Source organism: Triticum aestivum, chromosome 6A (genome assembly GCF_018294505.1).
Source record: "Triticum aestivum cultivar Chinese Spring chromosome 6A, IWGSC CS RefSeq v2.1, whole genome shotgun sequence".
Taxonomy (NCBI): domain Eukaryota; kingdom Viridiplantae; phylum Streptophyta; class Magnoliopsida; order Poales; family Poaceae; genus Triticum; species Triticum aestivum.
The window spans coordinates 318,405,042-318,477,130 of record NC_057809.1 but is presented as its reverse complement, the minus strand read 5'-3'; positions in this window follow the sequence as shown (position 1 = coordinate 318,477,130).

The window sequence follows — 72,089 nt, the reverse complement described above, 5'->3', positions numbered from 1 at the left end:
CACTCGCAACCTCCTTCCGGCTGTGGGTGACCTCCGCCGCGTCAAGCAACAACCAAGAGAGACCCTCCAGAAGTACATCCAGCGCTTCAACAACGTTTGTCCCAAGATCCCCAAGGTCACAGACGAGGCCATCATCTCCGTGTTCTCTGATGGCGTCCGCGACGACAAGATGAAGGAGGAGCTCACCATCCACGAGGAGTTGTGCACGTCCCTGGAGTTGTTCAACCTGGCGACCAAGTGCGCAAGAGCTTAGGAGGGGTGCCTCTCCCTCCTCGAGCTCCCAGCTGTGGACCTGGAGGAGAAGAAAGCCAAGGCCAAAGACGTGAAGCGCAAGGGACCAGCCGTGCTTGCGGCGGAGCCAGACACCAAGCGCGGCATGGACCATCCCGAGTCATCCAAGGGCAGCCGACCGTTCTACGCCTTCCATAACCTGCATAGCCACAACACCACCGATTGTCAAAAGCTCAGAGCCATTCGAGAAGGACGCCTCGGTCGACACCCCGAGCGCAACGACCGGGGCTACGGCCGAGGAGGAGGACATGGTGGCGGACGCTGGGATGACCGTGGCCCGTGTCAGGAGTGGCGCGACCGGCCTCGTGAGGACCGCTAGCAGGACCAGCCTCGCGAAGGTGCCTGGAGGGATCAGCCTCGCGAGGACCGTCCTTAGGGCAATGCTGGGCTTCCTCCACTACGACCACCAAGAAGGAACGACGAACACCACCAAGACGAGGGGGCTGGGGGCTTCCAGGAGCCGCGTGCTATCGCCTGCATCTTGGGCGGAGCTCAAGCCCCAGCCTCACAGCGTATCTTCAAGCAGTTTGCTCGCGAGGTGAACGCGGTCCTCCCCAAGCTCGAGGACACGCGCCCGCTCAGGTGGTCCAAGTGCGCCATTACCTTCAGCTCAGTAGATCAGGTCAAGTGCGCGACCACCGTCGGCGTCCTCCCGATGCTTTGTTCACCCGTCATCAACAACGTGCATGTCACCAAGACCCTCATCGATGGCGGCGCAGGGCTCAACGTCCTGTCCGTCGAGACGTTCGACAACCTCCAAGTGTCGTATGATCAGCTTCAGCCCACCAAGCCTTTCTCAGGAGTGACTGATGGCTCTACCATGCTGATCGGTCAAGTTTGCCTCCCAGTCACCTTCGGAGAATGCAACAACTACCGCACCGAGCTCATCAACTTCGACGTCTCGCACATTTGTCTGCCGTATAATGCTATCCTCGGGTATCCGGCCCTGGCCAAGTTCATGGCCATAACGCACCACGGCTACAACATCCTTAAGATGCCAGAAAGTGGCGGGATCATCACCTTCCCCTGTGAAGAAAGAGATGCGGTGTGCTCCCTCGAGCGCACCTTCCAAGCAGCGTCAATCAAAGACCCCGGAAACAATGCAGCTCGGTACCCTCCTGAGGTCGTCCCTAAGAAGAAGAAGCAACAACTCCTGACGGACCTCTGGAGGGCAGCACCGCAAGTGGCACCTCGTCAGGATCAGAGCCTGCACCTGGAGCGTCTCCCTCTGTCGCATAGGAAGGCTCGCCCAGCGCCCTCCTCGGGCAGGGCTTGGGGGCTCTCTTCTGAAGGGACTCATACCTCGCCAACATCACGAGGGAGGCGCTCGGGGACCACTTGGAGGCATGTTTCACGGCACGTCTCCCTCAGGAGGACACCAGGCAAGGAGCGCCCGGTGCTCAGGAGTTCATCACCAATGTATCTCAGGAGCTTCAGGAAGCAAGAGCAATACGCGGCGATCTCCGCCCACCTGGCGTTGCTCCCCACTCGGGCGAGGGTGGTGAGCTGCACGTCTGCATCGACATCCCAGGGCTCAACCAAGCCGCATCTCAGGAGCACTTCTGGCCTTCGCGTGTTGGGCGCTACAAAGGACCACCTCATAGCTACGTTCGTATGCCGCTCGGCCTACCGAGCGTGGTTGCTGCCTTCCAGCGCAAGCTGCAGAGCATCATTGCGGGTCAGGAGGCCAGGCACCACGCAGTCCTGGCGGATATGGAGACGGTCCTCAAGGAACTACCTGGACCCCCAGAGCCTCCCGAGGCTTAGGGCCTCGGTGGATCATGAGGGGCAACCCCTTCACCGCGTACCTTCAGCTGCCTCAACACCCCTTCATCAACGGAACCAGGTGACGTTTTCCAAGTTCATTTAGCTGGGAGCGCCCTCACGGCTGCATTATTCCCAGGCCGCGTGGGTCCGTCCTTGTGGCATGTATCCCATCTTTTTTATGTCTTTAGGTTACCTTGCTGGGGGCGCCCCTTGGGTTGCATCATCCCCAAGCCACTCGGGCTTGACCCAGTGGCACGTATCGTTCATGCATTTACCTAAGCTAGGTTGCCTTTCATGCTTAATCTATCTATGAATATCACCTGCTTGATTGTCGCCCATCGCGGGAGCCGAGCACCGGTCGTCTTTCTTCAGGACCCTTCGCGTGAGAGGGTTAGGTACGGCGTCTGTGCTCGGGCCCGTCCCTACAGCGTCGATAAATCCAACGGCCGAGCTCTATCTGGAGGGCCGGCCCCGTTCACGTCACCTCCTGGGGCCGTTGGTGCTTGGCTTTCTCACACGAGAACCTCAGGAGATTCATTCGGCGCAGATTGTCTAACCACCTCGCAGGACCAACAAAGCGAACAAGAATCAAAACCAGGCGCAACCCACCTTGAGGTAGGGCCTCGTGAGTCCCGCGCTGGCTCACAAGTGCCTAGACACACCTCGTCTAGCCCTGTCGTGCAAGCCACGTGTCAGGGTGGGGCTATACACGCCCCAGGGGCTCTTCGCAGTAGGGAGTCCCCTCCCACGTACTAGAGGTGGATCGGCAATCACCACAGAGATTGGTGCCCTTCCTCGCGGTAACTTGCAGGAACTTCCTGAAGGCTACAGCGAGCAGTACCGCAGACTCTCCCTCTTTTCTCATGCGATTCGCTTGCGCGTTAAAAGGGGCGCTCCTGAGCATCGCGACTCAGGAGCTCTTACTGGCTCTCCAGCCCTATCCCCTTGGGCTTGACCATGGCATGCCACCTGGCATACCATCTTGAGGACGTAGAGCACCAGGAAGAACATGGAGAGGAGGGGGATGACCGCACGGGCCTGACCTAGCTACTCGGCAGCGGCCGACGCCCAAGCCTGGCGTCTCGTGAGGGACAAACCCCGGATTGCCAAGATAAGTTTCATACTCAATCAACCGCTACAGCGTAAAGTTCTCATTTGTGTAGCTCCGCTGCGGTGACATAGTTTCCCTCTCCTACCTCTCGGTGGTCGCTCGCACGCCAAAGGGGGCCTCCTGAGCATCGCGTCTCAGGGGCTCTTACTGGACCTCGGTCCGCTCAGCTCCTGGCCTTGACCACAGCACGTGACCTGGCATACCAGCGATGGCTGAAGCCTGCCTGGGGACTGGGACCTCTCGGCGTAGGGCACCATGCCGTCGCGAGGTTCGGAAGAAGAAACCGAGCCAGAACGGAGCATGCACACGCACAACTTCATAATAAGGATAATGTCAACAAAGGATACTACAGACGTCTTACACGCCCTAGCGGGGTCCATTTCTTGATTCCTCGCAGGGAACAAAAGGCAGGAACTTAGGGAATCCTAACTACGCGTGCCCCTGAGGATGACGCCATCATCAACAGTGGGCCACCAGTGGCCGCCGCCAACCTCATCCAGATCAGCAGCGACGGCGGCCTGACGCTGCAGCCCTGCTCCAGGCTCGGCGGGAGCTTGGGGGCACGTATCTGTCGCCGCTCGTCTTCAGAGTCTCGTAAAGCTCGGGAGAGTCACTGGACCACCAGGAGTCGCCGCTGTCGCCGGAGGAGCTGCAGGCGATGCCTGCGGCAGACCCAGCGCCCGCCGCTACGCCGACCTGGTGACCTCCTTCAGGGCAGCACTCCAGGCGGCGGCCTTCCTCGTCGAAGATCTTGAAGAACAGCATGGAGGCGCTGTCGTACTCGAAGTGGATCGTGAGGGCGCCCTCCGCGCGGCAGACTCGGGCGATCTCGCCCCAGCCTCAGGTCATGAAGATCCTCCCGGAGGCGACGTCTTCAATTTCTGCTCAATCGTCAGGGTGTCGCAGTCGGCGTGCTGCAGCCAGAGCACGAGAGGTCCCCTTGGAGGCATCTCTTCGGAGAAGAAGGAAGGGAGGTGAATGTAACAGCCCCAAAATTGGGTTATCAATTTTTGTGCTGTTATTCTCTCATGGCACTCATTTTCAAAAATTTCTCCTGAGTTTGCTGGATGACTCTGAGAAATTTTGTCATTTTCAACCTTTCAAAATCTTGCTCATGTCTTTTTTAGTGGGCAAGACCTCATTTGCATCAGCTCAAATCCTTTCAGACCATAATTCCAATTTTTTAGAATTTGGATAGGTCATTTGTGCTAACAAGGGAGCCATCATTTTCCTTGCTCTGTTGATCCTCCCAAATGTTCCCAAAGAACATCCTATCATTCTGAACCTTGGATATGCAAAATTATTGCTAAGTCCAATGCAATATTTTTGAATTATGATTTATTCCTTTTCTTGCCTTTCCGAGGAATAAAATACAAAGGCATAGCTAGCCATCTCCTAAATTCATGAGAATTGGTGGAGTTGATACTTATGCCTAATCCAAGCTCTGGCAAGTATATTGGCCATAATTAAATAAGGGAAATTTTCCTTTTCCTATTTAATGCCAATATTGCATTTCTGCCATTTTCCAAAGGAACTACTATTTTTATAGTAGAGAAAATTCCCACATAAATTGTGGAGCTTGTCCTTGCTATATAATCACTAGTTCCATCCTAATCTCATGTTCCTCAGTTCAAAAATTGGGCAAATTATCCAATGCAAGTTTCTGCCTTCTCTGAAATTTTGCAAAGGAAGTGCTTTATTCCTAATTCCAATGGAGCTGTAATTTGGCAGGGTGTTTAACCTTGATAAATAACCCATGTATGCCAAATATGAGCTCAATCCAATCATCCTAGCTCCCTGTGCTATTTTTCAAAGTTTCTGACCAGAATACAAATTTGTGAAGGAAGTACCTTCATAGGGCTTACAAATGGGATGAAACTTTTCCATCCTCTCAAGTATCTCAAATCATTGGCCTCCACCCAAATTCAGTTCATTTCATTGAATTATGTGAGCACAGGAGCAAATCTTGGTTTCTGTCCAATTTTTAGTTGGTGAAGCAAGTGTATTTTATCTTGCTCCATTATGGCTGAAAATATTCCCAGGTCTTCTCATATCCTCATAGCCTATCTCCACAAGATTTGGGCTCATTTCATCTAGCCAATTGCCCTGAGAATTTTTCTGAAGTTTTTGGACAGAAATGATAGCTGTGAAGGAAGTACCATTTTGGTGAGTCCATTTGGTATGAACTTTTTACAGCATCATTGTATGTCCAAATCATCAAGCTTTGCCCAGTTTTAGCTCAATCCATCACTCCTAGTGAGTGCTTCTTCCTCATTCAGTTTCTGGGTCAGATTTGATAGTTGTATAGCAACTATGGTAAATAGTTGTCCATTTTACCTCAAAACTCCCAGGACCGTAGTCCTTTCTACCCTAAGCCTCCCAGACAACCTCTTTACCTTTTACCCTCTCTGGTTTAACCTCTGGTGTCTGGCCAAGTTTGCAACAGCAAACTTGTGGAGCTCGGTTTACTCAGCTCAGTTTGTCTCTACCCGTTTCCTTACCATGGTAATACTCCACACTGGAAGGACTACGCGGTAGACATGAACTTACCTCAATAAAAAACCCAGAGCACGCCATGCCAGTGGTGACTACGAGGGCAGCCAGCCAAAACGGTGGTCTAGCCACTGTTCTCGTCGGCAGCGCTGCTCCGACCGTCTTTGGTCTCGCCATTAATGTGCAATAGTTCCCCCTCGCCGTCCTCTTCCCTCTGGACCTCTGGCCCCCTTCATTTTCTTCTCCGGCGAGCCGTGACAACAATCGGAATAGTGTGCTCCTATGCATCGTCGCTTTCCTCCCTGGTGTCCTCTGCGGCTTCCCCGACCCCTTCCACTCCTCCCCTCGACACCCGTAGCTCTCCCCCTCGCCTTGGAGCCCCCTGTCCGCTCCATGGCCGAAGCATCGCCGCCGACCCCCCTCCGCCATTCCTGCCCGTGGCCTTCCCACCCGCACCCCGTTTGCATCCTGGATGGATGTGACACACTCCGGCGATCCTCCCTAGCTCGCCGCACCTCCGTTTCCCCCACCAGAACCCCATGTCCACTAGTGGCCGGAGCTCCTCTCTGCTGCGAGCTCAACCGCGGCTAGTCCAGCGCCCCTCGGCGGCAGAGCTCACCGCCATCCGATGCACCTCCGTCCCCTGAGAAGATCAATGCGTTGTGCGCCTTCTGCCATGGCCGGACGCGCCAGCGAGCTCCGTCGGGGCAGGCGTCTCCCTTGGCCAGTTGCGCCCCGAGCGGGAGGAAGAAGAAGGCCAGGCGGGCCCTGCCCAGCGTTGACCCTGCCTCTGGGCCCCGCCTGTCGGCCTCTGCATGCTGACCGGGCCGGCTCACTGAGCTGGCGTAAGTGGAGACGCCCCGCGCGAATGCGCTTTTGTTTCTCGAAAGCGTACTTCATCGCGGCTTCAGAGAGAAATGCGTTTTCGTTTTCTGAAAATGTATTTTCTGTCGCCTGCGCTTTCCTTTAGCCGAAAGCGTATTCCTCCTCTTCTTCGGGCCAGAATGTGCTTTCCTCTCTGGAAACTGAGAAAGACGCGATATGTTTCTCTGTCAGGGGCCAGTTTGTAATGATTTTCTTTACATATAGGTCCCTAGTAGTTAAACAATCATATCTTTTTACCCGTAGCTCCAAATCAGGTGATTCCAAAGCCCACGTCTTCGTTTCGCCGCACCCATTCTGTTGGTTTCATTTTCACTATGATTTGACACTATGAAAATGACCATTTTGCCCTTGACCGTAACAGCCACCTCCGAGAGAGAACTATTTCCGGCAAATCTTTCCGTGATTGTTTCCCACTTCTTCCCGGAGAATTCCTTGACTCCCAGGCAAGCCAACCTCTTATCATGAGCCCCGAACTTGCATGTTGACATTGCTTGCACTTTGTGTGTGTAGTTGCAGTTGTTTCATATCGTTTTCATCTGCAGTTATTCCTTTGTGCCTGTCATGCATGCTTGCGGTTTCATGATATCTTTTGCCATGCTAATTAAAATGTTGTGATTGATAATGCTATGTCACTACTCTACTTTATGTGCATGTCATCGTTATAAAATGTTATGAGGATTGTAATGCACCGTTGATATGCTATTACTTGGTATTGTCATGTTCTTTATGCTATAGTTGTGCACTTGAGAAGTTCGATATTTTGCCATGCATTTGTATGTTGCATGCTCATTGTTGCATTCGTGTTAAATATGCTCATGATGATGGAGAAGTTATTAAAATGACTTAATAATAACAAACCTCCTCCGTCATCGATGGGATCAAGGCATACTGCCGCCAAATCAAACTTTTTCAGTGCAGCCACATTTGCGAGCTAGTGTCGTGACTCTCGCCGGTGCCTCCCACTAGGGAAGGTTATGGGCATGCTTACCCTGATCAGGTAGGCAGACATAACCTTGTGTGCCCGTTGTTAAATTTTTGGTACCGGTCCCCGTGAGGGACGTTTTGGCCACGACGGTGGTCGGTGTGTCTTTGGTAGGCACGGGGCCACCCAGGACTAGCCCAATTGGGAGTGGGTCGGAGTGGCTGGGAGAGTGTCATGGCAGTAGGTCGGTTTCGTCAGAATGTCGTTGGTCCACCCGAATGGGAGTGCGAGGCCATGGGTTCCGTGGTGTAGGTACAGTGTGCTACCTTTGCAGAGTGTATATTAAGTCTATCGATAGCAACAGTTCATAATAGGTCCCACTATCAGGTCTTGGTCGAAATGGAGGATAAACCTGAAATAATTAAGTTGGTAAATAAATATGTTATAATGATAATATGGTGACTTGGATTATGAGATAGTCGTGAGAAGTCACGACGATGTTTTGATATGATCACGAGACGAGGTCTCGATAAGTGTTGGAGACCAAGTGTTGGTCATGGTTGTGATCGCCGGAAAGATCACCGTTCGGTTCCGAGGCACCCCGTTGGTAAGAGAGTCTGAGGGACTCGGTGCACAAGTTTGGTTGCATTGCATGAGTAATATATCATTATTTGCATTTAAAGAACCATGATAGAACAGAAGATGGTTGCACACAGTTAACATGTTATGTTTGAATTGGCTATTATTGGTAGTTTATTTTCATCCTAGTTTCATGATGCCATGCCATGCGTTGATTTGTATGTTAAATTATGCCATGATTGGAATGATATTTTATTACCATGTTAGAAGCATGTTTTTATATGCCATGTTATGGCCATCTTATAAGATGCTATGATGTGTTCATGCTTAGTTGATCTTTATCATGCCATGTTTAGTAACTGATATGAGATAGGATGTTGCATGCGCTCGGTTCTTGCTTTTTCTTCTGCTTGTTTGGATGCTATGTATTTGGTTGTCTTGCAAGTGCATTCAATGTACTGACCTGGAGTGTCATGCCAGTTTTATAAGTCGTACATGTATTGTTCGCTTGATCCATCATGCTAGGCCCTAACCTTGCCAGTCCTGTGAGATGCGAAGCCCAGCCAGAGTTGTTATGCTGCCAAATCAAGACTTCTGCTGCCATTTATCGTAGGGCTACGCCAGATGACTGTATTAATCAATGATGTAAGCTTATGCACATGTATTTGAATAATATTATTGTACCTGGAATGCTGTATTATGGACCTGTCGTGCGTCAGGTGTTATCCTGGGCTGACGTACGAAGGCCCCCTGCTCCATGCGGATTGGGGTGCCACAGTGAATCCAAGTGCGGGGGGCATCGCCGCCCACAACATGAACTCGCGCATGGAGTCCACACCGTGGACCCCTGGGGCGACGGTGTGCGCCTCCGCAGCGTGGCGGCCACGGCCCTGGTGCGGGCGGCAGTGTTCATTTCTCCTCCCTCGAGAACCGTCGGCATGATCATACAAGGGCAACGGGTACCCAGGACGCGGCCTTTTGTACCTAGGCCGCGATACCATCGGCCTCATGACCATCTCGCGGAGATGGGACCTCCTCTTCTTCGGCGGGAGCAGCTCAGGCTTGGTGAGGGGAGCCTTGCCCTTCTTTGCGGCCGAGAACCTTCGAATCGGTGCCATGACTGCACCAGCAAGGAGTGGAGCGAGGAAGGAGAAGAAGTGGGACACGCAAAGAAGAGACAGTGATGGGACTCCGCCCCCACCTCCCATTTATAGCCAAGGGGAGGCCAATCGCTGGCCTCCATGATCTAAGGTAATAATGATGGATTTTCCTTGCATGCAGCAGGGACTTGTCAAGTCGTGTAGTTGCCGAGGCTGCTTGGGGAAGCGAGGACGCCCACGTCCAATCAACCGCCACGCGTCGACCAAGGCCGCAGGCTATTGGGGCCCGTGGCTCTCTGCACTTACCCCTTGGCTCCGCCTCGAAGTCAAACCCTAGTGCGCCTTGCGCCCGGGGGCTACTGTCGGCGTTCTGGGAATGGGGGTCCCCAGACATGCCTGCCTGCGGCCCATGGCGTGGCTCTACAAGCGGGCCCGTATGGACCATCTTCACCAACAAGAACTCAAGACCCTCGCAAGGGGCCAAGCCTCGCGAGGCGGACGACACAAGACCTCCTCAGGGGCGGCCTCACCAGGCCGGCTCGCGAGGGATGGAGAGTTCAAGGCAAGGTAAACCTCGAGAGGTTCTAGTGATGTGAGCCATGACACCCAAGGCCAGGCGGGCGCTAGGCGGGCGCCAGCGTGCACAGTGTCCTTGTTTCCTCTTTGGTGCTAAGGAGGCAAGCGGAGACGTAGAATACCAAGGCGTCAAGCAAAGGTTTCCATATCGGTGCAACGAGACCAAGACCAGAAGGACGGCAAGATGGAGGTCACCGTGGAGCCCAAGACGGCATCACCACCAGAGCCTTTGGCAGGCAAAGACCACTTTTGTCAAGATAAGCTGTACTAGTTGTCCCCTTTCAAATTGGTCGTTGTTGGCTCCCTTCCTGCTCAATATTTGGGGAGAGGACCAGGGCCTCTATAAATAGGACTAGCCACCACCATAGCTAGAAAAACGGGTCTAAAAGGGGATCCAGCGGATCGAGAGAGACCAGAACAACCACAAGTTCACCGAGCACAAGAACACCTCTCCTCAGGAGGCTGTTCTTCCCCTTGCACTGTTCATCCTCAGCCCAAGAAGCAATCCACCGCACCACACTAGGGTAGGGTATTACACCACAACGGTGTCCCGAACCAGTATAAATCTTGTGTCCTTTGTGTTGCGAGTTCATCGAGTTAGTCCCTAAGATCTTAGCAAAGCTAGGACATGGATCGGTAGGGGGAGATCTTTGCACGCACCCCAGTGTTCGAACCTTAAGGTTTTTGCCGGAACCCGTGTTCCGACAAGTTCCTAAGTAGGCATGAAGATTGAAAGCAGTTAAGGTCTGAAAAAAGAGTATGTCGAAAGAGCGACAGCTGAACGGTTAATTCTAGTACAATATATACGGTCTTTCAATGTGCATGAAATCATCACCTTTATATATAAATTTTCCGGAAACCGAAAGCATCGCAGCAAGCCAATAATTATGTTCAGATGAAAACTAAACATTCTGATATATAAGATCTTGATAGAATCTAGCAGCATTGATAGGCTATCCATGGATGAACTCTTCATTGAGCATATAACATAATATTATTACCAAAAGTGTACTCCAAGATGATATAAAACTTATGCGCACAAATGAAAAATGCAGATTATGATTACAAATGTGTAGATGATAATATATGGTACCTGAAAAAGTGAGGAGCCAAACACCAACTTCCTATTATCATTAAACGGATCACGAATTACACCCAAGGTCTCCAGTTTGGGTGCAGAGACGATAGTTATTTGTGAAGGTTTATAACAATCATCAAGGAGCAACCTTTGAAGTGAAGGGGCATCTTCGATGATGAGCTAATGTCCTTCAAAACAAATTCCAATGCTTTCAAGGTGAGGCGACTTTATATAGAGACAACTGATAGGGATTTCTATTCCCAAGAAAATCAACAAGCGATCCAAGGCAGAGCAACTGGAGTGGACGATGCTATGCAGTGAGGCCTCCGACAGATAAACCACCAGAAGCGAAAGTTTTTTTAGCAGTGGGAGTCGAAGCATTTGTACCAGATCGTCCGGTAGATGGCACCGGGTGAAGCTGGCAGTGCGGAGAGAGGAGGAAAACCGCGAGATGAACAACGGTGGTGTGGGCACGAATTCTTGGTGTGTTCGTGGTATGAAACTTTCTTGGTAATGGTAGAACTCAAATTGCTGGAGTTTTCCGAATTCAGGGGATGTCAGCCAAGCGTCCACCGTGCCGGGTATGGACAGCAGGTAGCATGTCGGGATGCAGAGGCGTTGAATGGGGCCCTGCTGGTGAGAGGAGACGATGGCTCTGAGGAGATTAAATTCAGGAAGGACAGATATCTGACGACAGTCGAGATTGAGGGGTGCGGTGCGCCATAGAGGGCGCCACCGAGTTGAGAGGACTTGCGTGCGGCACCAATCCTTTGTGGGGAGAACCGAAATGATCTCCTCAAGGATGACATCTGGGAGGTCGCTGATACGGTCCACCAGAGATTCTATCGGTTCCACAGATCCGGGTGGGGGGATCGCCGCTTCTCCCCGCGCTACCAGGTGCGAGATCTACAACCGGCGTCGCCGCTGGCGAGAGCCTCATCTTCTTGGCACTAGGGCCAGCCGACTCCATTTTCCTTGTGGGTGTCGCGCCGAGCTCACAGGTTTGAGCATAGTAGCCATAGACGAGCCTAGTGGTAGTGCGCGTGGGGAAGAAGGAGGGCTGGGATTTTCTGTAGGAGTGGAAGAAGAGGAGCAGGCGTTTTCTATATGAGTGAGGAAGAAGGTGAGCAGGGGGGATTGGGGGCGACGGAAGCGGGAGAGTCTAGCGACCTGAAGTATAAGTGGAAGCAAGGAGGAAGGAGGGTTTTTCTGGGATCGCCCTCTCTTCAAGAAATATATGGGCTTCTCCTTGCAAAACACAAAAACAAATGGGCTTTAAGATCGATAGGCTTTTGTATCGGCCCAATCGGCTGCCTGTGTTTCATAATGGAGGGCCTTAACACTAGAGGCAGCCCATTGGAGACACTCTCCAGCTTATTGCCCATTCGAAAGAAAATAAGAGACGCCTCCGGCTTAATTAATGTTCCTCATCGGTAACATTTTTCAACTTGGAATCCACCAAATTAGAGGATGCGGTATTGGGATGCAGACACTCACACTGGTTGCGTAGCGCGGCAAAGTGAGGTGTCAAATAACAGGCCTACAATATACTTACTAGATTGTGAAGGTTCACAGGCTAGTCAACATTCACATTAAACTAAGCTTCAGAAGACACGATATGCATACTAACATTCAGAAGAACAAAAGTTCAGCATGTTTATGCATCTCAATGATTCACCATACTATAACCAATACAAAGATGTGAGAAGGTGTGGAAATAAAGAAAATCGGTCGCTGCTTCTTTGAGCAAAGGGCCTCCCTACGCACGCATTAATTTCCTGGGCATGCTTGTTTCTTCTCAATGTTGTGAGCACTTTGAGCATGTTGGCAACTCCACATCTGTCGGAGTAATGGGCCACGGGTAGGCCAACCCAGGCCCAGAACCTTTCAAGACATCGGGGCAGGCTGCACCACTCAAGACCTCAGGACGAAGAGCCGCCTTCTGAGAGTCGGCTGCGAGGCAGCCGACTGCCCACTCGCAGCCGAGTCCCGAGGACGACTTCAGGATGAGCCGACTCCTGACTGGCGACTTCCAGAGAAGCCGGCCATGGGGAGTCGGCCCACGAGGCCAACAACCCCCATGCCCTCATAAAGAGGGACGGGACGGGGAGTGGCCACAGTAAGGTCCACTCCCACCCTTTCCCAAGGGCAGGCGTGGCCACAGTACGCCGTACCCGCGGAGATCTCCGCCCGGCGCGTCACTGTTGCCAAGCTGGCCCTGCCGTCAGCCCCAGTGGGCGGAGACCTGTGCCCACGACGGCCTGCCGGTACGACCCAAGAACGACGGGTCCCACCAGTCGGTGGGCGTACGGAAGACGGCGAGAGCGCCACCAGTCGGCCCAATTGGGAGTCGGCCCCCAGGAGTCGGCAGGCCCCTCCCACGGGCCCCACGTGCCATTAACCAGACGCGACAGGGAGTGGCCACAGTGATCGCCCGCCAGACGGCGGAGCTGTCGCCATGACCCCATGACCGAGCCTGCATCATTAGAGGCACGGCTACAGTAATCTACAGCCGGCAAGACCCGCCCGCGGCGGACGCGGCCTGTCGGCTCCGTACCGAGCCAGTCGGCAGGGCCCACCAGTCGGCGGGCCCCAGGAGTCGGCGGATAAGACGGCGGCCAGAGAGACTGACAACTGGGCCCGCATCCAGCCGGATTACCATTGTACCCCTAGGGGGTAGGCCTATATAAATCCCCCGGGGCACCCATGCAAAGGGTTGGAATCCATTAGCACTAGACCAGATCATATAGGAAGGAGAGAGCTAGCCTTGCCTTCTCCTACCTCCAGGAAACAGCTCAAGGAGCAATCGTGTACACACTTTGCCATAGTGATCATGCGGAGACCCCGCAGAGCAGTAGTAGGGGTATTATCTCCACGTAGAGCCCCGAAGCTGGGTAAGATTCACCGGCGTGCATGCCTTCGCCTTATCCCGTTTCCAGGCACCGGCGACGTTCTACTCGCCCCCACCATGATAAGCCATCCTTTGGCATATGTCGCACCTAACCCCCGACATTTGGCACCCACCGTGGGGCCTGGTGCACCGTCGTTCGGAGACCTGCTCTGGACGGGAACCCTTTTCCTCCCTGGCGAGCGCAGCCAGACCGGCACGCCAGACGGAGTTTGCGCCAACGCGCTGCACAGTGCTAAGATCGCCTGCACAGCCAGCTGCCTCGCCGATCATGTCGGCGAGGTTCGCCTCTCCGATGAGCCTGCATCCAACGCAGGCACGGGCGGCCCCGAGGGCCTCCTCGCGGGCATCCTTGACCAACTCCACGTCGCCGGCGAGCCTGCCGTGGACTTGGAGTCTGTAGGCTCCACCGACCCGATGCTGGTCGACTTCGACACCACGTCGCTCGACGTGTTCCCCACCAACATGGTGGTCTATGATGAGCCGCTCCCGCGCGCGGAGAGCGATGGAAGCACCGTCACAGAGGTGCTCGTCATCGGTCATGACGAGCCTCCCGGCGGAGGAGCGCATGACCCACTTGGCGCGGCACTGCAAGACCTGACCGCGCCCATTCCGGAAGACGCTGACGCAGAGACGTTGGAGGCACGCCGTCTTCAGCTCGTCGAAGGCCCGAAGAAGCTGGCTAGCATGAGACGCTTGTCAGAAGCCTACCAGCGTGAGATGGACCGCGCTGTAGGTGGCTCGCCCGCCCCAACTGGGCCCAGCCGCCAAGGCGCGGTCCAGCAGCGTGGCGTGGCCATCGCCAACCAATTCAGGGCAAATCGCCCTGTGTACGCCACGCCTGTGGAGAACATTCGAGCTGCCCAGGCGGCGGCGGACGAGCTGGACAACTTCGAGGGCGAAGAGCGCCGCCTGATGGCGGAGCGAGTCCAGCGGCTCCTTGATGCGGCTGCCGCGCAGAACGAGGCCGGCTGCTGCACAGAGGCGCCGCAGCGATAAAACAACGACCCGCCTCCATGCCGAGACCAAGGCGCGACGTCTCGCACGCCGACTGGCGGTGCCCGAGGAAGCAAAGACAAGGATCCGGCTGTCAGCCGCAGTCGGACTCGCATTACCATAGAGCGCGACCAAGACGGCTGCCCAAGAGCAGTAGAATGACGGGACGACTATCCGCCTCCTCCTCCTCGCAAGGAAAGGCGAGTCTCCCCGCCGCCTGTTGACCATCTTACTCTCGGCGACTGCCTTGGCCACCGAGAGGGAGTCGGAGAAAATGACGCCCGCCACCGGATCGACCGACTTCACCGATCCCTGGCGCTGGAAGAAGAAGACGAGTTGGGTCCGCCTTGTTTCGGGCCCCACATTCGAGACAAGCCCTTTCCCAAAGGGTTCACGCTCCCAAGAGACACGCCCAAGTACACCGGCTCCGTGAAGCCAGAGGACTGGCTGGTTGACTACTGCACGACCATCAACATAGCAAACGGCAACAAGCGTGTTGCCGTAAAATATGTTCCGCTCATGCTCCAGGGCACGGCCCGGACATGGCTGAATAGCCTGAAGCCCCGCAGCGTCAACAGTTGGGTCAATTTCACCAACGCATTCGTCCGCATGTAGGATCTAGAAGTAGATGTGTCTAGAGGGGGGTGATTAGACACTTAATGCTAAAGTTGCAATTTTTAAGCTTTTTCGGTTTAAGTGGAGTTTAGGCACAATTTCAACATACACAATACATATCAAGCAAGCATGCAAAGAGTATATGAGCAGCGGAATGTAAAGCATGCAACTTGCAAGAATGTAAAGGGAAGGGTTTGGAGAATTCAAACGCAATTGGAGACACGGATGCTTTCCCCGTGGTTCGGATAGGTGGTGCTATCCTACATCCACGTTGATGGAGACTTCAACCCACGAAGGGTAACGGTTGCACGAGTCCACGGAGAGCTCCACACACAAAGGGTAACGGTTGCACGAGTCCACGGAGGGCTCCACCCACGAAGGGTCCACGAAGAAGCAACCACCTACAAATGGTCCACGAAGAAGCAACCTTGTCTATCCCACCATGGCCATCGCCCACAAAGGACTTGCCTCACTAGCGGTAGATCGTCACGAAGTAGGCGATCTCCTTGCCCTTACAAACTCCTTGGTTCAAATCCACAATCTTATCGGAGGCTCCCAAGTGACACCTAGCCAATCTAGGAGACACCACTCTCCAAGAAGTAACAAATGGTGTGTAGGTAATGAACTCCTTGCTCTTGTGCTTCAAATGATAGTCTCCCCAACACTCAACTCTCTCTCATGGGATTTGGATCTGGTGGAAAGAAGATTTGAGTCGAAAGCAACTTGGGGAAGGCTAGAGATCAAGATTCATATGGTAGGAATGGAATATCTTGGCCTCAACACATGAGTAGGTAGTTCTCTTTCAGAAATAGGATGCTGGAAGTGTAGGCTTAGTCTGATGGCTCTCTCTTCGAATGAAGAGGAGGTGGAGGGGTATATATAGCCTCCACACAAAATCCAACCGTTACACACAGTTTTCCAATCTCGGTGGGACCGAATCAAAAAAACTCGGTCGGACCGAAAAGGTAAACCTAGTGACCGTTAGAGAATTTCGGTGGGACTGACATGCAACTCGGTAGGACCGATATGGTTAGGGTTTGGGCATAACGTAATCTCGGTGAGACCGATTACACAAACTTGGTGAGACCGAATTTGGTAATTAGCTAACCAGAGAGTTGGTCAGGCAAACTCGGCGGGACCGATTTGCTCTTTCGGTGAGACCGAAAAGTTGCAAAAAGGAAACACTTAATTTACATTGCAATCTCGGTGGGACCGATTCGCTCTTTCGGTGAGACCGAAAAGTTACGAAAGGGAAACAGAGAGTTTGCAATCCCATCTCGGTGAGACTGAGATCCCTATCGGTAGAACCGAATTGCTAGGGTTTGGCAGTGGCTTATGACAAGTGAAACTCGGTGGCGCCGGATAGAAAGAATCGGTATGACCGAGTTTGGCTTAGGGTTTAGGTCATTTGTGGAAGTGGGATAGTAGCTGAGGATTTTGGAGCATATCATTAAGCACATGAAGAAAGAGGCTCATTAAGCAACACCTCATCCCTCCTTAATTGTATTGGCTTTTCCTATGGACTCAATGTAATCTTGGATCACTAAAATGTAAAATGAAGAGTCTTGAGCTTGAAGCTTTAGCCAATCCTTTGTCCTTAGCATCTTGAAGGAGTTCCCACAACCTTTAGTCCATGACACTCCATTGTTGAACTTATCTGAAACATGCTAGATAGAAATGTTAGTCCAACAAGAGATATGTTGTCATCAATTATCAAAGCCACCTAGGGAGCACTTGTGCTTTCAATCTCCCCCTTTTTGGTAATTGATGGCAACATACATCAAAGCTTTAGATAAAGATATAAAGAACAGCAAGTAAAGCTTTGGAAGGACATGTAACAAGCATAGGCTCCCCCTACATGTATGCACTCATGTAAATATGAAATATAGAGGCATGTGAGAGCATAACCATGACAGAGTAGGCAATGTGTTACATGTATCTTGGCCATATGCATCAGAGCAAAAGATTATCAAGGAAAATACCTTCATGCTCATGAGTCCTTCTTGCAAACAGTATGTACATAAGCAAGAACTCCTCATACTCATGATTTTGATGCATATACTTACCTTGTGGTCTTGAGTTGGCTTAGGATGGAATGAACCTGCACAAACAAAGTTAGATAACACAGGTACATCCCCTAGCCAGAGCAAACAGAAGAAACCACAAGAATACCAAGACTGGGATGACATGTAGAGAGTGAGTACAAGGTACCACATTGGATTTAACATGTCCCCAAGAGTAAAGATATGAAATGAATTTGACAGATTTCTTTCCCTTAGGTGTCTTGCTCCCCCTGAATCTTACATGGGATATTGGGAGAAGATAGGGAACAGAAAATCAGAGCTGAAAGATACAAATGAACATGTCTTTCCCCCTAAAAAGACATGTGACATCTCTCCTCTTGAACATCAAGCATCTGGGATTCTTGAGTATTTTCTCTCCCTGGAAATCTCTCTCTCCCCCTTAATAACATCTGGGAAATCTCTCTCTCCCCCTTAACAACATCTAGGATCCTTGAGACTTTCTCTCCCCCTTGAGCTTTGATGTGATCTCTTTCTCCCCCTTTGACATCAATTTCCAAGAAGGTTTTTCCTGGAATCCGTCGAATAGGTTTGGTCCTTGAGATTCAGCACAAAGCAGAGGATAAAATTGTGATGCTTGTAGAGGACAAGATTCATTGAGTGGAGCTGGATCAGAAGAAATGTAGAACAAGTGGCAAACTGTTTTTCTGATTGCAAAGTCGGTGGCACCGAGTGGCATATTTTGGTGGTACCGAAAAGATTCGGTTGGACCGAAAATTGCAAGTCGGTGAAACCGAGTTTACACAGAGAAAAACACTTGTCACCTCAGCTCACTACACATGTAGGATCTCACAAAGATTTGCAATGAATTTCCTGAAGGACTTGCAAGGAATTAAATGCAGAAAATGCAGAATAGAAACAAAGAGAAAAAGGAAGAAACTCAAAGATCTAGATGAAGTTTTTTTTAAAGAGAAAGAAACTAAACATGCATGAGACAAATGCAATAACACAGAAAAGAACACACGAGAACTTCATCTAGAGTTGGGTGGTGACATAGTCACCTATGTTAGAGTATATTGACTTAGGAGTCAAGTGAGAACACTTGATCATAGGTCATACTCATCGTTTAAGCTCAAAATGGGGTTACCATTTTTCGTTTAAGCATCTTGATGTATTCACATCTTGTTGAGTTGCTTTGACTCATGTCTTGGAGTAAAGCTTCTCTAAGATGGAATAACATACCTTGCTCATGTAGTTCAACTTGTGTGGGTGCTCAAGGTTGATGTAGCGCATCAAGAGTTGGTAGCACCACTTGGAGTTTGAGTTCATCTACCTACATGGGTTAGTTCTTGCAAGGAAGAGCACTTGTGTATCCAAAAATGACAATCATGAAGCTCAATCATAGAATTTGTCAAAGGATATGTTTGAATGGTTTTGTGCTTCCTTGTCTTCACCACCATTGTGTAGAGTCTTGGTGATGTAGAGATTGCTCAAGATGTGAGTGAGTCGCAATCTCAGGGAATTAGATTCAACCAAGCACCTACATGGGTTAGACAACATGCAAGGTACAAATATATCCAAGACATAAGATAGTTATCAGAAGAGATATATCATGGATTAGTCATAAGCTCATGTCTTGCATGTATCCAATGGAGTTTCTACTCCAAGTTCGAAGCATCAATGATGTTCAATTCTCCTCTCAACCTGCAAAACACTTTCTCATCAAGAGGTTTAGTGAATATATCTGCTAATTGCTTATCGGTGCAAACATGCTTAAGATCAATGTCACCCTTAGCAACATGATCTCGAATGAAATGATGACGAACTTCAATATGCTTAGTTCGAGAATGTTGTACAGGATTATGACCAATTTTGATAGCACTTTCATTGTCACAAAGCAGTGAAACATGTTTCACATAAATCCCATAATCTTTAAGAGTTTGGGTCATCCAAAGTAATTGAGCACAACATGAACCAGCGGCAATGTATTCCGCTTCGGCGGTAGATAAGGATACCGAGTTTTGTTTCTTGGAAGACCAAGAAACAAGAGATCTACCAAGGAATTGACAAGTACCCGAAGTGGACTTTCTATCAATCTTGTCTCCGGCATAATCCGAGTCGGAATAGCCAACAAGATCAAAAGAAGACCTCTTAGGATACCAAATGCCAAAATTTGGTGTATGGATTAAATATGTCACTATCCTTTTCACAGCCTTAAGATGACATTCTTTAGGAGCAGCTTGATATCGTGCACACATGCACACACTTAGCATAATATCGGGATGTGAAGCACATAGGTATAACAATGAACCAATCATAGAGCGATAAACCTTTTGATCAACCCGTTCACCATCTTTGGTCAAATCATTATGTCCACTAGTAGGCATGGGTGTAGACATACCTTTGCATTCTTGCATATTGAACTTCTTGAATAAGTCCTTGGTGTACTTTGTTTGAGAGACAAATGTACCTTCCTTAGTTTGCTTGATTTGCAAACCGAGAAAGAATTTGAGTTCACTCATCATAGACATCTCAAACTTCTCTGACATTAGCTTTCCAAACTTTTCACTAAAGAGAGGGTTAGTTGAACCAAATATGATATCATCGACATAAATTTGGCATACAAATAGTTCTCCATTAACCCTTTTAGTAAAAAGAGTAGAATCAATTTTGCCAATTTCAAAACCATAGTAAGGAACTTGGTCAAGCATTTATACCATGCTCTAGGAGCTTGTTTAAGACCATAAAGAGCTTTGTGAAGTTTGTAAACATGATTTGGTTTCTTAGGATTGATAAAGCCGGGAGGTTGTTTGACATAAACTTCCTCCTCTATTTCACCATTTAGAAAAGCACTTTTAATGTCCATTTGGTACAAGGTGATATTATGGTGATTAGCATAGGCAAGTAAGATGCGAATGGACTCAAGTCTAGCAACGGGAGCATACGTCTCACCATAGTCCATACCTTCGACTTGTGTGTACCCTTGGGCGACGAGACGTGCTTTGTTGCGAACCACTTGTCCATCTTCATCTTGCTTGTTGCGAAACACCCATTTGGTACCAATGATGTTGTGGTTGTTGTCGGGCTTCTCAACCAATGTCCAAACTTGGTTTCTCTCAAAATTGTGTAGCTCTTAATGCATAGCATTTATCCAATCCGGATCTTCCAATGCTTCTTCAACCTTCATAGGTTCAATGCTAGAGATGAATGAATAGTTTTCACAAAAGTTAGCTAAACGAGTTTTTGAGCGAGTGATTCTCCCGGTTTGTATATCATTTAGGATTTGCTCGACGGGATGATCTTTGGCAATTCTTGCTCGAACTCATGAGAGCTTTTGCTTGGGTCTTCGTTGAACATCTTCTTCATCTTGTTCTTCTTCTTGGCCTTCTTCATTGTTGACGTCGTCGTTCTCTTGTCGTGGTGGAGAAGGAGGTTGTTGATGTTCGTCTTGATGTATTTCCTCGTTTTCTTCATCTTGGTGTGTCCCACTTGTGGATGCTTCCGTGTCGATTCTTGGTTCACTTTGTCGTGAAGTAGAAGCTTCCATTTGGATGGATGAAGTACTCTCCTTCACCTCCATTGGATGAATTTTGCCAATGGACAAGTCTTGAATTGCTTCTGAAGGGTCTTTATCTCCTACATCAATTGGCAATTGCTCTACTTGCGAGCCATTAGATTCATCAAACTTCACATCTACCGTCTCTTCAACCTTTCGGGTGAAATTGTTGTAGACACGGTAAGTGTGAGAGTTTGAGCCATAACCAAGTAGAAAACCTTCATGAGATTTAGGAGCAAACTTTGAATGACGATGCTTATCAAGAATGTAGCACTTTGAGCCGAATACTTGAAAGTATCCAACTTGGGGTTTGTTACCGGTGAGAAGCTCGTATGCCGTCTTGCCGAGTAGCTTGTGAAGATATAAGCGATTTGTTGCATGACAAGCTGTCTCAACCGCTTCTGCCCAAAAGTGCTTCGGCGTCTTGTATTCATCAAGCATCGTTCTTGCCATTTCGATGAGCGTCCAGTTCTTCCTTTCAACAACTCCATTTTGTTGAGGTGTGTACGTAGCCGAGAACTCGTGTGAAATCCCTTCTTCGTCAAGAAAGGTGTCCACATTTGCGTTCTTGAACTCCGTTCCATTGTCACTCCGAACCTTCTTGATCTTCACGTCAAACTGATTTTGGGCCTTCCTAGCGAAGTTTCTGAAGATCTTCTGGACCTGCGACTTGTCATTAAGAAAGAACACCCACGTAAATCTTGAAAAATCATCAACTATAACTAGACCAAAAGAATTTCCACCAAGACTCTTGTAGGCGTTGGGACCAAAAAGATCCATATGAAGTAGCTCGAGTGGCCTTCTTGTGGTCATGATGTTTTTCACGGGATGTCTTCATCCAGCCTGTTTACTTGCTTGACAAGCACTGCAAAGTCTATCCTTATCAAATATGACATCGTTAAGTCCAAGGATATGATTTCCTTTAATAAGCTTGTCAAGGTTTCTCATGCCAATGTGACCTAGTCGTCTATGCCACAACCAACCTTTTGAGGATTTAGCAACAAAGCAAGTTTTAGGTTGTGCCTTTTTAGAGAAATCGACAATGTAAAGATCACCTCTACGCATACCGGTAAAGACCATTTTATGATTGTCTCGACGAAATACTTGGCAATCTACCTCAGTAAATAGGACATTCAAACTGAAATCAGCAAGTCTAGATACTCAAAGTAAGTTGTAGCCAAGAGATTCAACGAGCATGACATTTTGAATGGAACTATCATGTGAGATGGCCACCTTACCAAGGCCAATCACTTTACCCTTTGAATTATCACCAAAGGTGACATATTTTCGAGGGCCGTCATTTTCAGCAAGCTCACGAAACATCTCTTCATCTCCGGTCATATGATCAGTACATCCACTATCAAGAACCCATTCCTTTCCTCCTGATTCATATCCCCGAAGATTTGCCATAAGACCAAAATGTCTCATTGCATCATCAAGATTGAAGTCACTATCATCATCATCATCATAGTATCCATGTTCATCATGATCTTGTGATTCATCATTTCCTAGAGAGGGTAATTCATTAGATAAATGATCATCAAAGTGGTCACTTTTATGAATTCCTATAGCTTCGAATATGATATCACTAATGATTCCAACATCTCCTTTAGCATGCTTAAGATTGGTAAGTTCAAATAGACAATTACCAAAACTAGGATCACTAGAGTTCATCTTACTCAAGGCAATAGATTTATGGAGAATTTCATCCAAAGTTTTCAAGGAATGATCAGGAAATCGTTCCTCAAGAAATTTCCATATAGTATAGGCACAATTAAGAGTAGGCAAACTAGCAATCAAATTTTTGGGCAATCCTCTAATGATGAGCTCAATAGTTCTGAGATTGCAAATCATGTCAATATCTTCATCTAGGGTAGGATGCAAAGGATCAATATGAGGAGCACAAGGACTAACAATATACTTGTTCAAATGATATTGATTGAAGATTACAAGCATCTCATTTTCCACTCGTGAAAATACTCTCCATCAAGAATAGGCACTCTATGTCTAAGACTCCCTAAAGTAGACACATCCATCTTCCTCCAATGGTGATTAAACCAAGGCAATGGAGACCAAAGCTCTGATACCACTTGTAGGATCTAGAAGTAGATGTGTCTAGAGGGGGGGTGATTAGACACTTAATGCTAAAGTTGCAATTTTTAAGCTTTTTCGGTTTAAGTGGAGTTTAGGCACAATTTCAACATACACAATACATATCAAGCAAGCATGCAAAGAGTATATGAGCAGCGGAATGTAAAGCATGCAACTTGCAAGAATGTAAAGGGAAGGGTTTGGAGAATTCAAATGCAATTGGAGACACGGATGTTTTTCCCATGGTTCGGATAGGTGGTGCTATCCTACATCCACGTTGATGGAGACTTCAACCCACGAAGGGTAACGGTTGCGCGAGTCCACGGAGGGCTCCACCCGCAAAGGGTAACGGTTGCGTGAGTCCACGGAGGGCTCCACCCACGAAGGGTCCACGAAGAAGCAACCACCCACAAAGGGTCCACGAAGAAGCAACCTTGTCTATCCCACCATGGCCATCGCCCACAAAGGACTTGCCTCACTAGCGGTAGATCTTCACGAAGTAGGCGATCTCCTTGCCCTTACAAACTCCTTGGTTCAACTCCACAATCTTGTCGGAGGCTCCCAAGTGACACGTAGCCAATCTAGGAGACACCACTCTCCAAGAAGTAACAAATGGTGTGTAGGTAATGAACTCCTTGCTCTTGTGCTTCAAATGATAGTCTCCCCAACACTCAACTCTCTCTCATGGGATTTGGATCTGGTGGAAAGAATATTTGAGTGGAAAGCAACTTGGAGAAGGCTAGAGATCAAGATTCATATGGTAGGAATGGAATATCTTGGCCTCAACACATGAGTAGGTAGTTCTCTCTCAGAAATAGGATGTTGGAAGTGTAGGCTTAGTCTGATGGCTCTCTCTTCGAATGAAGAGGAGGTGGAGGGGTATATATAGCCTCCACACAAAATCCAACCGTTACACACAGTTTTCCAATCTCGGTGGGACCGAATCAAAAAAACTCGGTCGGACCGAAAAGGTAAACCTAGTGACCGTTACAGATTTTCGGTGGGACTAACATGCAACTCGGTAGGACCGATATGGTTAGGGTTTGGGCATAACGTAATCTCAGTGAGACCGATTACACAAACTTAGTGAGACCGAATTTGGTAATTAGCTAACCAGAGAGTTGGTCAGGCAAACTCGGTGGGACCGATTTGCTCTTTCGGTGAGACCGAAAAGTTACAAAAAGGAAACACTTAATTTACATTGCAATCTCGGTGGGACCGATTCGCTCTTTCGGTGAGACCGAAAAGTTACGGAAGGGAAACAGAGAGTTTGCAATCCCATCTCGGTGAGACCGAGATCCCTATCGGTAGAACCGAATTGCTAGGGTTTGGCAGTGGCTTATGACAAGTGAAACTCGGTGGTGCCGGATAGAAAGAATCGGTATGACCGAGTTTGGCTTAGGGTTTAGGTCATTTGTGGAAGTGGGAAAGTAGCTGAGGATTTTGGAGCATATCATTAAGCACATGAAGCAAGAGGCTCATTAAGCAACACCTCATCCCTCCTTAATAGTATTGGCTTTTCCTATGGACTCAATGTGATCTTGGATCACTAAAATGTAAAATGAAGAGTCTTGAGCTTGAAGCTTTAGCCAATCCTTTGTCCTTAGCATCTTGAAGGAGTTCCCACAACATTTAGTCCATGCCACTCCATTGTTGAACTTATCTGAAACATGCTAGATAGAAATGTTAGTCCAACAAGAGATATGTTGTCATCAATTATCAAAACCACCTAGGGAGCACTTGTGCTTTCACCGCAACTTCACAAGCACGTACAAGCGTCCTCCCAAGCCTCGTCAGCTTTCCTTGTGCGTGCAAGGCCCCAACGAGTCGACTCGTGACTACCTCAGGCGTTGGGACGTGCTTCGGAACTCCTGCGAGGGCGTGCACGAGGTGCAGGCTATCGAGTACTTCACCGCCGGGTGCAGAGAAGGCGCCCTCCTCAAGCACAAGCTCCTTTGTGACGATCCAGAAACCCTCGACGAGCTGCTGATCATAGTAGACAAGTATGCCACGGCTGACTCCTCCATGAAGGCGGAGATTCAAGTTTGTGCGACTGGCAAAGTGGCCCCTCAGGCTCCTAGAACTCCGGCTGGAGACGCTAGTCGGCGACAACAGTAGAGCGACCACAAGCGCAAGGCCCCACAGCCGGCTTCTAGCAGCCGGCAGGTGGCGACAGTTGAAGACCAGCAGCCGGAAGGGCAGCCTCCACCCAAGCGACAGAAAGGCGGCAAGCCCAACTGGTTGCCGGCTTTCTCATACGAGCAGACTCTGGATGGTCCTTGCAAGTTCCACAGTGGCACGAAGCCATCGAATCACACCACCCGGAAGTGCCACTGGCTCACCAGGATCGCCAAAGGAGACGACCTCCTGCCTCCCCCGCCTGCTGGGCAGCAGCCTCCGCCTCCGCCCCAGCAGTCGGCTGTCAGGCCAGTCGGCGCAGTACAAGACGAGTACCCCGAAGAGCACGGAGCCTACGTGGTATTTACCAGCATGGCTGATGATCGATGCAGCAGGCGGCTGCAGCAACAAGAGGTGAATGCAGTAGCATCAGAGACACCAGAATTCATGCACTGGTCCGAGAAGCCTATTAGCTGGAGCAAAGCTGATCACCCAGAGGTGATGCCGAGTCCGGGCTCCTATGCCTTGGTCTTGGATGGCACCTTTGCCACAGATAAACGAGCTGCTCGTTTCTTGCGAGTTCTGATAGACGGAGGCAGCAGCATCAACATCCTGTACAAGGACACCATGGAGAAGTTGGGAATCAAGCAAAGACAACTTCAGAATGGTCGGACTGTGTTCCACGGCATTGTTCCTGGCCTTTCCTGCTCACCAATCGGCAAGATCCTGATCGACGTCCTCTTTGGAGACAAAGATCACTTCCACCGAGAGTCAGTTTGGTTTGAGGTGGTGGATCTCGAGAGCCCATACCATGCATTGCTTGGCCGACCCTCCTTGGCCAAGTTCATGGTGGTCCCCCACTACGCCTACCTCAAGATGAAGATGCCTAGTTCCAAGGGGATTCTGACCGTAGCCGGCGACTACCGGAAGTCGTCTGCCTGTGCGGCTGAAAGTAGTCGGTTGGCCGAGTCCCTGGTGATCGCAGCCGAGAAGCGGCTCCTTGACCAGGTTGTGGCGATGGCCGGCAAGCAGCTAGAGGTGTCGCCTAACCCCAAGGAGTCGGAGGCTGAGGGTTCGTTCAAGCCGGCCAAAGAGACAAAGAAGATACCCTTGGATCCGGAGCACCCAGAGAGGTACGCTGTCGTAGGCGCAAACCTCGATAGCAAATAGGAAGGCGAGCTCGTCGATTTCCTCCGTGAGAATCGGGACATCTTCGCATGGTCCCCCAAAGACATGCTAGGTGTACCGACGGAATTCGCCGAGCACAAGTTACATGTCCGATCTGATGCAAAGCCAGTCAGGCAGCCCTTGCGCCGCCTGTCAGAAGAAAAGAGAAGAGTTGTCGGAGAAGAGATAACCCGACTCCTAGCAGCCGGCTTCATTATGGAAGTGGCTAGCCAACCCAGTCCTGGTACTGAAGAAGAACAAGCAGTGGCGAATGTGTATTGACTACACAAGCCTCAACAAGGCTTGCCCCAAGGACCCATTTGCTTTGCCAAGAATTGATCAGGTGATAGACTCCACGGCCGGATGCGAGCTGTTGAGCTTCTTGGATGCATATTCAGGATATCATCAGATCAAGTTGAACCCGGCTGACAGACTGAAGACCGCCTTCATCACACCGTTTGGAGCCTTCTGCTACCTAACCATGACGTTCGGCTTGAGGAATGCCGGTGCCACCTTTCAGTGTTGCATGCAGAAATGCCTCCTCAAGCAACTCGGTAGAATCGCCCACATTTACATGGACGATGTAGTGGTGAAGACGGAGAAGCGTGGAACACTGCTGGAAGACCTCAAGGAGACCTTTGAGAACCTGCGCCGATTCCATATCAAGCTCAACCCTGAGAAGTGCGTCTTTGGAGTACCGGTCGGCCAACTCCTTGGCTTCCTGGTCTCTGAATGTGGCATAGAGTGCAACCCTGTAAAAATCAAGGCCATTGAGAGGATGGAGGTACCCAGCCGACTGCTGGACGTGCAAAAATTCACTGGCTGCTTGGCGTCCATCAGCCGATTCATCAGTCGGCTGGGCGAGAAAGCTCTCCCCTTATATCAGCTCATGAAGAAGACCACTTTTTTCGAGTGGAACCACAAGGCGGACGAAGCTTTTCTCCAGTTGAAGAAGACATTGACTACTCCACCCGTTCTGGTGGCTCTGACTCCTAAGGAGCCAATGCTCCTATACATCGCCGCCACCAGCCGGGTAGTCAGCACAGTCATTGTAGTGGAACGCAAGGAGGAAGGCAAGGCACTACCTGTCCAGAGACCGGTATATTACCTGAGCGAAGTGTTGTCGACCTCCAAGCAGAACTACCCCCACTACCAGAAGATGTGCTATGGCGTGCACTTTGCCGCCAAGAAATTGAAGCCTTACTTTCAAGAGCATCCAATCACTATGGTCTGCACGGCCCCACTTGCCGAGATCATCGGAAGTCGAGATGCTTCTGGCTGAGTGGCCAAATGGGCCATAGAGCTGGCTCCCTACACCATCTACTACTAGCCCCGCACCGCCATCAAGTCACAAGCACTGGCCGACTTCCTCGTCGACTGGGCCGAGAACCAGTACCTACCACCAGCGCCCGACTCCACCCATTGGAGGATGCATTTCGACGGCTCCAAGATGCGCACCGGCATGGGAGCCGGAGTTTTCCTCACTTCTCCTAAAGGCGATAAGCTCAAATACGCACTGCAAATCCACTTTGCCGCCTCCAACAACGTTGCCGAATACGAGGCGCTCATTCACGGGCTCCGGCTTGCCAAAGAACTTGGCATTCGCCGGATCCTGTGTTATGGCAACTCAGATTTAGTGGTCCAGCAGTCGTCTGGTGACTGGGATGCCAAAGATGCAGACATGGTGAGTTACTGTTTCCTCCTGCAGCAACTCAGTGGATATTTCGAGGGGTGCGAGTTCCTCCATGTGCCAAGAAACGACAACGACCAAGCAGACGCCCTGGCACGAATCGGCTCTACCCGCCAAGCAATACCATCCGTTGTCGCCCTTCAGCGCCTCCTCAAGCCGTCTGTCAAGCCTTCACCAGAATCAGACTCCATCTTTGTGCCGGCTCCACCCGAAGAAGTTGGATCCGACTCTAGAGCCCCAGCAGACGGTACGAGGATTTTGGCAGAAGGCTCCAAAGCCGCCACAGTCGAAGCCGGCCCAGGGACTGCAGAACCCGGCCCGAGGACTGCGGCGGCCAGCCCGAAGACTCCATAACTCGGCCCGAGGGCTGCACCAGTCGTCCCGGGGACTTCATTAATCCAGCAAGCGGTTGCTAACTCCAGCCCGCCGCCTCCCAGCCCAGCCGCCCTTGTCCAAGTCACAGTTCTGGCAGTCGAAGAAATAGCAGCACCCTCATGGGCCCAGCCCATCCTTAAATACCTGGTGAGCAAAGAGTTGCCGACTGATGAGACCTTAGCTTGGCAAGTACAACGCCGAGCGGCAGCCTACACCATAGTCAACAGAGAGCTGGTCAGGCGCAGCGTCACTGGTGTCTACCAGCGCTGCGTAGAGCCAGAGCAAGGCCAAGCAATTCTCAAAGACATCCATCAAGGCGAGTGCGGCCACCATGCAACTTCAAGAGCACTCGTCGCCAAAGCCTTCCGACACGGTTTCTTTTAGCCAAGGCCTTAGAAGAGGCCAAGGAATTGGTCCAAAAATGCAAAGGGTGCGAGAAGTTCTGCTCCAAGCCACATCAGCCGGCTTCTGCACTCAAGACCATCCCCATTGCCTGGCCCTTCGCAGTTTGGGGCCTAGACATGGTGGGACCATTCAAGATGGCCCGAGGTGGCTTAACTCACTTACTTGTCACGGTGGACAAGTTCACCAAGTGTATAGAAGTGAAGCCGATCAAGAAACTGAATGGTCCGACTGCCGTGACTTTCATCTCCGACATCACAATTCGGTACGGCGTACCACACAGCATCATCACCGACAATGGCACGAATTTTGTCAAAGGCGCCTTGGCCCATTTCTGCGCGACACAGGGCATCCGACTGGACCTAGCATCCGTCGCCCATCCACAGTCAAACGGCCAGGTGGAGCGAGCAAACGACCTCATCATGTCCGGCATCAAGCCCCGACTGGTCGAGCCTCTGGAGCGCTCGGCTGGCTGCTGGCTCGATGAGTTGCCAGCCGTCCTCTGGAGTCTGCGCACGACTCCAAACAAGTCAACCGGCTTCATGCCTTTCTTCCTCGTCTACGGTGCTGAAGCCGTCATCCCAACGGACATAGAGTTCGATTCCCCGCGAGTCACCATGTACACCGAGGAAGAAGAAGAAGAAGCACGTCAAGACGGCATCGATCTGCTGGAAGAGGGCCGGCTGTTGAAACTCAGCCGGTCCAGCATCTACCAGCAGAGCCTACGCAGATACTACAACAGGAAGGTCAGACCGAGATCTTTCCAAGAGGGCGACCTTGTGCTCCGACTGATCCAGCGAACAGCCGGCCAGCACAAGCTGTCGGCCCCTTGGGAAGGCCCCTTCATCATCAGCAAAGTGCTGGGCAACGACTCCTACTACCCAATCGACGCTCAGAATCCTCGAGCATGCAAGAGGGACGACTCCGGCAAAGAGACAGAGCGGCCATGGAATGCAAACCTCATCCGAAAATTTTACAGTTAAACACAGTATGTACCACGCTACCTTTTGTATTAAAAGTACCAAGACTTCGGGCCGCCCCGAGAAGAGCTCGGGGACTGCCCACTTTTACCTATATGATAAGAACTATACCTTCGAGTATATTACTCTTTGTAATGCCGCTTGGCACCGGGTTCGACTAGTCGGCCCGGGGACTTGCCGCCCTGCGCTATGAAATGCTTCCTGTAGCCAGACAAGTAGTGTGTGGCACCTAAGTCGTCTCCTGTCAGAAGCCGCAGCTCGCAGAGTGACTGTCTGGTGGGCAGGAGTAAGGAAGAATGGGTGTCCACATGAAAAATGGCTAAGGACTCAAAGCATAAACATAGCTTAAGGCCGGCTTCCAGCCTTTTTTCGCAAACTGACTCTTGAGCAGTCGGCTTGCCGCCTTCTATCCGACTTGCTAAAACAACTCTAAAACGGCTAAGTACCTGCCTTCCCAAAGTGACCAAGAATTTGATCCAGCAGCAGTCCGCGGAGCGGCTGTCCGACTGACAAAGACGGCAACTGAGGGAAGGCGGCAAAGGAAAAAGAAAAAGAAGCAATAAGCAAGAAAAGATAGAAGTTGGATGAATATTTACATAACAAAGGCCCTTGGCCGAATCTTTGAGCAGAATTTCAAAATACACCCCGTGGGTGGAATTGTGTGAATTAACAAGTTCTTTAAAGACTATTAAAACATATAAAACAAAGATAAGGTGGCAGCCTAGGAGGCGGCAGACGGGTTCGGATGATCGAAGGAGACAACGGTGTTGGATGTTGGGGCGGCCAGCTGGGCGGTCTCGGCTTGATCACCTCCGGCGGCAGTCGGCTCGGGCAGGCACGACTCGTTGCTGGAGGCGCGGTCGAGCTGAGGCTGGCCGTCCGCTCTATCTTCCGGTGCCTCTGTCTCACTTCCGTCCTCCGCCTCGTCTTCCTCCTCGATGCTGGAGCCGATCAGCTCCGCCGAGTCCTCGCCGTAGTCTGGGTTCATCCCAAACCACTCCGGCGGTACCTCCTCGCCATCTTCAGCCTGCTCGGGGACAAAGAGGCTGGTGTCGGTGTACTCGGCGATCGGCACCGCACGCTTGACAAGGGCGTCTTCCGCGGCTGCCAGCTCCGGCTGGGCCTCTGACCAGAGTGTGGCCAGCCGGTCTAGGTCCAGCCCCGGATACCACGCCTTGACGAATTCCAAGGCTCGGCGCGCTCCAGCCCGGGCCGAGGAACCCTTCCAGGCCTCAAGACGGCCAGCCGCGACCTCCAGCCAGTCGGCAGTCCGACTGGGGGTGCGCGGAGCATGCACGTCTGGCCACAGGGTGGCGATCGCTTGGGCGCCAACACATTGAAGCCGGCGCAGCATCCGGTGGGCCGGCCGCAGACGAGCCCCAATGCTCAGAATATGCTCGTCAAGGGTCCGGGGGGCATCGGCGGCGATCTCCGCACCATCCGCCCTCCGCTCCTCGCGGTCTGCCTCGATAGCTTGAATGGCGGCCTGCGAGTGGCCGGGGAAGAAGTCTGCCAAGATAGAAAGAATGAAGAACAAGTCAAAAAACCAGGAGTCGGCTCGACCTATAGTAGGCGGCTCAAAGAAGAAAAGCAGAGAAGATCATCGTCAACGAGGTCCTCGATCTCATGGAAGCCGAAGGCCAGCATTGCCTCCTTATCAGTCCAGGAGGAGCGCTCGCTCGCGAACTCGGCCAGGAGGGTCGCCTCCGCCTCTTCCGCCTCCTTCTGTGTCTTCTTAAGCAGCTCCTTCTGCTCTGCCAATTGTGCGGCCAGCAGATCATGCTCTGCGGCGAGCTTGCTGCACTCCTCCCCCTTGGCGCGCAACGCGGTGTTGGCTTTGCTCAGCTGCTATTGAAGAATGGCATTGTCACATCCCTAGCTTTACCCTGGCCTTGGACAAGCTTGGTTGCTGCATCATGTTTAAATTCAAATGAAATTTGAACTGAGGAATTCAGAAGCCTCAAAACCCTAATTAAAAGAAGGGAAAGCACCCTTTAAATTGCATTCTGTGAATCCAAAATGCCCTAAAAATAGTTTTGTGAATTTTGGCAAGAGTTATATATCAAACCAAAATTCTGGAATATTTTTAAGGAATTATTTGGTCTCTGAATTTAAATCAATAATCTATTTGAATTTGGGGATATATTAATAATATATAATGAATATATTTTCAAATGCTTTGAAATGTTTTATGTACTTTTGGAATAGTCCACAGAGGTAACATAAAATATTTCAGAATGTTTTGGCACTGTATGAAATTATTTTGAATTTGAAAACAATGGCAAAAGATATTAAATAAAACAAACAGAGCAAAAGAAAAAAATAAAAAGAACAGAGCTTACCCGGCCTCACCGTGCAGCCCACCAGAGCTGGCCCAGCTCCATCCAGCCGGCCCAGCCCACCTCCTCCCCCTTGTCTTCTTCCTCCCCTCGCACCGAAGCAGCTCGGTGGCGAGCGCCGATGCCGCCTCGGCCACCTCCTGCTTCCACCGAGGCGTTCCCGAGCCTCCCCCTCACGCCTCGTGTCCCCTCGCCCCTCTTCCTCCCTCGCTGCTCCCTCTCTCTTCCCCGAACGCTCTTCCCCCCTCCTCTGTTTTCCTCCCCGAACGGAGCCGCCGCCACCGACGAGAGCCACCGCGGCCACCGCCTTCCCCTCGCCTCTCCGACGCGCCCCCGAGCTCCGCCGCGACGTTCCCGTCCCTACCACGGAGCCACAAGACGCCGGACGCCCTGGAGTGCCGTCACCGACGCCAACCTCTTCCTCTGCACCGACGGCCGTCGTCGCTTGATTCGCCGGCCACAGAGCGTCCCCGGCCTCGCCCTCGCGCTCGTTGGACTCGCGGTGAGCCACTGAACCGTTCCCCTCTTCTTCCCATGCCGTTGGGCCGCTCTAGCCATTGCTTCCGCCGGAGCCGAGACGCTCCGCCGCACGGACTCGTCGCCGGCGAAATCCCGGTGACCATTTGGTCACGGGCGTGCACCGTTGCGCTAGCCGTGACCCGTAGAGCCCCTCCAGCGCCTCAGCTCCCTCGTTTGTGAGCTGCAGCGCCAGTCCCGCGAACCCCCGAGCTCCGGCCGCCGCCTCGGGCTTCATTCCGGCGAACCCCGGCCACCCCACGCCCTCTCGTTGGCCCCCCTAATTGCGCACGGGCACGGGCTACCTTCTGGTGCCCTTCGCGCGTCCAGCCGTCGCCCGTAGCGCAACCCCGGTGAACTTCCGCCGCGTTCCGGGTCGCCGCCGGTCGAACTCCGGTGGCCAGTGACGTGGCTGGCTTAATTAACCACTAACCACCGCTTTGTGACACTGACAGCAGGGCCCCACCTGCTAATTAATCGTAGATTAGTTCCTGTTTAGTTTTTAACTAATCCAGTGGCCCCACCCGTCAGCATTGACTCTGCTGACGTGGCCGTTGACCTGGCCCCACCTGTCAACGACACTAGTCAGCACTGTGTCACTGACCAGTGGACCCCACTGGTCAGGTTTGACCTGAACCTGCTCTGTTGATCTGATGACGTCAAGGTGATGTCATGCTGACGCATTAAATGATTTTCTGGATTTAAAATAATCAGATAATTCCAGAATATATTCTAAACTTCAATAAATCATAGAAAATTAACCGTAACTCCAAATTAAATAAATTATATATGAAAAATTATCAGAAAAATTCAAGGAATCCATCTGTACCATTTTCATGCATGTCAGAACAACTTATAGCTGCTGTTTAGCACAAATCAATTAAATGGCATTTGAATAATCACATATGGAGTTTGAATTTGAATATTATATTCAAACCAACTTCATTAATCTGGTTTTTAGTTGCATTAGCTCAAAACACATTCATTTTGCCGGTATCATATTGTGCATTGCATTGATTGTGTTCCCTTCTGTGTTGCCGGTATTTGTCCCCTCTCGATAGACGTGATACCGATGATGTGATCGTTGACACCGATGAAGACTCAATGTTATCTTCAGAAGTGCCAGGCAAGCAAAACCCCCTTGTTCATTCCGATACAATCCTACTCTCTCGCTCCTGCTCTCTTTTATTGCATTAGGACAACAACGACATATCGTTACTTGCTGCGGTAGCTGAACCCCTTTATCCTCTGCATGACCTGTCATTCCACAGTAAATAGATGAAACCCACTAGCATGAGTAGGAGTTGTTTGAGCCCTGTTGTGCCTACTCGTTCATGCTTGTTTGTCATGCCTGCTACTGCTTAGAGTTGAGTCAGGTCTGATTCATCGGGGATGGATCAGAGGCGTGTGAACCTGTCCTACTGTGTGTGAGCTAAGTGTGTGAACACGATTTGGTAAAGGTAGCGGTGAGAGGCCATGTAGGAGTACATGGTGGGTTGTCTCATTGCAGCCGTCCTCAGGAACTGAGTTCTGTGTTTGTGATCCATGATTCAGCTACTACCACGCATTGGGCCCGAAACCAATGGACCCTCTCGGCTTCTTAATCACCCTTGTCCTCTGTCCAGGAGTTGCAAGTAGTTTCTGGTGTTTGTAGTATGCTGGAGGCCGTGGGCAGCGCTGACCGTAGGGGTGGGCTGTGATGCGGTAGGCACGTGGCCGGGTAAACCGGGCACCCGTTTGGTGTCACGGAACCCTGTACACATCGTTTGGGGCTGTGAGCGAAACTCCGGCCGGATCTCCTCATGGATGGAACCCGAATAGGCGATAAACCTGGACTAGAGACTTAGGTGATTAGGTAGGTCGTGGCCGACACCCACGTTGGGCTTCCGCTTGAAGGTTGCCGAGTACATGTCGTGTAAACGGCGGTAAGTGGTGAGAGCGTGTGTGAAGAAGTACCCCCTGCAGGGTTAACCTAATCTATTCGAATAGCCGTGTCCGCGGAAAAGGACTTCTGGGTTGCTTATATCAGTTCATAGACAAGTGAAAGTGGATACTCTAAAATACGCAAGATAAGCGTGAGTGCTATGGATGGCGTTCTCGTAGGGAGACGGGAGCGGATCCATAGTGGTGTATTGATATGGTGAATATGTGGACTCGTGTGCGCCACCTCAAAAGAATTACTTGCAGTCGTAGTTTAGGATAGCCACCGAGTCAAAGCTGGCTTGCTGCAGTTAAACCCCACCACCCCTTTGTTGATAATGATGCATATGTAGATAGTTCTGATGTAAGTCTTGCTGGGTACATTTGTACTCACGTTTGCCTATTTTATGTTTTTGCAGAGAGACTTCGGTCTCGCTAGTAGTTTCACGTGGACTTCGACGTTTAGCTTGATACCTCAGCTATGATCTTGTGCCCCGGCAGGATCTGATAGATAGTCAGGCTTCTCAGCCTTTTTCATTTATAGATGTCTGTACTCAGACATGATAGCTTCCGCTTGTGCTTTGACTTGTATGCTCCGATTGTTGGGTCATGAGACCCATGTTTGTAATATCTCGCTCCGCGGAGCCTATTGAATAAACTACTTGAGTCGTAGAGTCATTTTGTGATGCCATGTTGTATTGCACATATCGAGCATATTGTGTGTATGTTATTGAAATGCTTGGTATGTGTGGGATCTGACCATCTAGTTGTTTATCTTTAGTAGCCTCTCTTACCGGGAAATGTCTCCTAGTGTTTCACTGAGCCATGGTAGCTTGCTACTGCTCCGGAACACTTAGGCTGGCCGGCATGTGTCCTTCTTCGTTCCTGTGTCTGTCCCTTCGGGGAAATGTCACGCGATGAATACCGGAGTCCTGTTAGCCCGCTACAGCCCGGTTCACCGGAGTCCTGCTAGCCCAGTGCTACAGCCTGGATTCACTCGCTGATGACCGACACGTTCGATGCTGGGTCATGGATGCCTGTCCCTGTAAGTCTGTGCCACTTTGGGTTTACGACTAGTCATGTCAGCCCGGGCTCTTTATCATATGGATGCTAGCGACACTATCATATACGTGAGCCAAAAGGCGCAAACGGTCCCGGGCAAAGGTAAGGCGACACCCGTGGGGATACCGTGCGTGAGGCCGCAAAGTGATATGAGGTGTTACCGGCTAGATCGATCTGACATCGAGTCGGGGTCCTGACAGCGTTGGTATCAGAGCTTGACTGCCTGTAGGATTACCAAGCCAAACTGGTCGAAGTTGAGTCTAGAAATTCTTAGTTATATAAGGGAATTGATTGTGGGATGGAACGTAAGGCTCTTTTTACTCCTTATACCTCATGGCCTTCTGATCTGAGTCATCATCTTCTCTTCTACGGGGATTAAGAACTAGGCTATCTCTTCTTTCTATTAGGATCACGTGTTGCTAATCTGTAGACTTATAAGATTGTTGGACTTAAGCCTCGTTTCAGTTCCTACTACTTTTGTATGATTATTGTTGATCTCGAGACCTTGATATTGTGCTTCTGAGTGGTTATGCCACCATTTTGTGAATGTCTCAAATCTTTTCTGAGCATTTACAGCCGTTATGCTGTCCGAGTCATCCCAGGTTTCTAAGTAGTCTGATGCATTTGCAAATCCTTTCTTCCCGTTTCAATGTTCCCATAGGCCAGATTAACCACACTAATCAGTGAGTTGAGGTACTCTGTTACCTTGACATATATGTTGGAGATATTATTATGACCCTAGGTGTCTTAGGGGATCATCTAGTAATTTAGCCATGATTTGTGTTCCCAGTGTGATGATTCTGGCCATCATTCTCGAAAGCATCCCGTGATGCTACTTAGTAATAGGTTTTCTGTTCCTGGGTTCTTGAACCCGAGATTCACTCCACCTACTTCATGTTGATAGTAATTGCTAGTGCCTTTAGGATATTAGTAACCTTTGCGATAGTCCTTGAAGTCTGTGGTATCTTCTTCTTCCAAATACCATGAACTACTTATGGCAGAAGTTCCTCATTGAACTGAAATATCACAACAGGATTATTCTTGATGAGTTCTTCAATATATATTGTGGCTCTGCCAGTTCTACTTTTCTGCATGGGTTATCCGGAAGAATTATGTTGAACTTGGATCGACATACTAATCTATGCATCCACAACTCAGAAAGTTATATGTTCCTTTGAGTTGTCCCTCTTTAGTTGTCTACTGACCCTCGTCTATCAATTGATAGTCAAGAGTATGCGTGCGTTCGTTTATCGATGCCTATTACTCTTGTGGTCCGTCAAGCCATTCTATCGCGGAATGACTAGGAGAAACAAACTCCAGCACCTCTTCCATATCTAGGATTGGGTCAAAAAAGTTGTGCTCCACAGAACAAATTGCTAATCCAGCTTTTGTTCTGCTCTATCTTGGAGTATTACCATCTTTATATCGGGATGTTATAGGAATTGCACACCATCCTATGCACTCTTGGTACAGTGATACTTCTTGCCATCATTGTTCATTCCTCGGTTCCTATGTTATTGTAACCGGAATGCCGACAAGTGAATCGTGATGTGTGAAATCAATACTCCTAGCAACCTTGTTGCTTGGTAGTTAAAGGACAATAATTTCATTCTTAGCGTGTTGGTTATTGAATCATCATTCTAAGATTGATTGTGCTACCTAGTCCTTGTTCTCGGTGCACTCCTCGATCGATGAGTTAGGATTATCTTAAATCTTCGCTCTATTGATCATATCGTCTTGCCTCAAAAGGCAAGATTGTTCTCGAGCTTAGTAACATATCGGTGGTTCGTGATTTTTCGAATATCCTCTCGAAGGTATCACCAGGTTGTCACCTGACTGTTATGTTGAGCTCGTGATCAAGTTGGTTCATCCTGTAAACCACCCTTTCTCCAAGAATCCGTGTTGGATACCCCTGAGCTAGTTGGTTAAGCTAGACAACAACTTGGAGAGTTGGAAGATAAAAGCTTGTCTGACTTAGTTCGTTCCAAAGGGATATTCTTGTGTAGTGTGTGTTGAAGAAAGATGATATCTTCATCGATTGGTCCTTGTGATCAGTTGCTGGACCTATTGTCTTATCAATCCTTTGATTTGAGTGTGGGCTATCGTCAAAACAAATCAGTACCAACGATGCTCGTAATGTTGTCTTATTCGTGGTTGATCCCTCGAGCATACACCATTATATCTTTTAGGTCTGACCAATGCTATCACTTGTTCACTTAACTATGGAATTCCTTTTGAAAGGAAACCCAGATGAATTGTTGTTGAGCCCATTGACAACATCCTTGCCTTCTCCATAATTTTGCTGAGCATTAAGCTAGTGTTGGAAACTTTTGAAAGCATTTTCTTCATGCTAGCTCATGAAGTATTTGTTTGATGAAAGGAGTGACTTCCTCTTATACACGTGCATTTGGTGAAAGTTGCCGCCGTGAATTTGAGAAAGTTAGTTTTGCTTCCTCTGGAATCATCCCAAGTCAGTCATGCATACGTGCGAAGTATTCTGTGGTCTGGAGATTTGCAACCTCCATGCTATATGTATATCCTAGCACACCAAGCCACTGATTGAGTTGTTCAAAGATAAAGGAGTCTGTCCAAGGTGAACTCTTTGGACTTCCACGCGTGGAGACTTCGATGTCATTAATGATGGTTCCCCTTCCTGAACTCGGTAATGTTTTATTATAAGACTACTTTGTGGTCATGCTTGTCTTGGACAACGTGTTCACATGTTTGTAGCAGAACCAGCTCATGTTTTGGAGCTTGCTATCGTAGTTCATCTCCCGAGTATCCCGCAACGTCATCTCGTCGATTTGTGTTGCAAACTTTCATTTTTCTTTCTAGACTCGATGAGTCTGGAATGTCCTGACACCAACCAGATCTGAATCTCAGGCAGATATGATGGTTTGGAACATTTCCCAAGAACTATAATACCGGTCCCTCGAAAACCGGTAAAGTGGATGTCGTGGCCAACACATCCAGCCGGAAGACCTGTTATTATAATATCTTGATTGAGGAAGTTGGCCACCTCCCCATAGGGATTTCGTAGGATTTACTCCCTAGTTGCCCCTATGGATTTTGAGATCCCGAAGTCCGACCTTTTTACTTGATGTTCTAGATATCAAACCATATCTATGAATGGTTACACTAGCACATCAAGGAGAGCATTAGAAGCGGAGTGCTAAATGTCTCTCGGTCGATCGTCCAGATTTTGTTCCTTGGCTCGCTAAGGTGAAATCTAAGAAAGTGTTATCCTCCTTTGCATCTGCATCGTCCATCACTATTCATCATGGTAGTATGTTGTGTTGTCAGCATCCTTGACACGGATGTTGGTAAAACCTTGATGATTGTGGAAATGCTCAAGTTCTTGAAAGCACGTACAAGCGCTACGTGTTACCATCGGCTCTAACTAGGATTCCTCTCAGTTTCCTCGGCAATGCTATGACCTTTTCAACCAGTAAATTCACTCTCTATTGTTGGGTTCTTCCCCAGTTACCAGAATCATTCCCAGCATTTGCATTTTGTTCCCAGCTTGCACCGCCAATGTGCCATTCTACCACGGGTCTTTTCCATCTCCGGTGATAAGGAAATTCATCCATTACGTTGTCTTCAACAAGGTAATCCACATCATCCAAGTCCGAGTATGCCATTCTACTGGCCCCCTCCAAACGATCGTTGTGAACTGCCTTAGGCTGGTATGAAGAGTTTCAATGATCTTTGAATCAAAAGTAATTCTTTTTGCCACTTAAGAGGGATATATATCTACGAGTCACCATCCCTAAGGTGCATCATTATGGTGTCATGTCAACTTAACTCCTCGCTACGTGGACAATCGTTTACCACCCTCTTAAGTGTGGAATTGTTGTCCACCTAGTGCACCTTCATCATCCGTCTTTTTCCACCCCTCTTGATGTGTAACTCGTGTCTCAACCCGAGAGCTGGTCCTATGTCTCATTCCGTGAGTTGTTCGATCTTCGAGAAGATCGACCCTTCTAGAGTCTCCTTCTTCCCTCCATGTCATGTTGACAGGATTTCTCAGAGCAAGACGACAAGACAAAGATGTTGAATGAATCAACGTTCCTATGAAGTGCAACCTAGATAGTGAAGATTGTACTAGTTGCGTTCCCCCTTCACCTTACCCTACGCTTGAATCTCGAGACGAGATTCTTGTTTAGTGGGGGTGAGTTGTCACATCCCTAGCTTTACCCTGGCCTTGGACTAGCTTGGTTGCTGCATCATGTTTAAATTCAAATGAAATTTGAACTGAGGAATTCAGAAGCCTCAAAACCCTAATTAAAAGAAGGGCAAGCACCCTTTAAATTGCATTCTGTGAATCCAAAATGCCCTAAAAATAGTTTTGTGAATTTTGGCAAGAGTTATATATCAAACCAAAATTCTGGAATATTTTTAAGGAATTATTTGGTCTCTGAATTTAAATCAATAATCTATTTGAATTTGGGGATATATTCATAATATATAATGAATATTTTCAAATGCTTTGAAATGTTTTATGTACTTTTGGAATAGTCCAGAGAGGTAACATAAAATATTTCAGAATGTTTTAGCACTGTATGAAATTATTTTGAATTTGAAAACAATGGCAAAAGATATTAAATAAAACAAACAGAGCAAAAGAAAAAAATAAAAAGAACAGAGCTTACCCGGCCTCACCGTGCAGCCCACCAGAGCTGGCCCAGCTCCATCCAGCCGGCCCAGCCCACCTCCTCCCCCTTGTCTTCTTCCTCCCCTCGCACCGAAGCAGCTCGGTGGCGAGCGCCGATGCCGCCTCGGCCACCTCCTGCTTCCACCAAGGCGTTCCCGAGCCTCCCCCTCACGCCTCGTGTCCCCTCGCCCCTCTTCCTCCCTCGCTGCTCCCTCTCTCTTCCCCGAACGCTCTTCCCCCCTCCTCTGTTTTCCTCCCCGAACGGAGCCGCCGCCACCGACGAGAGCCACCGCGGCCACCGCCTTCCCCTCGCCTCTCCGACGCGCCCCCGAGCTCCGCCGCGACGTTCCCGTCCCTACCACAGAGCCACAAGACGCCGGACGCCCTGGAGTGCCGTCACCGACGCCATCCTCTTCCTCTGCACCGACGGCCGTCGTCGCTTGATTCGCCGGCCACAGAGCGTCCCCGGCCTCGCCCTCGCGCTCGTTGGACTCGCGGTGAGCCACTGAACCGTTCCCCTCTTCTTCCCATGCCGTTGGGCCGCTCTAGCCATTGCTTCCGCCGGAGCCGAGACGCTCCGCCGCACGGACTCGTCGCCGGCGAAATCCCGGTGACCATTTGGTCACGGGCGTGCACCGTTGCGCTAGTCGTGACCCGTAGAGCCCCTCTAGCGCCTCAGCTCCCTCGTTTGTGAGGTGCAGCGCCAGTCCCGCGAACCCCCGAGCTCCGGCCGCCGCCTCGGGCTTCATTCCGGCAAACCCCGGCCACCCCACGCCCTCTCGTTGGCCCCCCTAGTTGCGCACGGGCACGGGCTACCTTCTGGTGCCCTTCGCGCGTCCAGCCGTCGCCCGTAGCGCAACCCCGGTGAACTTCCGCCGCGTTCCGGGTCGCCGCCGGTCGAACTCCGGTGGCCAGTGACGTGGCTGGCTTAATTAACCACTAACCACCGCTTTGTGACACTGACAGCAGGGCCCCACCTGCTAATTAATCATAGATTAGTTCCTGTTTAGTTTTTAACTAATCCAGTGGCCCCACCCGTCAGCATTGACTCTGCTGACGTGGCCGTTGACCTGGCTCCACCTGTTAACAACACTAGTCAGCACTGTGTCACTGACCAGTGGACCCCACTGGTCAGGTTTGACCTGAACCTGCTCTGTTGACCTGATGACGTCAAGGTGATGTCATGCTGACGCATTAAATGATTTTCTGGATTTAAAATAATCAGATAATTCCAGAATATATTCTAAACTTGAATAAATCATAGAAAATTAACCGTAACTCCAAATTAAATAAATTATATATGAAAAATTATCAGAAAAATTCAAGGAATCCATCTGTACCATTTTCATGCATGTCAGAACAACTTATAGCTGCTGTTTAGCACAAATCAATTAAATGGCATTTGAATAATCACATATGGAGTTTGAATTTGAATATTATATTCAAACCAACTTCATTAATCTGGTTTTTAGTTGCATTAGCTCAAAACACATTCATTTTGCCATGTCATGATCATGCATCATATTGTGCATTGCATTGATTGTGTTCCCTTCTGTGTTGCCGGTATTTGTCCCCTCTCGATAGACGTGATACCGATGATGTGATCGTTGACACCGATGAAGACTCAATGTTATCTTCAGAAGTGCCAGGCAAGCAAAACCCCCTTGTTCATTCCGATACAATCCTACTCTCTCGCTCCTGCTCTCTTTTATTGCATTAGGACAACAACGACATATCGTTACTTGCTACGGTAGCTGAACCCCTTTATCCTCTGCATGACCTGTCATTCCACAGTAAATAGATGAAACCCACTAGCATGAGTAGGAGTTGTTTGAGCCCTGTTGTGCCTACTCGTTCATGCTTGTTTGTCATGCCTGCTACTGCTTAGAGTTGAGTCAGGTCTGATTCATCGGGGATGGATCAGAGGCGTGTGAACCTATCCTACTGTGTGTGAGCTAAGTGTGTGAACACGATTTGGTAAAGGTAGCGGTGAGAGGCCATGTAGGAGTACATGGTGGGTTGTCTCATTGCAGCCGTCCTCAGGAACTGAGTTCTGTGTTTGTGATCCATGATTCAGCTACTACCACGCATTGGGCCCGAAACCAATGGACCCTCTCGGCTTCTTAATCACCCTTGTCCTCTGTCCAGGAGTTGCAAGTAGTTTCTGGTGTTTGTAGTATGCTGGAGGCCGTGGGCAGCGCTGACCGTAGGGGTGGGCTGTGATGCGGTAGGCACGTGGCCGGGTATACCGGGCGCCCGTTTGGTGTCACGGAACCCTGTTCACATCGTTTGGGGCTGTGAGCGAAACTCCGGCCGGATCTCCTCATGGATGGAACCCGAATAGGCGATAAACCTGGACTAGAGACTTGAGTGTTTAGGCAGGCCGTGGCCGACACCCACGTTGGGCTTCCGCTTGAAGGTTGCCGAGTACATGTCGTGTAAACGGCGGTAAGTGGTGAGAGCGTGTGTGAAGAAGTACACCCCTGCAGGGTTAATATGATCTATTCGAATAGCCGTGTCCGCGGAAAAAGGACTTCTGGGTTGCTTATATCAGTTCATAGACAAGTGAAAGTGGATACTCTAAAATACGTAAGATAAGCGTGAGTGCTATGGATGGCGTTCTCGTAGGGAGACGGGAGCGGATCCATAGTGGTGTATTGGTTGGTGAATATGTGGACTCGTGTGCGCCACCTCAAAAGAGTTACTTGCAGTCGTAGTTTAGGATAGCCACCGAGTCAAAGCTGGCTTGCTGCAGTTAAACCCCACCACCCCTTTGTTGATAATGATGCATATGTAGATAGTTCTGATGTAAGTCTTGCTGGGTACATTTGTACTCACGTTTGCCTATTTTATGTTTTTGCAGAGAGACTTCAGTCTCACTAGTAATTCCGCGTGGTCTTCGACGTTTAGCTTGTTACCTCAGCTACGATCTTGTGCCCTCGGCAGGATCTGATAGATAGTCAGGCTTCTCAGCCTTTTTCATTTATAGATGTCTGTACTCAGACATGATAGCTTCTGCTTGTGCTTTGACTTGTATGCTCTGAATGTTGGGTCGTGAGACCCCTGTTTGTAATATCTCGCTCCTCGGAGCCTATTGAATAAATACTTGAGTTGTAGAGTCATGTTGTGATGCCATGTTGTATTTGCACATATCGAGCATATTGTGTGTATGTTATTGAAATGCTTGGTATGTGTGGGATCTGACAACCTAGTTGTTTATCCTTAGTAGCCTCTCTTACCGGGAAATGTCTCCTAGTGTTTCCACCGAGCCATGGTAGCTTGCTACTACTCCGGAACACTTAGGCTGGCCGGCATGTGTCCTTCTTCGTTCCTGTGTCTGTCCCTTCGGGGAAATGTCACGCGATGAATACCGGAGTCCTGTTAGCCCGCTACAGCCCGGTTCACCGGAGTCCTGCTAGCCCAGTGCTACAGCCTGGATTCACTCGCTGATGACCGACACGTTCGATGCTGGGTCATGGATGTCTGTCCCTGTAAGTCTGTGCCACTTTGGGTTTACGACTAGTCATGTCAGCCCGGGCTCTTTATCATATGGATGCTAGCGACACTATCATATACGTGAGCCAAAAGGCGCAAACGGTCCCGGGCAAAGGTAAGGCGACACCCGTGGGGATACCGTGCGTGAGGCCACAAAGTGATATGAGGTGTTACCGGCTAGATCGATGTGACATCGAGTCGGGGTCCTGACAGGCATTGGCCTCTGAAGAGAAAGAAGAAGGAGGGCGTTAAGTCATCAAGAAAGAAGATCGTCGGGGAGATCTGGCCCGACTGCTCAGCAGTCAGCCCGAATCTCGGGGACTATAGCCCGCGGGTGCGCCAGCGCGCCCCCACAAAGAAGAAAAAGGACTCACTCCGTCTCTCCGACAAGTCGGCAGTCCGCTTGCCCAGCTCTTCAACCTTGCGGTTGAAGGCGGTGACACGGAGGTTGTGATAGTCCTGTGACAAGTATTTCAGACAAAAGTCAGTACCTGGAACTCGCCAAATTGGAGTTCCGGGCCGCCTGCTCAGCAGCCGGCCCGAAACTCGGGGACTACAGCCAGTGGGTGCGCTGGCGCGCCCCCACAGAGAGGAACAAGAAAACAAAGACAAAGGAGAAATCATACCCGGATGGCTGCCCGCGACGCCAGGTGCGCCTTGGTGCAGTTTTGGATAGCGTCGCTCTCAGCTCGCAGCTTTGTCTGGACATCCAGAAGCGCCTGATTCAGCGGGCCCGTGCCACCTCCTCGCACCCACCCAATGGGCGCGACGCTCGTTGCTTCGGCGTCTAGGATTGTCGAGCCGGCGGTGCCGGTCTCTAAGGGGCGTGGCGCCGAAGTCGCCTTCTCAAGATGGTGGCGCATTGGCGAGCCGACTTGAAGGAGTAGCCTTGCCACGGCCTCGTCTTCAGTCGGCGGCAAGGGCGGGTCTGCCGGCTGTTTGCCTTGCACGCTCCTAGACAGCGGCGGGGGCGGCGGTGGCGGCATGACCGCGTCAGGCATGGAGGCGTCACCGCCGCCCCTCTCCTTGATCGGTAACTCACCCCCGGCTTCCCCTGACTGCCACGTGAGCTCCGGAGGCGGCGGCGCAGAGTTCAGAGGGGTGACAAACACCGCCGGCCGCCGATGCATGACTTCCTTAGCCTGCCGCCTTGCTGCGACGGCGGCCTCGGCCTCCTCCAGCTTTTTCAGGGCGGAGGCCTCCGCCTTCTCGACCTCCGCTTTCTCCCGGTGGGCGGCCTCTTCCTCCTTGCGCTTCTCCTGCGCGTTCCGCTCCGTCGCCTCCCGGAGGTCGGCGGTGGGGTCAATCCACCGAGTAGTGGCAAACGTCTCCGCCGACCCCATAACGGAGGCGGCGGCAACCCTCTCAAGAGTGAGAGGAGCCCTGAAGCGAGGGAAGCATATGAAAGACTTAGACAAGATCAACAAAGAGAAAATAAAGATAAGGGATGGAGGCGCTTACGCAGAGACCAGCGACGGCTTCTTCACGTCCTTGCGGAAGCGGTTAGCTTTCGCGGCCGGCTCTTCCCGCTTGGTCGCGGTGGCCGCTCCCTTAAACTTCTTCGACCGGCCACCAAGCGTACTCGGCCCGGCCCGGCGCTTCTTCGCGCCGCCTTGAGTGCCCAAGACGGCGGAGGAACTCGCGCTTGGCTGGCCAACCTTTGGCTGGTGATGCGGGGCGACTTCCCCCTCAGCATCGTCATCAGGCCAGTCGGCGAAAGTGGCTGTAGGCCTGGAGCCGCCTGCTTCTCCTCCTCCTCCCTCAGTGTCGGCCTCCATGGCCGCCGCCCCCAAGTCAGGATCGTCAACGTCGCTCTCCGCCCGATCAGGGACAAACTGACGAGCCGGCCCCGTGGTGCCGGCCGAAGGAGGGACGAGAGGATTCTGATTCAAAACAAAAACGGTCAGACTGGACAAGTCGGACTCGGCAACAAAAGAAACAGAAGAAGAAGGAAGACGACTTACAATAGGCGGGGGGTTGGCGCGTGAGTACGGCTCCTTGCCGAACCGCCAATCCATCGAGAGACCGCGGTTCGCGATGTATTTCACCATGTCCGCCACCTCCATGTGAGGCATGTCCTTGGAGCACATCCGACTCGGGTCCCGATGACCGCTCATCTGGCAGATCAGGTGAGGTCGGCCTTGGAGTGGGAGGACTCGGCGCGCCACGAAGGCGGCCAGCAAGTCGGCCCCGGTAAAGCCCTCTGACTGTGTCAGCACTTGGAGTCACGCGACGGCGGCGGCACCAGCACGAGACAATGTCTTGGCTCGGTGTGACCAGCTGGGGAGCCTTCCAGCCGGCAGGTTGACCCAGTCGCTTTCTGGGGCGATGTTCTTCACATAAAAATAGGACCGCTGCCACATCTTCACCGACTTAATCAGTGCGATGGTGGGAAACAAATTGTCGGCCACTGATCTCTGCATTGCGATAAACGCACCGCACTGGGTCGGCACGCCGGCGACGTGTGTGCTGAGCTTGGACTGGAAGAACTCACCCCAGAGCTCGATGGTGGGGAGTATGCTGAGGAAGCCTTCGCATAGGGTGGCGAAAAAGCCAGCAGCACCATCGTGTTTGGAGTAAGGTGGTGTGGCTGGAGCCCGTGGAACTCCAAGAAGGAGCAGAAGAAGCCGCTTGTCGGCAGCCCCAGGCCGCGCATAAGGTGCGAGCGGAATATGACCCGCTCGCTCTCCTGCGGCGCCGGCGATATTTCCCCCTCCGGCGTGAGGCGGACCCGCACTAAGCCTCTGCCGGGCAGCCGCCGTGTCTTGCGGAGGATCTCGACATCATCCTCATCAACCTCGGAGCCGTCCCACACTCCGGAGCACACAGCAGGAGGCACGGCGGAGGAGGAAGAGCTCATCGCTACGGGCGCGGCGTGGTTCGGAGCAGCAGCGGCGAGAGGAAGAAGAAGCAAGAAGGAGCAAAAGGGGGTAGGGAGGATGGGCGCGCGTGCTTCGCCACCCCCCTCCCCCTGCATACTTGTAGCCTCGTGGGCTGAGAAGCCGAGGGGGCGATCGTCGGATTAACTACGCCCAGGACCCCACGACCCCCACAATTTACCACACGAAGTTACCACGTGCAATAATCGCGCGGGAACCCCAACCGTCCGCACGGCCACAACGGATCCATTCACATGCCGAGGCGCGGTAGTGGCGGGCCCCGCCTGTAGGCCTGTCCCGTCGCGCGCGTGGGTGGGCAGACTAGCTCAGCCACGTGGCGCCTCGCGACGGGTCCACAACGGGCGGCAACCCAGAGGCTTATCAGGCACGCCGCCTGGACTCCGCCGCGATGTTCAAACCTTTTTAGGGGCAAGTCGGCCTTAAGCAAGTCCGGCTCCAACTAGTCGGCTTGATAGAAGACGGATAGCGAGGCCCAGATCCAACTGCCGGAAAGAAGAAACTGTTGAGGCTCCTCGGCATATCGCCCTTGGTGCCTCTCCAGCTTCGGGGACTACTGTCGGAGTAATGGGCCACAGGTAGGCCAACCCAGGCCCAGAACCTTTCAAGGCATCGGGGCAGGCTGCACCCCTCAAGACCTTAGGACGAAGAGCCGCCTTCTGAGAGTCGGCTGCGAGGCAGCCGACTGCCCACTCGCGGCCGAGTCCTGAGGACGACTTCAGGATGAGCCAACTCCTGACTGGCGACTTCTAGAGAAGCCGGCCATGGGGAGTCGGCCCACGAGGCCAACAACCCCCATGCCCTCATAAAGAGGGATGGGACAGGGAGTGGCCATAGTAAGGTCCACTCCCATCCTTTTCCAAGGGCAGGCGTGGCCACAGTACGCCGTACCCGCGGAGATCTCCGCCCGGCGCGTCACTGTTGCCATGTCGGCCCTGACGTCAGCCCTAGTGGGCAGAGACCTGTGCCCACGATGGCCTGTCGGTATGACCCAGGGACGACGGGTCCCACCAGTCGGCGGGCGTATGGAAGATGGCGAGAGCGCCACCAGTCGGCCCAGTTGGGAGTCAGCCCCCAAGAGTCGGCCGGCCCCTCCAACGGTCCCCACACGCCATTAACTAGACGCGACAGGGAGTGTCCACAGTGATCGCCCGCCAGACGGCGGAGCTGTCACCACGACCCCATGACCGAGCTTGCGTCATTAGAGGCACGGCTATAGTAATCTATAGCCGGCAAGACCCGCCCACGGCGTACGCGGCCTGTCGGCTCCGTACCGAGCCAGTCGGCGGGGCCCACCAGTCAGCGGGCCCTAAGAGTCGACTGATAAGACAGCGGCCAGAGAGACTGACGGTTGGGCCCGCATCCGGCTGGATTACCATTGTACCCCTGGGGGGTAGGCCTATATAAACCCCCCCCCCCCGGGGGCACCCATGCAAAGGGTTGGAATCCATTAGCACTAGACCAGATCATATAGGAAGGAGAGAGCTAGCCTTTCCTTCTCCTACCTCCAGGAAACAGCTCAAGGAGCAATCGTGTACGCACATTGCCATAGTGATCATGCGGAGACCCCGCAGAGCAGCAGTAGGGGTATCTCCACGGAGAGCCCCGAAGCTGGGTAAGATTCGCCGGCGTGCATGCCTTCGCCTTATCCCGTTTCCAGGCACCGGCGACGTTCTACTCGCCCCCACCATGATAAGCCATCCTTTGGCATATGTCGCACCTAACCCCCGACAACAGCTAGCTAGCTGCCTCATCTTGCAATTGATGCTGACACATTTGCAGCAAACACATGAGGCAATAGAGATGACTCAACATGAGTCCATATTGTGCAGTTCCCCTGAAATCATCTTCATTGTCCTCAATCTGAAAAGATAGGAAAACAATAGCTATACTTAAACGGTGTTGCAAAACAGTAGCACATATCAATAGCTCGGCATGACAAAACACAATCATCTGGACGAAGGGGATATTGACCTGCCTGAGGATGATTATATATAATTTCATAAGTCCTTAGTTGATTTCCACCTTCGCCTGTACTGCTTGTTTGCTCCTCCACACATGACAGGATCATTCCACACTGCAATCAGCAAGTCAACATACGAATAAGCTTATTTCATCTTGCGGTGGTCATTGTACCTAGTTACGAATGTAGGAATACCTGGAGCGCCATGAGGTTAGCTGACAGCAGGTAGATGCAGCCATATAAATTTTGTGCGGTGCTACCAAAATTTAGGTTTGTATCCCTTCCCGTTATGAGAATTCTTCTTAAAGTTGGTAGAATGTGACGGCCTGTTCTTTGCATCAAACTTGCCTTTCCCCTGACATTTGTTCTTGTTGTTTTGGGGCTGGTTGGGCTGGAAGTTCTTCTCGTGTACCATGTGCGCACTAGAAGCTCCCTCAGCGACCCGAGCACGTGTGTCTTTTGCTCTTGCCTTCTCTTCAAAATCAAGAGTGCTAATGAGATCCGAAACGGAAAACTCATGTCTCTTCTTTTTCAGAGAAGTGGCAAAATTGTTCCACGAAGGTGGAAGCTTCGCAATGATGGTCCCAGCAACAAATTTGTCTGGCAACACACAATTAAAGTACTCAAGTTCCTTAGCGAGTGATTGTATCTCATGAGTCTGCTGAACAATAGAGCGCTCATCAGTCATCTTGTAGTCACAGAATTGCTCCATGATGTACAACTCGTTGCTAGCGCTCGAGGCCCCAAAGGCGGCCTCAAGCACAGCCCACATGTCTTTGCCGCTGTCAAACAACATAAATGAATCCACAATGGAATCGTCAAGAACACTTAGCATGGCGGCTTTGAAGAGGGTATCCATGTTCTCAAAAGCTTCCTGCTGTGTAGGATTAAGATCGCCCGCAGGCTTACCCTTAGTGGCGTCATAGCAGTACATGATCTGAAACCAATATACTGCTCCTGTGCGCTACCTTTTATATTGCACCCCCTTAAAAGTAGGCGGCTTCAAAAGCGCGGCAAAACCACTCAGAGTAAATTGCCTATAATCAGGTTTTTGGATTGGATTGTTGAATATATGAGCAATTTACTATGAGATTTAATCGGAATCAAGAGTAAATTGATCATGACAACAATTGCAAAGATCAAAGTAATTATGCGGACTAAACCAGGAGCACAGAACCACATACTATACAGCGGGAGAAGAACCGCTATGGTTGATGTTGTCGCTCATGTCGTTGATGAAGAGGTTAACGTGGTCGGGGAAGAAGGTTGTCGTTGAGGAAGTCGTCACTGGCAGCAGTCACAGGAGTGTGCTCCCCAAAAACCTGATTGCCCCTCTTCCATACAGGATCACGAAAGGCGGGGTTCGGAGGACTGTTGTCCCTTCTCATGGTGCACGCCGGAAGGAGGGCTCGAGAAGAATTGTGTGGTGGCGCTAAGATCTGGAACAGTGCGAAACCATATGATACAATGGCGGCTAGGGTAGAGCCTGTTAGGTCGATCGTGCGAGTAAGACCAAGTATAATAGTAGGCCTTTGGTCCAAACCCCATGTCCAAGTCAATAATAGCCCCACTATCCAAAAGAATTAGAAACGGCTGAGTAATTAAGGCATCTGTTAATTATTAACTAATGACTTAATAAACTTTCTGACCAACAAAACTATAGACCACGTGCACAGCTTTTGTCCTTGGACAGGCTCATTCCCGAAGAGCGCGCGTGTAGGTTTCCTATTATCATGCTCATGCAAATGCTAGAATAGATGACATTATAATGTGGTGCAACTCACACTCACCTACTCCCTGCTTCCATCTATATAGGGCCTAATGCGTTTTTCAAGGCTAACTTTGACCAAATGTTAGAGCAATAATATATGACATGCAACTTACACAAAGCATACGGTTAATTTCGTATGAGAAAGGACCTTCCAATGATATAATTTTCACATTATACATCTCATGTACTATTAATCTTGTCAATAGTCAAAGGTGGTCTTGAAAAACACATTAGGCCCTATATAGATGGAAGGAGGGAGTAGCAGTATGGGGCTAAACTTTAGTCCCACTCACACCACCCTTAGAGCATGGTTAATAGTATAGCCAACATCCGACTATATGAAGTTGACACATCATCAAGAACCAACTTAATAGCCTGCTAGTACAATAGTTAGTCCCTTTGGTATAATACTATATCATTAATAATGCCCCCACCTTTTGTCTCACTGTCGGTGTCAAAACCGGCGGATCTCGGGTAGGGGGTCCCGAACTGTGCGTCTGAGGCGGATGGTAACAGGAGGCAGGGGACACGATGTTTTACCCAGGTTCAGGCCCTCTTGATGGAGGTAAAACCCTACGTCCTGCTTGATTTATTCTTGATGATATGAGTATTGCAAGAGTTGATCTACCACAAGATCGGAGAGGCTAAACCCTAGAAGCTAGCCTATGGTATGATTGTATGTTGTCCTACAGACTAAAACCCTCCTGTTTATATAGACACCGGGAGGGGCTAGGGTTACACAAGGTCGGTTACAAAGGAGGAGATATACATATCCGCATTGCCTAGCTTGCCTTCCACGCCTAGTAGAGTCCCATCAAGACACGAGACGAAGTCTTCAATCTTGTATCTTCATAGTCCAACAGTCCGGCCAAAGAATATAGTCTGGCTGTTCGGAGACACCCTAATCCAGGACTCCCTCAGTAGCCCCTGAACCAGGCTTCAATGACGATGAGTCCGGCGCGCAGTGTTGTCTTCGGCATTGCAAGGCGGGTTCCTCCTCCGGATACACCACAGAAGAGTTCGAATAAAAGGATAGTGTCCGACCCTGCAAAATAAGTTCCACATACTACCATAGAGAGAATAATATTTCCACAAATCTAATCTACTGACACGTTTTGGCAACATGACATCATGCCATCGCTCGGTGATTATTCGAACCGTTTTTCTTCAACTAGCCCCGCACATAACGCGAGGCAGTTTCTTGGCACGCCTTGTCAAAGCAGAGATCGTGTCCCCCTTATTACGGGATTCTCATCAATATGGTCATGGGTAACCCAACCGTGCCTAGGACTCCAAGATTTTAGGCAAGTCCCAAACGGCCACGAGAAGGACGCTTGATATTCACCCTCTTTATAAAGGGTCAAGGCTTTTACTTTTTTCCTGTCGTGCTCAATTGAATCCTTCTCCCGCCTCGAGTTCTAACACTCAAAGCCCAGGTCAGGTGCTTCAGACCTTCAATCATGTCCGGATCCAGCCTCCAGGGCCGGTGGATGCCCTCCTCCGTCACGGAAGAGGATATCAAGAAGTTGAGGGAGGCAAGATACCTGACCGCCGAAGTCTCACATCGGCTACCCGGCCGAGGGCAGGTCGTCCCTACTCATGAACCCAATGAAGACATCGTGTTCATCTCCCACTTCCTCCGAGGACTAGGACTCACTCTGGATCCCTTCATTAGGGGTTTGGTGTTCTATTACGGCCTTGATTTCCACGATCTAGCCCCAGATTCCTTTCTCCACATCTCGGCATTTATTGTCGTATGTGAGGCCTTCCTCCGCATTACCCCTCACTTCGGCTTGTGGCTCAAGACCTTTGGTGTGAAGCCGAAGATATTCAAGGGGGAGTATGCAGTGTGCGGGGGTGCATTAATAAGCAAGATTGCTGGAGTTCTGTGGCCAAAAGGTTCCTTTCCAGAGGTGTCCGGATTATGGCAACGGGAGTGGTTCTACATCACCGCTCCCAGAAGTGCCAAGTGGGTAGCTTTCCCCGCCTTTCGCTCGGGCCCTCGACCACAACTGATATCATGGATCAGCAGGGGGCTGAGCTGGGGTCCAGCCAAGGATGTGCCCATACTGCAGAGCCACATCTGGGATCTCTTCGAGGGAGATTTTAGTTTGCTTATGGTAGTGCAAGTCATGCTGGTTCGTCAAGTCCAGCCTTGCAAACGCCGGCCCCTCCGCTTGTGGGAATTCAACTCAGAAGGACCGCGTGCTATTCAGAATTTCCTCGGCCTGACGCACGAGGAGATGTACATGTCATTCTTCGGACCCCAAATAGAGTGTCCGGACACTACCGAGGATGTGGGCCTGAGTAGCAACCGCACCGCCGACCAAGTAAGTAATCCTCTAGTCGAACACACTGTATTTCATTTATTATGACGTCATTCTGAGAAATCACTCTTTGACCAGGACTGGCTAACAAAGGCGAAGATGATTCGGTGTCCGGCACCCTTCCTGAGGATTTGGACAATCCGGTACTGGAAAAGATGCTCGAGCTAGCGCCTTGCCCGGCTCCCTCAAAGGAAGATGAAGGGGGGGAATAATGAGGGCCAAAGCAGGCCCCCACCACTACCAATTCCAACCGAGGGAAAGAGCGCCTCCCTGAAGGAGGATAACCAAGGGGAAGAATCTGACATTCTCTCGCTCTGGGGAAGGAAGAGGACTACCTCTGAAGATCCGGAAACCAAGGCATCCAAACGAGAGAAGAAGTCTCCACCAGAGGGTCCTGCCTCGGAGGGTGCTCTTGCCACACAAAGTCCGCACGGGGATCAGCCCTCTAATGAGCCATAAGTGAACAAAAAATTCTTAATAGTAATGATATTCTACCTTAATTCCGAGGAAAATAACCGAAGCATTTATCTTGCAGTTCGGATCTTAGCCCTTCTCAACAGATCTTGTCTACAGGGGATCTTCTTCCGGAGATGATGGAGAGCGAAATGCCTCCCCCGGACTCCCCCGCTCAAGAAGCGGGCGACCTTGAAGTGTCGTCACGGAGGGCTTCCCTGGGTCCGGTGAGCCCAGAAGGTAATCCTATGGTCACCCTAAGTCCCTAGTATCCGGCTCTTGAAGAGGGGAAACAAAAGAGTCCGGCGCCATCTGGTATGCGGTCGGACGCACTAAGGGATCTGCTGAAGCGAGCGACCATCTCGGAAGAACACCGTACGTTGATGGGTAAGGTGATGGAAAGGATTTCGTCCGCCGAAAGCGGGTTGCATGACGCCTTTATGAGTCTACTAACGGGCTTTGAGGTACGTAAAATGATATACATTTGTGATAGTACCGCACATTTTTAGGTGTGCCCTGTGTAGATAGTAGCCCCTGAGACTCTGGTTGTCGCCGAGAACGGCGGCAAACAGGGGATCGTAGTCCCAGGTAATAACCATACCGCTTTTATGTGCAGGTGGTGGAAGCTCCGGTGGCTAGCCGGACTAATGAGTTTGCCAAACTAAAGCGGCAACTGGATGCGGCACGGGGTAAGTGATGTTTTCTGGTGAATGTCACATAGTGAGAGCAGCATGATGCCATTATCTTTAATATGTTGTGACTGCAGATGGAGCTGCCACCGTGGAGACCCTTCGGGCGGAACTTGCCCGAGCCAAAGAACAAGCAAGGACTAGTAATGTGGCTGCTTTGAAGACGGCCGAAGAGTTAAGAGCCGAGAAGGCTGTGCATTGTGAGAGCAAAGAGAAAATGGCCAAGATGGCTGTAAAGTTAAAAGACAATGCCGACCATTGCTAGTTCCTTGAAGAAGAAAACCGAGCGAAGGCGATGGACCTTGAAAAGGCCACGATGGCGACCAAAGACACCCGCTCTGCCATGAGAGCCAAGAAGGAGGAGCTGCGTGAAGCCGGTGATATTGTGGCTGGGAAGCCCTTTATGCTACAGAGGAAGTTCGGAGATCCGCGGTATGCCCCTCTGGATCGGCTGTGGAGTTCGGCAGACACATATCTGGACTTGACGGCGAGCGCTATCGATGCGGCCGAATACTTCCGAGATCAAACAGATCATGAAGTGGACTATTCTGGTCGCAATTTAACTTTCCTGAGCGTCCGCTTCCACTGACTGATCAGCTTGCTGAATGGGCCGAACTCAATAGGTTGTCCGAACTCGCAATGAGGTCTATTGTGGATCATCTGTGGCCGGAGAGGCCAAAGCCGAACATCTATTTTAGCTTGGTGCAGTAGTTCCTTGGTGCGGTGCCGCGCATTAATGCGATGAAGAGGTCGGCGTGCATAGAAGGCTCGTGGATGGCCCTTGCCCGTGTCAAAGCATACTGGGCGGATATGGATGCCACCACTGTTGCGGCATAGGGTTCGGCCATAGGCCGAGTGGCTGCCGAGCACTATTTTGAAGAAGTTCTTGAGGGTGATCGTTTGATAGAGGCCCAGTGCTCGAAGAATATTATGTTTGAGTGACATGTATTCCCATTGTAAACATATTAAGTCAAAAAAGTCATGGCATGATAGTACTAAAAGCACTTGATGAAACTCCCTTACTTAACTTTACCCAAAGATGCATGGAAAATAAGGTAGCACCCATGCCAACATGGCAAGTTTTATGATTTGTTTCAGACTTGGAAGAATTTATGACATGGCAATATGCAGATTCATGATGGAATCTTTGCAAGCTTGTTGCACTCATCACAGTGCACCAAATGACATGAAATAAAATCTAGCATAGGCATGAAAATGAAGCTATCCATGTGCAAAACCACCTCATAGCATGCTTGGAATAAATCACACAAAAATGCTAAAACAGTAACATGATGTAAAATGACATGTTCATGAACTTTCTCAAATGCAAAAATTAAAGCCACCACTGGATTGGTGGAATTTTTCTACCCCAAAAACATATATAATATGCATAGGTTACTGTACAAAAATGCTCACAAAATGCAACATATGCAATACTACCTAAATAGGAAACTGACAGAAATGGCAATTGCCAGAATAGGAATGTCCAGATATGGACACGACCAGAAATGGAAAATGGGGATATTCCCAAAATGGAAAGCGTTGGGATTTATATATATATAAAGGACGGAGGTGGCTTGGAGGAGGACAGGTGGATCCCCCAAGGTCCCACATGTCAGGGGTTCGGGAAAAGAAATAAAAATGGAAGGCTTTACGGTGCCCTCATGGGGGATCAAACCCAGGACCTCGCGGTCTTGGCATGGGAAGTGACCAGCTGGGATACACTTGTAGATGTGCTAGAGATGGGCTTATCTTCCTATAGGGAAATATACAAGGCGGACTGGGTATCTTCTCCTCTGCAACAGAGAAGAAACAACGACGCCGGCGAGAAATGGCAGCGATGGCAGGCCTCTAGAGGCGATGGCGGGTGTGCGGGATCATGTGGTGACTCCAGTGAGCGAGTGGACGTGGCTCGCGAGTGAGCGGACACTCGAGCACGAGTTCGCGCTCGGCTCGGGGCCATGGGAGAAAGGCGCACGGCGAGCCGCGTATGCATGCGGATGGGTGCGCGAGCGCGTGAGCTTGTGGCTCGTGTGCTTGCACGTCAGAGTGTGCAGGCGTTTGCGTAGGAGCGGGTGGAACAGAGACAACGCTCTTGGCCACCCCGCGGTAGAGCACAATGGCTAGGGGTTTTGGCATGGATGGATCAACTCCTACATGACGAATATGAGGCAGTAAAAAGGTTGGGCGACGCAACTGCTCACCTAGTGCCAAAGGACATGAAGTTGTGGCCGTGGAGACGGTGCATCGACGCGCGGGACTTGCTGGTCTTCGAATCCGGGAAGGAGAGCAAGAAGAGGTTGGGGAAGAGATGATCCGAGGCGTTGGAAAGCGAGGAAGGTTGCTATCGCCGACCTGAGGCTCCGCGTGGCCGCAGACGAGGAAGAGGAGGCACGGGAGGCTATCCCGAGCACGAGCTCGAGCTCACTCGGGCCATGGCAGACGCGAGTGCGAGGTGGCTTACCTTGGCGGCGGCTAGGGCAGTAGGGGAAGGGGATCGGTAGAGGGGACACCGGGGTAGGGTTTGGACATGCTATATAGGTGTCTAGGGGTCTGTCCGGCCGTCAAATCACTGAGGTTGCCGACGTGGCACCTTGGATGCACGCCATACAGGAGGTTGACGACGCCTCTGTACGCGTCGGCTAGCTGGGCTACGGATGCAAGAGGATGGATGGGCCGGTCCGGGAGGGAGGAGGCCCAGGTGGCTGCGGTGCGGGTCTGCTGCTGCTGGGATGCGACGGCTTGCGCGCAGGGAGGCCGGCCCAGGTAAGCCCTTCTCCTTTTTAAAACTCTCTGCTAATTTAAATAGACAAATGAAAGAAAAGGAAAAAGTCCAGGGGGATAGGAGAGGCATTTGGCAGATATAAAAATATCCCCAAGCTCCTGGAAATGTGCATTATTTAATAAAATTGATTTGGAGATGTTTAAAGGAAGTAAAATAATTCAAGTTTGAATTAACTTCAAACTTAAACCATTTTAAACCCCAAACAAAACAAATCGAAATGAGGTGAAATTTGGCAGAGGGGTTTAGGACATGATGACTGAATTGTGATGAAGTTTTGAACATTATTGGGTAGGGAAAATGGCACCTGCCAAATAAAAGAAAGGGAAGGAGGGAGAGGTGATGCAAGGAGGAGGTCATGCAAAATAAAAAATGCATGCAACACACAATGCACATGATGAAGATGGATATGCAAAAATGACCCAAGAGCACACAACACTTGGCAAGATCATGATGAAAACATAGATGACTAGTGCAATAATAAAAGAAAAGGCATAGCAATGCAACAAATAAATAACAGAAAGGCAGACAAAAGAAGCCAACCATGATAGACCCAAGGAATAGGATGGATACCAACATTGATACATTGCCAAAATAAGGAGGTTTACATCGAGGGTGTTACAAATCTCCTCTACTACAAGAGGATCTCGTAGAGATCTAGGACCGAAAGAACTCCGGATATTCTGAATAGAGGTGATCCTCACACTCCGAGGTGGCTTCTTGGTCGGAATGGTGTGACCACTTCACTTTCAGGAATTTGATTGACTTGTTGCGAGTCTTGCGCTCGGTTTATTTAAGAATAGCAATGGGATGCTCATGGTAAGACAAATCTTCTTGGAGGTCAATCTCTTCGAAGTTGATAGTGCGCTCAGGCGTCTTGAAGCACTTGCGAAGTTGTGACATGTGAAACACATCATGCACATTTGCGAAGTTGGACGGAAGCTCGAGTTGATAGGCGAGGTCGCCTCTTTTGCCAATGATCTCGAAAGGACCCACATATCTCGGGGCAAGCTTCCCTTTGATACCGAAGTGACGAGTGCCTTTCATTGGGGAGACGCAGAGGTAGAAATGGTCTCCATCTCAAAAGCCAAGTCATGGTGCTTTCTATCATAGTAACTCTTTTGGCGCGATTGCATGGCTTTGAGATTTTCACGGATAACTTTACACATTTCTTCAGCTTCCGTGATCAAGTCGTTGCCAAGAAGTTAGCATTCACTGGTCTCTGACCAATTAAGAGGAGTACGACACTTTTTGCCATATAGAATTTCGAATGGGGCCTTGCTCGAACTTGCTTGGAAGCTGTTGTTGTAGGAGAACTCGGAATATGGAAGAGAATCTTCCCACTTCACACCGAAATAGATGGCACAAGCCCTGAGCATATCTTCGAGAATTTGATTGACTCGCTCGACTTGGCCACTTGTTTGAGGATGGAAAGTTGTGCTGAAGCGAATGTTGGTGCCCATGGCCTTCTAGAAGGAGTCCCAGAACTTAGAAGTGAAAATGCTTCCGCGGTCTGAAGATATCAATTGCGGAATGCCGTGTAAGGAGACAATTCTGGAGGTGTATAGCTCTGCCAACCGAGCTGCCGTGATAGATTCTTTGATTGGAAGGAAATGAGCCACTTTTGTAAGCTTGTCAATAACAACGAAGATAGCATCATTCCCACACTTGGACTTGGGAAATCAAGTGACAAAGTCCATTTTGATATGATCAAACTTCCATTCTATAATATCAAGTGGTTGGAGGAGACTAGTTGGTCGTTGGTGTTCTGCTTTCACCCTTCGACGGACATCACATTCATTCACAAATTGAGCAATCTCTCGCTTCATTCGAGTCCACCAATACAAATGCTTGAGGTCATGGTACATCTTCGAACTGCCCGGATGAATGGAAAGAAGAGAATTGTGTGCTTCATTCATTATGACCTTCCTTAGATCACCTTTAGGAACCACAATCTGGTCCTCGAAGAGTAAAGTGTCTTTGTCATCAATGCGATAGCACTTGTATTTGGGTAAGACCTTGGCAATACCATGCTTCACCTTCTTCACCATGGTGTCAAGGAGTTGTGCCTCATGAATTTGGTCTTCCAAAGTTGGAGTGACTTGAAGGTTGTCAAGAAAACCTTGAGAAACAACTTGGAGGTTGAGTTTGCGAAAAGCTTCACAATGATCCGGTTGGAATGGCTTGAGAATTAAGCTGTTGCAATAAGCCTTTCTGCTCAAAGCATCTGCAATCACATTGGCCTTGCCCGGAGTATATTCAACACTTGGATTGTACTCTAGAATCATTTCGACCCAACGAGTTTGCCTGAGGTTGAGGTTGGGTTGAGCGAAGATATACTTGAGGCTCTTGTGATCGGTGAAAATGTCCATTTTCCTTCCCAACAAGAGATGTATCCATGTTATTAATGCATGGACAACTGCCGCCAACTCAAGATCATGAGTGGGGTAGTTCCTTTTGTTGGGATTCAACTAACGAGAGGTATAAGCCACAACTTTCTTCTCTTGCATTAACACAACGCTGAGACCTTGCAAAGAGGCATCACAGAAAACTTCAAATGGCTTGGATTCATCCGGAGGAGTTAAGATAGGAGCTGAGGCGAGCTTCTCTTTGAGGGTGTTGAAAGCAACATCACACTCAGGAGTCCAGACATACTTGACATGCTTCTGGAGGAGGTTGGAAAGAGGCTTTGCAATCTTTCAGAAATTCTCAATGAATCTCCGTCAATATCTTGCAAGTCCAAGGAAACTTCGGAGCTGCTTGACATTCTGAGGAGGCTCCCAATTCACAATTGCAGAAACCTTCTTGAGATTAACAGCAATTCCCTTGGCGGAGATGATATGACCAAGATAAAGAACTTCATCAAGCCAAAACTCACATTTGGAAAACTTCACATAGAAGTGATACTCTTTGAGCTTGTCGAGCACCAACCGCAAATGCTTGGCATGATCCTTCTTATTCTTGGAGAAGACAAATATATCATCGAGATACACCAGGACGAATTCATTTGTGTAAGGGTTGAATATGAAGTTCATCATGCGAAAGAACGTTGGAGGAGCATTGACAAGGCTGAAAGACATGACAGTATATTCATAAGAACCAAAGCTTGTTCTGGATGTTGTCTTGGGAATATCTTGTTCCCGAATGCGAATCTGATGATAACCCATATGGAGTTCAAGCTTGGAGAATACTTTTGCGCCTTTAAGTTGCTTGAATAGCTCATTGATGTTGGGAAGTGGATACTTGTTCTTGATTGTCTTATTGTTCAACAGACGGTAATCGACACAAAGTCGGTCCGTGCCATCCTTCTTCTGGACAAAAAGAACACCACAACCCCACGGAGATGAACTCGGTCTCATCAGACCCAGATGCTCTTGTTCATCGAGCTGTTTCTTCAATTCCGTGAGCTCCTCTGGTCCAAGCTAGCATGGACACTTGCAAACGGGTTCAGTACCAGGCTCAAGATCGATAACAAATTCAACTAGCCGGTGAGGAGGCATTCCTGGAAGCTCTTCTAGAAAGACGTCTTGGTACTCACAAACGACTGGAATCTGAGAGATTGCATCCAACTCGCCCTTCTCATTGAGAGAAAGTAGTCGAATGGTTTCATCACGAGTGGCATAGATGATCACATCCTAAGAAGAGTGTGTCAATTGAATCTCCCCGGCAGCACAATCTAGTTGAGCCTTGTGCTGAGAAAGCCAGCCCATGCCGAGGATTACATCAATATCAGAGTCGCCAAAAACCCTTGGAGAAGACAGAAATTTATAGTTGCCATCTTGATGGTGACATCCAGAACGAATACATTAGAGCTCAACAAAACACCCGGAGAAACAACACACAAAGGCTTCGATAGTGCTTGTGAAAAAAGTCATGCTTCCAAACAAAAGGTCTTCAAACGAAAGAATGCGATGCACCAGTATCAAATAATACTTTTGCAGGAATATCATTAACTGGAAGATTACCCATGATCACTTCTAAAGAATTCTCTGCTTGAGTTGTGTTCATCTTGTTCACCCTTGCAGACTTGGGATTATGCTTGACCACTTGATTGCTTGAATACCTCACAGGAAGAGGAGGCTGAAGGCGCCTCTGAGTGCACTTTTTTGCATAGTGACCTTTCAGACCACACTTGTTGCAAGTCACCTCTGAAAGCGGATGGTGATAAGGAGTAGGAGCACTTGACCTCAGAGCTTGAGTTTGAGACTTATTCTGATAGCCTAGGTTGGGTGGGTGGGAAGATCCATGGCCACCTTTGCTCTTCTGCTGGTAGGGCTGACGAAACGGGGGAGGAGGAAGCCCGAACTTCTATTGCTTAGCTGCCACTTGTGAGGAAGAAGAAGACTGAACTGCATCCCTGATTCTCTTCTTAGAAGCCTCACACTTCAGCTGAGCACCTTCTTGCTTGAGGGGCATGTTATAGAATTGATCGAACTTAGTCGGCTCAAGAAGAACGAGAGCTAACTACAGATCTTCTCTAAGGCCACCTCTGAAGTGATAGATCATGCTCTTTTCATCAGGAACATCCTGCCTTGCGAAGGGAGCAAGTTTCTGAAACTGGATGTTGTATTGGTACACGGGTATGCTTCCTTGCTTGAGATTGTGGGATTACTCACGCTTGCTCTCAATAACACTTGTAGGAATGTGGTGAGCTTTGAAGTCTCGGCAGAAATCATCCCAAGTAATCACACGACCTCCTCTAGAATCTTTGTATTGTTGATACCAATCAGCAGCTTGGTCCTTGAGCTGAAATGAAGCAAACTTGACAAAGTCGTCAGGCCTGACATTGCTACATTCAAAATGCTTGTTTATGTCCATGAGCCAATCATCGGCGTCCGTGGCCTTGGCACAGTAGCTGAAAGACTTTGGCTGATTTGCAAGGAACTGGTTGAGGGTAGCAAACTGCGGCTGATTGTTGAATTGCCCTTGACCTTGATTCCCTTGGTTGCCTTGGCCTTGGTTGCGCTGTTGCAAGAGTTGCAAAAGCATCTGGGTGTTGGCGTTAGTGGCTGCCATGATAGCCTGCCATGCCTCCGGAGGTGGAGGTGGAGGTGGAGGGCTCGCCTAACTCCCTTCATTGCATTCCGGATTCAGACATGTTGGAGGAGCCATCCTGAAGAGGGTGACATCCGTTAGAATCTTGATCGACAGATAGACAAGCTGAATCAACGGATAGAAATTGCAACATATATACTTCACAATAAACATTCGAACAAGGATTGAACGAATGAATTCCAAAGTTAACATCACACGTCCATTAAGGTGATAAGCCACTTAGATAAAGGTTGATGAATGAAACAACAAGGTACGACTAGAACAAATAAGTGGTAAGGATTACCCAATCACAAACCAAATATCTGTGGGAAGAAATACTAAGAGCTACTTGAATTCCCACCTATAAAACTCCCGAAACTTTCTGGTTATGCAATCTGGTGTTGGGGATACAGGAAGGCACAATATATATCACACAACTAACAAGCCCTACGCTCCAATTGTATCCATCCGTCAACACATAACCAAGAAAACTCCGGAAATCTTGTACCTCGACCTTCGAAAAGCATCCGTTATACAAGTTATGGCAATACTCCCGAACTCCCGCCCAGTACTGGGTGGCATCGAGGTTACCTCACCAACAACTGCATAAAAGAGATTTTCGATGTCGGCGAACTCAGGTATTCCAGAACTGCAACGATAAAATTGTGATGACAACACCTCGGAGCTCAACTCCCCAGGAAACTACCACAACCCCTAAATGTCAGGAGGCACCAAGAACAATGTTCTCATCACAAGAATATCGGAACGATTCCAAGATACCAGCGTTATCCTAAAAAAATAGTGAAATTTGAGGAGAGGAAAGACAAAACATCTATGTCAGGAGGCCTCACCAGAGCGACGAAGGGGCAGAGGAGTAAAAAGAATCCTACTCTCCGATATATATAATCCTAAGACTCCAAACATTTTGTTCTAAACTCAACAACGTTAGTGATTCGATCAAGCAGGGGGCTCCTGAGTCGGGGATGGCTCTGATTACCAACTTGTAACGCCCACAATGCGGCTATAGCTCCCACGTGTCGAGGCACGACTTAGAGACATAACTACATAGTGGTTTTGTCACAAGCAGGGTCATCTTCACAAACATCCCATGTAATGAATAAGACAGGGATAAATAGAGTTGACTTACACTCGCCACGTCACACAATACGTACATAATTCATACATCATCCAAAATACACTCATAGACCGACTACGGTCAAGTACAAATGAAAAGAAGATAAACCCCAAATGCTAGATCCCCGATTGTCCCAACTGGGGCCCACTACTGATCATTAGGAAATGGCACATAGTAACGACCAAGGTCCTCGTCGAACTCCCACTTGAGTTTGGTAGCATCACCTGCATTGGTATCATCGGCACCTGCAACTGTTTTGGAAGTATCCGTGAGTCACGAGGCCTCGGCAATCTCACACCCGCAAGATCAAGACTATTTAAGCTTTTGGCTAGGAAAAGGTAATGAGGTGGAGCTGCAGCAAGCACTAAGCATATATGGTGGCTAACATACGCAAGTAAGAGTAAGATGAGAAGCTATGCAATGGTCGGAAAGCTAGAAGTGATCCTGAAACTACTTACGTACAAACATAACCTCATCGTGTTCACTTCCCGAACCTCATCGGAATGAGACCATCACGGTTACACACACGATTGATGTCTTTTAGTTAAGTCAAGTGTCAAGTTCTCTACAACCGGATATTAGCAAATTCCCATCTGCCACATAATCGTGGGCACAGCTCTCGAAAGTTTATACCTTGTAGGGTTGTCCCAACTTAGCTCATCACAAGCTCTCCCGATGCACCCACCTCCCGATCAGACTCCTTCTCCCGGAACAACCCGATCAGACTCGGAATCCCGGTTACAAGACATTTCTACAATGGTAAAACAAGTCCAGCAAGACCTCCCGATGCACCTACCTAGCCTGATAAGACGTGCGCGATCTCGTTCTCAGGGTACACCAGATGAGCTACGCGTATAGGTGTATACAAAATACCCCAAGTTGCCAAGGGGAGGCCCCGTAGAGTGCTCTAGTTTGGACCAACACTCATGTGGAGCACTGGCCCGGGGGTTGATTAAGTCCACGGGGTCCGGAAAGTCCCTATGCAAGTTTTTTGTTATTATGGCAAATGGTAAAACCAAGGTTAGGCCTTGTTGGAGGAGTTTTATTCCAAGAAAACTATCAAGGGTGTCCCATAACCCCAACCGTGTAAGGAACGCAAAATCAAGGAACATAACACCGGTATGACGGAAACTAAGGCGGCAAGAGTGGAACAAAGCACCGAGCAAAGGCCAAGCCTTCCACCATTTGCCAAGTATATAGATGCATTAATTAAATAAGAGATATTGTGATATCCCAACATATCCATGTTCCAACATGGAACAACCTGCAAGGCACCTGCAACTAGCAACGCTATAAGAAGGGCTGAGCAAAAGCCGAAACTTAGCCAAACAATGGTTTTCTAGGAAGCTGGGTTAGAGGCTTGACATGGCAATATGGGACGCATGATAAACAAGTGGTAGGTAGTGCAACATAGCGATAGAACAAACAACTAGCAAGCAAAGATAGAAGTTATATCGGAGGTAATGATCATCTTGCCTGCAAAGTTCTCAAAGTTGTCGAAAGCTTGCTCCTTGTTAGCGTACTAAACAGGTTCCTCGTTCACGAAGTCGTCTCCCGGCTCTACCCAAGGCAAGAGCGCAAGCAACAGAACAACTATCAATCACGGTGCAATGCACAAGCAACATGATGCAAGACAAGGCATGATATGCAAGATATGACATGCAATGCATATGGGTACTCCGGAAGGAAAAGGATGAATGAGGCATCAACTTTTCAAAACAAGTATGCCGCTGGAAAGATGAGGTGATTTCGTTCGAAATCGATAAAAGGATCACCGGAAACGGATGCACGGTTTGCAAATGACAAGCAATACAAGAATGATGCAAATGTGCGATTAACAGCACCATAGCACTTAGAATGCAACAAGAAACTATGCTGCAGCACTCCAACATAGCAACAAAGCACATCGCTCTAAAGTACACATGAAGCTCTACAAATCGTGAACACTAAGCTCCTGCTAGTTCTCACTAGATCAAGCTCAAAATGTCAAGGAAAAAGTGCAAATGATAACAGCTTAAAGGACTTAGCGGAAATACTAGACATGTCAAAAACAGCATCACATAGCAATGTTTAGAGCTAGCAAACAACATGCTCATTAACTTTCTCAAATGCAAAAACTAATGCCACCACTCGATTGGTGGAATTTTTCTACCCTAAAAACATATATAGTATGCATAGGTTACTGTAGAAAAATGCTCACAAAATGCAACATATGCAATACTTCCTAAAGAGGAAACTGACAGAAATGGCAATTGCCAAAATAGGAATGTCCAGATATGGACGCGACCAGAAATGGAAAATGGGGATATTCCCGAAATGGAAAGCGTTGGGATTTATCTATACCTACTAATAAAAGGGCTATTGCTTCTTACCACTGTAATTTTATTCGTTTTTCGTCCGTCCATTTTTCGTCCGTCTGTCGACCGTCTATATTATTTTTTCTATATCCGAGGTGGTACTAATCTTATGCCTTTATTTTTGTTCATCCGTACGCCAGTCTAGCGAAAATTTTGTAGCCCTTCATAACTCACCTTTGGGCCAGAATTTCCGTTACTTGGGCCACCTAATAAATTGCTTCACAAATAGAAAAAGGAGAAATGCATCTGTTAGGGTCGTCCGCACCAAGACGACTCAGTGAGAAGATAAGATCATTTGGAGACAGCGATGCGTGGGGCCGCTGGGCACGCGTAATATGCATACGATGGCTGATGCGTTCGTTTTCCTTAGTAGGGCTGATTTTTTGGGCAGTACATATGATCAAGCGATCAGCCAACGCTCATGTCAAAAAAAAAGCAATCAGCCAACGTGAAACTTTGGGAGATAACGTGTCAGCCTGCACACATGTTCATTGGTAGATGTTTTTAGGTTTTATTTGGAGTTGATTGGGTTTGGATCATTCACGGGCGGGTAATTATCTCCGAGTCCATCACGCATGCGGACGTGTTAGCGTGCATGCATGTGTCTGTTCTCCAAACCTATATGCACATGTATTCGGATTTGATATTAAGATACTTTTGTTACAAGATTGGATGTGTCTCTCACGAACTCATATTGACCGACTAGACCGACTACCAGGACACGAAAAATTGGAAGACTAATATATATACACAGGTTAACACATATACGTCGGAAACATATAGCCTATAGGCCCTACAAAAATAAATGGTCTCTAGGCATTACTATGCCGGTTCATATGAGTGCATAATAAACCAATCAACAAATATGGAGCCAGCACAGAGGCAAAAAAATGCATACTAGAAAAGCAAAAGTATGCAAATATGCAGCTAGAACAAAAAAAGCTAACATAGAGCAAATTACATCTAACCATGAATTGAGGCGCAATATACTAAACAAAGATTCAATTGCTGCATATATTGTAACAGAACATGAACTTAGAACATTTATACTGCAAGGACTATATGGTTATCACACACGACAAAAGCATATATGCCTAGACCCTAGACAAAGTATACCATATTTTTGTTGTCTGATGTCAGTAAATCAAAATAAGCATTGTATGTATTATATTTTTATTACCAGTACGGTATTCTAAAGACAGAGTTGCTCAACCGATTAATTGATTAGGATTCATATGTTTCGAACTAGACCCACAAAGAATTCCATTGTTTAATTGATCCATCACTTTTGTCATCATCAAACTTATCTCCTATCTAACAAACCTAATTAGGACAATTGGCATTTGCTTCGCAGCGAAGCACGTCAACTTATTTTCTCCCGTTGCAATGCACGGACATGTTTGCTAGTATATATAAAACAATAATGCTACACCTACGTAATTGGTGTATGAAACATACGTAAATCCATTCATCGCTAATTAAACCGCCCCCCTGATTTTCAGGGTGGGCCCGTGCGCTCAAGTAATTACCAATAAAAAACTGCCAGATCGGATAGTATGTAAGATACATAAAAAAAGGTTACGTAGGGGTAGCATTGCCCTATATAAAAAGGACAGATGTGGCTTGGAGGAGGACAGGTGGATTCCCCAAGGGCCCACATGTCAGGGGTTCGGGAAAAGAAATAAAAATGGGCGGCCTTACTAGAAAAGCAAAAGTATGCAAATATGCAGGTAGAACAAAAAAAGCTAACATAGAGGAAATTACATCTAACCATGAATTGAGGTGCAATATACTAAACAAAGATTCAATTGCTGCATATATTGTAACAGAACATGAACTTAGAACATTTATACTGCAAGGAATTTATGGTTATCACACACAACAAAAGCATAGATGCCTAGACCCCAGACAAAGTATACCATATTTTTGTTGTCTGATGTCAGTAAATCAAAATAAGCATTGTATGTATTATATTTTTATTACCAGTACTGTATTCTAAAGACAGAGTTGCTCACCCGATTAATTGACTAGGATTCATGTGTTTCGAACTAGACCCACAAAGAATTCCATTGTTTAATTGATCCATCACTTTTGTCATCATCAAACTTATCTCCTATCTAACAAACCTAATTAGAATAATTGGCATTTGCTTCGCAGCGAAGCACGTCACCTTATTTTCTCCCATTGCAACGCACGGGCATGTTTGTTAGTATATATAAAACAATAATGCTACACCAATGTAATTGGTGTACGAAATATACGTAAATCCATTCATCGCTAATTAAACCGCCCCCTGATTTTTAGAGTGGGCCCGTGCGTGCAAGTAATTACCAATAAAAAACTGCCAGCTCGGATAGTACGTAAGATACGTAAAAAAGGTTACGTAGGTGTAGCATTGCCTTATATAAAAAGGACAGATGTGGCTTGGAGGAGGACAGGTGGATTCCCCCAAGGGCCCACATGTCAGGGGTTCCGGAAAAAAAATAAAAATGGGTGACTTCATGGTGCCCTCACAGCGGATAGAACCCAGGGCCGACAAGGTCTTGGCTTGGGAAGTGTACCAGCTGGGCTACGGTTGTAGATGTGCTATATATGGGCTTATCTTCCTATAGAGAAAGACCCAAGGCGGACTGGGTATCTTCTCCTCTGCAACAGAGAAGAAACAACGACGCCAGCGATCAATGGCAGTGATGGCAGGCCTCTAGAGGCGACGGCGGGTGTCCGGGGTCATGTGGGGACCCCAGTGAGCGAGGGGACGTGGCTCGCGAGTGAGCGGACACTCGAGCACGAGTTCGCGCTCGGCTCGGGGCCATGGCGAGGTGCGGTAAGCAGGGGAGAAAGGCGCATGGCGAGCAGCGTATGCGTGCGGATGGGTGCGTGAGCGCGTGAGGTTGTGGCTCGTGTGCTCGCATGGACGAGCTTGCATGCGTGTGCATAGGAGCGGTGGAACAGAGACGACGCTCGTGGCCACCCCGTGGCAGAGGACGGTGGCTAGGGGTTTTGGCATGGATGGATCGGCTCCTAGATGACGAATATGAGGCAGTAAAAAGGTTGGGCACGCGACTGCTCACCTAGTTCCCACAGGACATGAAGTTGTGGCCGTGGAGACGACGGAGATGGCGCGTCGACGCGCAGGACTTGCTAGTCTTCGAATCTGGGATGGAGAGCAAGAAGAGGTCGGGGAAGAGATGATCTAAGGCGTTGGCGAGGCGAGGAAGGTTGTTGTCGCGGACCTGAGGCTCCGCGTGGCCACAAATGAAGAAGAGGAGGCGCAGGAGGCTATCCCAAGCACGAGCTCGAGCTCACTCGGGCCATGGCGGACGCGACTGCGAGGTGTCTTACCTTGGCGGCGGCTAGGGCAGGAGGGGGGGGGGATCGGTCGAGGGGACACCGGGGTAGGGTTTGGACATGCTATATAGGTGCCTAGGGGTCTTCGGCCGTCAAATCACTGAGGTTGCCGATGTAGTACCTTGGATGCGCGCCGTACAGGAGGTTGACGACGCATTTGTACGCGTGGGCTAGCTGGGCTGCGGATGCGGGAGGATGGATGGGCCGGTCCGGGAGGGAGGAGGCCCAGGTGGCTACGGTTCGGGTCTGCTTCTGCTGGGCCGCGACGGCTTGAGCGCAGGGAGGCCGGCCCAGGTAAGCCCTTCTCCTTTTTAAAACTCTCTCCTAATTTAAATAGACAGATGAAAGAAAAGGAAAAAGGCCAGGAGGATAGGAGAGGCATTTGGCAGATATAAAAATATCCCCAAGCTCCTGGAAATGTGCACTATTTAATAAAATTGGTTTGGAGATGTTTAAAGGAAGTAAAATAATTCAAGTTTGAATTAACTTCAAACTTGAACCAATTTAAACCCCAACCAAAACAAATCCAAATGAGGTGAAATTTGGCAGAGGGGTTTAGGACATGATGGCTGAATTGTGATGAAGTTTTGAACATTATTTGGGTAGGGAAAATGGCACCTACCAAATAAAAGAAAGGGAAGGAGGGAGAGGTGATGCAAGGAGGAGGTCATGCAAAATAAAAAATGCATGCAACACACAATGCACATGATGAGGATGGATATGCAAAAATGACCCAAGCACACACAACACTTGGCAAGATCACGATGCAAACATAGATGACAAGTGCAATAAGAAAAGAAAAGGCATAGCAATGTAACAAATAAATAACAGAAAGGTAGACAAAAGAAGCCAACCATGATAGACCCAAGGAATAGGATGGAGACCAACATTGATGCATTGCCAAAATAAGGAGGTTTACATCTGGGGTGTTACATTATACTTGCTCGAGGGAGGGAAACTTCTACATTCGCAGGGGACGTGCCATTGGCTATTGGGCGGCAGCATGCGGTCATCCGGGTACGCCATAAAGGATACAAAGAGGCATCCTATATCAGCAAGGACCAACTTCTCTACCGATAGCGCATCAAACAGAACTCCCAAGTTAACTATGCTGAGGCTGGTGTAGTCATGAGATGGGTGACCAGATGGGAAGTGGACTTTGTTTTGTAATTTTTGACATTTTTTTGTTTTTTAACACATGATAATCGAAGGTTTTTTGAACATAACACATCCCAAGACATATATGCTTATGTGGCATGGAGTTAATGAGGAGAGAGGTGTTTGTAGTAACATAATATGTTACCATAACATAACGCACACCAATGCAAAATGAGTCTACAACATAATAAATGAAGGCTTGCATGACACTGCATTTATGTTACTACCCACTATGATGATAGTAACATAAACTAGTGACATGCATATGTTACTAGTCTAAATTACTGCCCACTATGACTAGCCATGGCGTGGTTAATAATATAGCCAACTGATGGCTACAAGGAACCGCCATGTCATCTACAGCCATCATCTATATGCACTCATCCAATAGTGTGGGCTATAAGGTTGACTATTAGTACATTAGTACTTTTCCCATCTTCTGTCTATCTCTTTCTTCACATTTATTGCATTTACCTAGGAATGTGTATGTAGCTAGGCTCTTGCATGCGAGCCCACTCCCCATACTTTTTCACATCTCTCTCTCTCCCGCAAGTATAATAGTGGGCTTATAGCCCGCTTACATGGCATTTTTTGCCTATGTGGAGGAGAGAGTGATGAAAAAGTAAGACTAGTCACAATTGGTAGTAACTTAGACTACTACCTCTATAGTGGGGAGTATGTGTGGTGTCATGCAACACTTCATTTATTAGGTTGTAGACTCATCTTGTCTTAGTATGTGTGATGTTACAGTAACTAGCTATGTTACCACATGCTTCTCTTTTCTCATTAATTACTCGCCACATTATCTGTTTTGCCTTGAGATGTGTGATGTTACCATCTATGTTACTCCCACTATGGGTAGTCTAAGGGGAGGGGCTGTCATGCAAGAGCGTAGCTATATGCGGATTCCTAGACAAATAGAATAAATGTGAAGAAAGAGAAAGAGAGAAGGTTGAAAAAAGTATAGCCAACCTTGTAGCCCACACTACTATATGAGTGACTATAAATGATGCTTATACATGACATGGCAGTTTCTTATATCCATCAGCTAGCTATACTATTAACCATGCTCTTAGGCTAGTCATAGTGGGGAGTAACTTATACTAGTGTCATGCATATGACACTACTCTAAGTTACTACCTCCATAATGCAAAGTAACATAGTAGTAGTGTCATACTGGTTGGCTTCATTTATTACCTTGTAGACTCATCCTCTCTTGGAAAGCGCTATGTTACAATAACATATTATGTTACTCTAAACACATCTATCCTCATTAAATACATACCACATAAGCAAACTTGTCTTGGATTGCGCTATGTTACTACCTATGTTACTCCCACTATGACCAGCCTTAGTAGGTGACCTTGCGCTTGGCTCTTCACCTCTTCCGGAAGTCGAATGAACTGTTGGCAATCTGACACCAAATGAACTATTGCACGTCCACTACTTGTAAGCAAAAGTTTCTCCCCGTGCTGCGAGCCACCACGCACGCGTTGGCAAGGGAGAAGGAATAGTAAGCAAGCTTCTCGTTGTTCTGTGAGTTGTCGTGTGTTGGCAAAAGGATGAGCAAAGCTCACATCAAAAAAGAGTGTAAGAACATAGATTCCCGATGACCGATAAGGAGCAAGGAACCTCATGGTGGAGCATCTGCAATCGTAATATATTATATTATTCATGAATATAAAATCAACCAATCATCTCCACAATAGATCAGAAGAGTACGAAACATGACAGCCTAGTGTAGTTACATCATACTACATGGTTAACCCACTCTATCACCATATTTTTTGGCCTCCGTGCGACACCTAGCTCTAGTAATCTAGCAGCCCGTATCGCTTCTCGCTCCTCGTCTCTCTCAAAGTGCGGCGGGCTGGCGTTTTTGCCGTCTATTGAGGTTGGTTAACTCATCACATGTTAGCGACATGCCAAGAGCATTCTAAAACAAATAATGTACTCTATTGTTATGCCAAGAAGAGGAAGCGCTTTGATTGACGGACCAAACGAGACAGGCGTGTTGTGCCATGAGTAGGTCCAGTTTCTCGTTTCGAACTTGTTTGGTGTAGTAGTAACACTTGGTTTTGACTATTGATAAGATTTTATATAGGGCCTAATGTATTCTTCAAGGATGCCTTTGACTATTGATAAGATTTTATATAATTTGAAAATGGTATCATTCGAAGATCCTTTCACGTACGAATTTGACTATATGCTTTGAGCAACTTGCATGTCCTATATTGCTCCTGTTTGGATACTCTAACTTAGCTAGAGGTTAGACTAACTCATGACTAACCCTGAACTAACTGTAGCCAAAGAGGTGTTTGGGTGATAGGGTTAGATTGACAATAAATGCACTTGATGGAGAGAGAAAGGTGATTTTTTAGTGGGCCCAATGAGAAATATCTCCAATTAGCACCTCTTGGGTGGGATAGTTTTTTTTGGTGGGTTCGATGCAACTTGCTCCAATTTAA